Source organism: Alligator mississippiensis, chromosome 10 (assembly GCF_030867095.1).
Source record: "Alligator mississippiensis isolate rAllMis1 chromosome 10, rAllMis1, whole genome shotgun sequence".
NCBI lineage: Eukaryota > Metazoa > Chordata > Crocodylia > Alligatoridae > Alligator > Alligator mississippiensis.
In genome coordinates this window covers 45,395,770-45,467,858 of record NC_081833.1, presented here as the reverse complement: position 1 = coordinate 45,467,858, position 72,089 = coordinate 45,395,770, and the positions used below count along the sequence as shown (strand labels likewise).

General features: G+C 46.5%; 1 protein-coding gene across 5 annotated transcripts; it reads right to left on the bottom strand.

Moving 5' to 3' along the window:
* Positions 1 to 12,753: 12,753 nt before the first annotated feature.
* Positions 12,754 to 64,451, bottom strand: LOC102561946 (dipeptidase 2). Of its 5 annotated transcripts, none has more exons than XM_014603372.3 (11): positions 64,281 to 64,450; positions 40,024 to 40,309; positions 36,732 to 36,858; positions 36,010 to 36,139; positions 35,683 to 35,824; positions 34,252 to 34,321; positions 33,044 to 33,220; positions 32,106 to 32,193; positions 31,305 to 31,380; positions 27,242 to 27,377; positions 12,754 to 14,167 (listed from the first exon to the last, which is right to left on the bottom strand). In XM_014603372.3, exons 2-11 carry the CDS (start codon positions 40,287 to 40,289, stop codon positions 13,955 to 13,957), a joined length of 1,425 nt encoding a protein of 474 aa, XP_014458858.1. In that variant the 5' UTR covers positions 40,290 to 40,309; positions 64,281 to 64,450; the 3' UTR covers positions 12,754 to 13,954. The 5 variants fall into 5 exon arrangements, with proteins under 5 accessions (XP_014458858.1, XP_014458860.1, XP_019353054.1 ...); XM_014603374.3 differs by lacking the exon at positions 64,281 to 64,450 and adding an exon at positions 59,174 to 59,252; XM_019497509.2 differs by lacking the exon at positions 40,024 to 40,309.
* Between the last annotated feature and the right edge of the window lie 7,638 nt (positions 64,452 to 72,089).

Below are 72,089 nucleotides of genomic sequence, written 5' to 3'. Positions count from 1 at the left end.
TTTTCCTCCTGTGCTCTGCAGCAACGCTTCTTTTACCTATGCTAAAGATCCCTGTGAAGCCTAAATTATTGTGGGGTTTGCTCATCAAGAGGCCAAAGATTGGGACGTGCTGAGTTTGAAACACATAAGGGGATCAGCTTGTACAGGCTGATTGACCCAGTTTGACTCAGACGTGCCCTTATGAACTGAATGCTGGCCCATGAGGGTGTCAGCTGGACACCCAGCCGGATTCAGAGGGATTCTGTTTACCTGTGTGCTTGTGTCTGACTGCATTTTATTGTTGCTCTTATGAACTGATTCTTGGCATATGAGGGTGTCAGCCTGTCCATGCTGATCAGCCCGGCCAGATCAGGCATGCCACGTTAATTTGTGTGTGTTTGTGTGTATGACTGATTTGGTGACTGAAGGAACCCAGTCCCATTGAGATTGAGTCCTGCAAGATAGCTCCACTGGGGGTGAGGGCTTGCAGAAGGGAGAAATACAGCTCTGTATAGTAACACAAGCAGCACATTGACAGAATCACCAAGACCCTAGAAACTATCCCTAATAAATGAGCACACCCCAAAGTAATGGGCAAATTTGGTAACAGCCTCCTGATGTCTAGTCTGAATCTACCCTCTGCCAGCTTGTGACCGTTATTTCTAGTCACTCCTGGTAGTGCTCAGGGGAACAGGGACTTCCCCAATACCTGCTGGTCCCTCTGAAACCTCTGGGTTCCTCTGAATTATGCTGAGGGGAAATCAGCATGATTATGCTGAGGGGAAACCAGCACGGGTTCGTAGCAGGCAGATCATGCCCGACTAATCTAGGCTCTTTTTATGACCAGGTTACGAAATGCCTGGACACAGGAGGAGGGGTGGATGTCGTATACTTAGACTTCAGGAAGGCCTTCGATACGGTATCCCACCCCATACTGGTGAACAAGTTAAGAGGCTGTGACTTGGATGACTACACAGTCTGGTGGGTGGCGAATTGGCTAGAGGGTCACTCCCAGAGAGTCGTGGTGGATGGGTCGGTTTTGACCTGGAAGGGTGTGGGCAGTGGGGTCCCGCAGGGCTCGGTCCTTGGACCGATACTCTTTAATGTCTTCATCAGTGACTTGGATGAGGGAGTGAAATGTACTCTGTCCAAGCTTGCAGATGACACAAAGCTATGGGGAGAAGTGGACATGCCAGAGGGCAGGGAACAGCTGCAAGCAGACCTGGACAGGTTAGATAAGTGGGCAGAAAACAACAGAATGCAGTTCAACAAGGAGAAATGCAAAGTGCTGCACCTAGGGAGGAAAAATGTCCAGCACACCTACAGCCCAGGGAATGACCTGCTGGGTGGCACGGAAGTGGAAAGGGATCTTGGAGTCCTAGTGGACTCCAAGATGAACATGAGTCGGCAGTGTGACGAAGCCATCAGAAAAGCCAATGGCACTTTATCGTGCATCAGCAGACGCGTGACGAATAGATCCAAGGAGGTGATACTTCCCTTCTGTCGGGCGCTGGTCAGACCGCAGCTGGAGTACTGCGTGCAATTCTGGGCGCCACACTTCAAGAGGGATGCGGATAACCTGGAGAGGGTCCAGAGAAGGGCCACTCATATGGTTAAAGGCCTGCAGACCAAGCCCTACGAGGAGAGACTAGAGAAACTGGACCTTTTCAGCCTCCGCAAGAGAAGGTTGAGAGGCAAGCTTGTGGCTGCCTATAAGTTCATCATGGGGGCACAGAAGGGAATTGGTGAGGTTTTATTCACCAAGGCGCCCCCGGGGGTTACAAGAAATAATGGCCACAAGCTAGCAGAGAGCAGATTTAGATTGGACATTAGGAAGAACTTCTTCACAGTTCGAGTGGCCAAGGTCTGGAACGGGCTCCCAAGGGAGGTGGTGCTCTCCCCTACCCTGGGGGTCTTCAAGAGGAGGTTAGATAAGCATCTAGTTGGGGTCATCTGAACCCAGCACTCTTTCCTGCCTATGCAGGGGGTCGGACTCGATGATCTATTGAGGTCCCTTCTGACCCTAACATCTATGAACCTATGAACCCTCTCAATGCTGTCCACATCCCTCCTGAAGTGCGGTGCCCAGAACTGGACTCAGTACTCCAACTGCGGCCTGACCAGTGTCGCATAGAGGGGGAGGATCACCTCCTTGGACCTGCTTGAGATGCATCTGTGGATGCATGACAAGATATGGTTGGCCTTCCTGACCGCATCCCCACACTGTTGGCCCATGTTCATTTTGGTATCAATAATGATTCCAAGATCTTTTTCTGCCTCTGCACTAACAAGAAGGGAGTTCCCCAGCCTGTAGGTATGCTGCTGGTTCTTCCTCCCCAGGTGCAGCACCTTGCACTTGTCAGTGTTGAAACCCATCCTGTTCTCATCTGCCCACCCCTGTAACCTGTCTAGGTCCAATTGCAGCCTATTCCTCCTTTCTAGCATTCCCACATCCCCCCACATCTTAGTGTAGTCAGCAAATTTGAACAGGGTGCTTTTTACCCCATCATCTAAGTCACTGATGAAGATGTTGAACAGCACGGGTCCGAGGACCAAGCCCTGGGGGACCCCACTGCCCACATCCCTCCAGGTCAAAAATGACCCATCTACCACCACTCTCTGGGTGCAGCCCTACAGCCAGTTAACGACCCATTTGGCTGTGTAGGTGTCAACGCCACAGTCCCCTAGTTTTTTTAATGAGAATGGGGTGAAAGACAGTGTCAAAGGGAAACTATGAAGGCCTTCCTGAAGTCCAGAAAGACTATGTCCACTGCTACGTCCATGAGACTATGGAACATCAGGCCCCTGCTAAACCAGATGGGACAACTGACAACCGATGACCAGGAAAAAGCCAACTTGCTAAATGGGTACTTTGCGTTGGTTTTTCACCATTCCTAAGGGATGCCCCTGCCTTATGGGACAGGAAGACCCGAGTGAGGGAGATTTTTTCCATGCTTTACCACATAGTACAACACTTACAAGAAGATAGGGAAAAGACAGCAAGGGAGGGATAGAAGGCAGCATGTATCCCTGGCACTTATACTGTCTGCACTCTTGAACCTTTGTTAATTCCAAAGGCACATTTGTTTGTGCTGTTTTATTTGGCACTTAAGTTTTGTTTACATGTTGTTCTAGAATTACATGTTATAAATCCAGATTTGTAGAGTACTAGGCTCAGAATCCAGATTTGTAGTGTACTTGTTGCTTGTGCTCAGAAAGTCTCACAACATTCTTATTAAGGCTGTGTTTGTTCATGTTTGTGGGACAATTATTGCTACCAATCCAACTGTAGTGAAATGGAAAAAACAGAATACAATCTTCCCAAATCCACTGAAATCTCATGCAATCACCTAAAGCAGAAAAAAATCATTTTAAATCAGTGTTTGATTTAACACAACCATCACAATCTATAAAGCTCACATGTCCATTTTAAAGGTTTAAAAAGCATTGCAACAAACAATATCATGCCTTAAACAAGTTGAGACAACATGCTGCAAGGTGTCTTTCAACCTGAAAATACCAGCTGAAAATAAAGGCAATTATTTAATCAGTAAAGCTGATTAAACACACGTAACCCCAAGCTTCTCTAGTCTCTTTTGATGAGTGCTTTATTGGGGGACTTTCCATCTAAACAGACCAGCCACAGATTCTATTAATCCCTAACTTCCAGTCCATGAAACATGTCCTCCTTTAGCTCAACATTATGCAAGAAACTCAAGAAATCACAATCACATACCCAGCATTTTGAATACTGGCATCCAAGTGATTTTTAAGGCAATGCCATCTTTACTTTGGTCATTCAAATATACACAACACTGTCATTCTAAAACTGTTGAGTGACCAAATTGCCCATGTTGCCTCACATCATTTGGGTGTGGCTTCATAAGACATAGCAGAAGAGAATAAATGAGAACCCTCAAGATCACAGTGGATAACTGTCTCTCAGAGATGGCTCTCTCATTGGGAAGGAAAACGGTCCAGCTTGTCAAAGTATATGAAGGTCAGATCTCCTCAGTAGTGTGCTGTCTTGTACTCTATCATACTTCCTAGGCCAATGTACAGATCCTCCTCTTGGTCCACACCTGCCCCTCCCCAGCTCCAGTCCATCACAACTTGCAGAACCTGGGAATCATACCCAAACAGTTAACATATTTGTTGCCTCAGGGCAAATCATGGGCATATGAATGCTGCCAGTACAGTTTGAAAATCTCATTCTCTGAAAACCAGCCATTCTTCAGGTGACTTACTGATGCCAGCAGAAAAATAACTTCCATAATACAAATACAAGCTTCCAGTACCAAAGCCCTGCAGTCAGCTGGTCAGCATAAAAAGATTAGCTGTTGGACTGTAGCAGCCTGGAATAATCAGTGTCCAAACAGTGATAGCAACCTGATTCTGTATTAACATGGTCTCCTCAAGCTGGGTGCTCGTGAGTGCTGAAGTGTTGAGATCAGCTCCTTGCACAGGTCTTTTTTCTTGCACAGAAGTTCAGGAGGCATTATTGGCCACTCTTCATTTGCAAAATGATATTATCCCGTCACCAAGTGAGTTTTTCTGTTCCAGAAATGCCACTGTCCCTGGGATCAGGGTAGCCATTGTGGCCTACATCAACCTGGCCAATTGCATTAAGGTAATTTAGGTGTGCATCTCCACATTCACATGCTAATGCACATTAATACAGGTGTGCAGACTGATTTAGGACTAAAGTTAGTTCCAAGTCAATAAATACACACCGCATTAATGTGCATTAGCAAGTCTACATGTTCGCTAATACGATTTAGCTATCTGTGCATAAATTTGATACCTGATTTATGCTGGTATGTGGATGTGGGTGGTCCAGGCTTGAACCTAAAAGGTCACAGGCCAGGGAACCAGGAACAGTCAAGGTCAGGAAGCAAAGGTCTAGCCTAGAGTCAGGAGTCAAAAAGATCAGGAGGCTGAGATCTGTAAGGGACCAAAACAAGGCCAGCCATCATAACAGAGCTGTGAGCCAGGAGGGTCAGGAACAGGAAGCAGGGATCAAGCCCAGAGTCAATAGCCAGGGAGTTCACAGCAGGCAGCTGAAGCTGTAAAGGACCAGGATGCAGGCTGTTCTCAGCATTGTGTAATACTGCCTGTTTCCTCTGGTTCTTTCCTGCCACGACTCTGATCTTATGAGGGGAGGAAAGAGATTGATATAATGTTAATTGGTACTCGCAGAATAACTTCCCCCGACACAATAAGTCACTCCAGGTATTTTTATTCTCCTTTCTTTTACAGCGGCCTGGGTTACAGGCAACAGCCCACTCAACTTGCTCCCTGAATCACTTGTCAGCTCTGGAGGGGATCCCTGCCTTTGGAAACCTCAAGGTAAGTTCCCACTGGTGCTCCGTCGCGCTAATTACCTCATTAGCGAGCACAGTTTCAGTCTCTTTTCCCTCTTGCCGGTGCCAAGCTCTGGGCAACCCTTTTTCACAGTTACCCTACCAGGACTACCTGGGGCTGGGCAGTATCGCTGGTGCTCAGTCTTCCCACTCCATGCCCCACCCCCCTGCCCGCATTACCGAAGCTTTCCCTGGTCTTCCTTTTCTTCTTTTCCCGTGCTGCCACACTCCCTGCCGGTAATTGATTGGCTTCGTGGCTGCATTCGTTAAAGCCTGGTTCCCGCTTCCCTCCTTGGGAGCGAGAGCATCTCTGGCTGTTGCTTGCAGCCAAGGCCAGCCTCTTCTAAGCTGGGGGCCCTCCTTATCTTCACCGGATCCCCTCCTCCATTCATGGCGACAGGCTTCAGCCCCTTTGAACTCACCGCCGCAGTTCCGTCTCTGGGTGAGAGTCCGACTCACGTCGTCCTGCCAACCTTCACATGCCCGAAAGCATTCTCTCTGGGTCCTCCTTCTACTTTTATCCCCAGAAGCTACATCCAATTGACCAATCTTGAGCAATGTGGGGAATTCTCCCCCATCCGGCTGGATGTCATCATTAACAGCCCCCAGGTGTTTCTCCAAGTAACCGGGCTCCCGACAGAGACCCTGTTACACAGGGAATCACTAATGCCACAAGCCAAAAACCAGCTATCAGAAGACAGTGGTCAGGACAAGGTCCAGAGCAAAAGGGGTCCAGATTAGAGTCTGGAACAAGGAGTCAGCAGCCACGAACTGGAAAAATAGACATCAGTAGGCAGCAACCAGGAAACCAAGGACTCAGAAACGCAAGCTTAGACAACCATCCTGTTGAATAGTAGGCCTGTGCGAATAGGGAACTATTTGATTCAGGTTCAGATTCAGCCAATTTGGATGCCAGTGATTCAATTCAGAGCTCTGAATCGGTGTCCCACTTTGATTTGGCTGAATCGGCTCCAAAGCTTCGGAGCCTATTCGGAGATTTGGCCATAGGGTATAATGGGGAATCAATGAAATATCTATAACTTTGTTGTTTGTTTTCTGATGTAGATGAAACTTGTGGAGGTGGTAGCCTCTGGTGAGAGCATGATACCTACCAAGTTTCAAGCAGATAGGTACAAGGATTTGGGGGAAATTGCACCTCAAATTCTTGAAAGCAAAACTCATGTCACGTGTATGTGTTAAGCCACAGTGGGGTCAAAACTGCAGGGGTGGTGGGCCCTGGTGAGGCCACAAAGCCTGCCAAGTTTCTAGGTGCAGGGGTTTGAGTGGAACTGCACCTCAAGCTGCTGACAGGCAAAACTCATGACATAGATGAACTTGTGTGTGTTAAGACGCAGCAGGGTGAAAACTACAGGGATGGTAGCCCCTGCAGAGGCCACAAAGCCTTCCAAGTTTAAAGGAGACAGGTGCAGAGGTTTGGGAAAAACTGTGCCTCAAACTTCGGACAAGCGAAACTCGTGACATGGGTGACACTGTGTGTGTTAAGGTGCAGCAGGGTGAAAGCTGCAGGCCTGCTAGCCCCTGCTGTGGCCATGAAGTCTACCAGCTGTAAAGGAGATAGGTGCAGGAGTTCTGGGTTCGGGGGCCCTGCACCTCTAGCTGCAGACAGGCAAAACTCATGACATGGGTGGTTGTGCAACTGTGTCTGTCTTGGGGCACAGGGGGGGGGAAAACTACTGCAGGCCTGGCTGCTAAGCCCTGCTGTGGCCACAAAGCCTGCCAGCTGTTAAGGAGATAAGTGCAGGGGGGTTCTGGGGCCCTGCACCCCTAGCTGCTGACAGACAAAACTCGTGACATGGATGCTTGTACAACTAACTCTCTGTCTTGGGGCAGTTAATTGTCTGTATTGATTATTTCCTCTCCTTAGTCTGTGGTTTTGTAGGTGCTAATCCTTGCTCTTTAACTCATTACATTAGCTAGCTACTGTGTATTGAGCTGGTCCCTGAGTGAATTATGATTGATTGGTAACACAGTAGCTTAGCAGCCAGGCCTGCACTCCCCACCCACCCGTGCCCCAAGACAGACACAGTTGCACAAGCATCCATGTCATGAATTTTACTTGTCAGCAGCTAAGGGAGCAGGGCCCCAGAACCCCCTTGCACCTATCTCCTTGACAGCTGGAAGGCTTCGTGGCCTCAGCAGAGGCTAGCAGGCCTGCAGCTTTCACCTTGCTGCGCCTTAACACACACAGTGTCACCCATGTCACAAGTTTTGTTTGTCCGCATCTTGAGGTGCAGTTTCCTCCAAACCACTGCACACGTCTCCTTGAAACTTGGCAGGCTTTGTGGCCTCTACAGGAGCTACCATCCCTGCAGTTTTGACCCTGCTGTGTCGTAACATACACGACCCAAGTTTTGCTTTCAGAAATTTGAGGTGCAGTTTCCCAGAAACCCTTGCACCTATCACCTTAAACTTGGTACACATCATGCTCTCAGCAGAGGCTACCATCACTGCAGGTTTCATCTGAATCAGCCAAAATACAACAAAGTTATAGCTATTTCATTGATTCCCCATTATATCCTATGGCCAAATCTCCAAATCTTTTCCGAATCAATTCAAAAGCTCCAAATTGATTCAGAAAGCCTAAAGCTTCCTGTGATTCAATTTGTATTCATAGATTCAGCCTCTGAATCATCTCCAAATCCGAATCACGATCCAAAGCTTTGTACAGCCCTATTGAATAGCTCGCTGGGCATCCAAAGCGCTGCTGCTTATAAACAGGCAGCCACACCCACATAGGCAATTGAGGCTATAGATGGGGAAAGTTAGGCCCTTGGCAGCCAGGCCCACTCAGATAACCAGAGCTAGCTGGTGCCATTAGCTTACTTGCTGCCTTGACTCCTGAAACGTATCACCTCACCACAACAGGAAAACCTCCAGCTGGAATATATAAGCTGCGCGCACGACAGTAGGTCAAGGAAATGGGAAAGCTATGCACGATGAAGAGCTCAGCTTTTAACAGCTATGTATTTGTTGCTAGGTACTTTGTTAGTGGTAGCATAGCAGTGTTTATGTATGCCTGTCCTAAATGTTGAACTTTTAAACTTGTGAGTAATGAGTTTGATCCCACAGCTCCAAGGATCCATATACATCATGGATCTTTACACCATGGAAGCAGCTGTGCTCAGATTGATAATTCCTCCAAGACCACAGTTGGGCAATAATGAATTATATTTTGTTTTCTTTTCCTTTTCCATCTTGATAGTCAAGCTTTCCTCCAAAAGGAGGCAACTTGAAAAGGACAGACACCACTGTTTGAAATATGAGTTATAAGGTAAATGTCCTCAACAGAAAGGTGAAAAAATTACCTCCATCTTAAGGTATATATCATCTTTTATATGGCAGTAGAAGGGGAATAAACCTTGAGTAAGCTTGGAGTACGTGCCAGGTTCCATGTAAGCCATTTGCCAAAACATTTTTCTGGCTCCTGACTCAACTACAACCAGAAGTTCCAGAAACCTTGTAAGAAAATCTGTATTCTCATGCATCCCAGTTTATTTTCTAGAATGAAACCACTACAATAAGCATTAGAATTTGTAATGATTTTTTCAGACTAAAACATACTGGATACATCTATATGAGTGGCCAGCTGCGCAGTTGTTACTGCACAGTCCCAACACCACATGGTTATTTCAAATTTAAATAAGGTGCAAAAAATGTACAAAGGATCACAAAGTAAGGTAAAATGGCTAGCCCCAAATGGTATGGTATAATCCTGGGCAACTGTAAAATATACAGCTAGTCAGTAAATGGTTTCCTGTCCCCCTAAAATTTGTAATTCCAAAAATCTCACCTTGTTCCACATCAGAATGAAAGGAAGACCTATCAATGGAGAGAGTGAGAGACAGACAGACCTTTATGTACAAAAAGGTTAGAAGAACCTATACAGTCGCTTGGGATGCAGGAAAGCAAGATTCAAGTCCTTCCTCTGTCTGTTCTTGAACACAAATTTGAACATGGGTCTCCTATATGTCAGCTAAGTACCTAATTAACAGGCTACCTTTTTTCTGGGGCATTTTCTCTCTTTCTGACCAGAAATTGTATCATAGACCCAAAGAAGCTTAATCCACAAACATTTTTATCGAAACCAATACATTCTCACAAAAAGTTTTAGCTTAGATGAAGGGTCTTTTCCAACAAAAAAATATTTAATAAAAAATCTTCTCATTAAATCTCATAGGTCAGCTTGAGAGTTTGCTGAGGTATTTTCCATGTTTTCCAAAAATGGCTATGCAGAACTCCCAGAATTCCATTTTATGTGCAAAGGTCCAAGTACTCATCAGCTCTAGCAGTTCTACATAAAAGTAAAGTGTATAGGTCTATAGGTGAGGATGCCAGATCTTGAAAATACTTACTTTATCTCAAACCTACCAAAATCTCAAGCTCCCTGTGACAGGGGGCCATCTCAGGACCAAGTCTCATCTTTGGCCTGCCCACCTATCTGGGCCAGTCTGCCCTGTCTCATCTGCCACAACTAGTTGTATACATTTTTGGTATAAAAATGCAGGCCCATTAAATGCCCCAATGCCTAGGATGTTACACACGGCTTCAACCTTCCCTATACCATGCCCCATGCTTCGCAGATGGCATCCAAAGTTCTTAACCTCTAATCCAAACTTGGCCTCACAACATCTGAGGACTTAGTAGAGTCTCCTTCTGACCCAAAACTCAACCTCACAACGTCTGAAGACTTACTGGGGACCAATTCTGGCCTCAGGCATATGTAGACTTATCTTGGCCATTCTGCCTGCTCCCTAGGGCTTCAACTTTTGCCCTCATTCTAGGGTCTCCCACTTATGTGCTCTCACTGGGCCTCCTACTTATCACTCTTATGGGGCTGGCCTGTGTGCAGCCCTTCAGGTAACCCTGCAACCCTACTCTGCATGCCCCTGGTGCAGCCTTTCAGGCCTGCCTCAGCAGACGTTACTCTGCACCCCTCATGCACAGCCCTTCATGCCACCACCATGAACCCTACTCTGTGCAGGCCTCTACACATACTTCTGCCCCCCACTGGGGCCACTCTTCTGCCCCCTCTCACTGGGGCCACCAGGGTTTTATACCCCATGAGGCTCATGCGCCTCTCCCTAGATGTGCCTGGCCTCCATGCCTGTCCCTACATCTGGGCTACCCACCAGATTGTGGGGAGCTGGGGCTATAAAGTACCCCTTACTTGCCTTTCACTAGGGAGGCAACTGGTGTGGCTTTTCCTGAGGATCACCCTGCCACAGGCAGACCCACCACACCATCTTACCCTAGCAGGGTGTAGTTTTTGGTCATTCCCCAGGACCAGGAGCCTCCTGCCATCCCCATAGCTCCTGCCCTTACCTCCCAAATGTTGTGAGCAGCAGCTCCAGCCAAGCAATTTTCACCCTATGGCTGCAGCCAGCAAACTGCTGGCTTCCCTGCTCAGGCCTCCTCTTATTGACAGCAGCTGAGCCCTCTTTCCCAATCAGGCAGGCCCCTGCCAGCCATGTGGCTCCTGACTGGGGAATGCAGCCACCTGCAGGCTGTTCTGCTGCTTGATCTTAGCCCTTAAAGTGGCAAGCACCCAAGGTGCTCTGCCACACCTCCAGAAAGGTTTAGCCAGTGACAAAAAAAGTATTGGAAATAACTCAGTTTGTGTAGCACAGTTTGTATAACTACTCTAGGTCTGTGACAAATTCAACAAATGCAGTTGGGACATTAAAATCATTATTGTTTGACAGATCCTCTCCAGTGTAACCATATCTAATGGGCTATCTAATAGCTTTTCAAAGACTATTCAGAGATAACTTGAACATGTCCTAACCTCGAAGTATATATAAGGAAGGAGAGGTCTGTTATAAAATGAAAGCGTACTGAGAAGATTCAATGATCATAATGATAAGATTCAATGCTTATTGAAAAGTTTACGCTAGACAAGGTTCAGTTGTAAATATAGTGCAAATGCCTTTCAAAAGGATGTACTTCAGTTTAGCTAAGAGTTATGGGTCCTGATACAGGAAGTACAGGGTAAAATTCTACAGTCCATATTTTTCAGAAGATAAGATAAAACTTAACAGTCAATTTTTCCTGACCTTTAGATTTCTGAATGTGATGCTGCATTATTTATTATCTCTCTGCCATGTGAGGATGCAACTGCCAGAAACCACTGACACTTACCTGAATATTCATGAACCCCATTAAGCTTTTGAAAGGGTCCACACTTTCAATGAAATCAATGAAAGTCAAATACATGAGCTGAAATACTGTGACTTCATGTGTCAGATCAGCTCTTTAAAATATCTAGGAGCAGATTTGAGGGTTGGTGTGTGACATCATCAATTCCTCAGAGGTGGTGGCTGATAATGGTGGTTATTTATGTCTGTGGGCCCTGCAGTCAGCAGCTCTGAAAACCAATTATACTGGCAGAAGGTAAGTGATGTCCTTCAGAGTCAAATCAATATTTTTGCATTAAAGTTTTGCTTATAGCTTTTTAGTGCGTCTATGATGCATGTGAATTCATGGGCTGAATGACTGGAACAGACTTTGAATAGGTTATGGAAGCTCTTTTATTCACAAAACTTAACTGCTTTACAATAAATCAACTTAGATTTTTCACTTCACTAGGAATAATTATTCCCAAAATTCACATCAGCGTAACTCAGTCTTTGCTATGGAGTTTTCGTATGTTTTAATTTGGTAGATGACAAGACATTAAAGGATATTACTTTAATGTTAGCTGATTGTCTTCTATTGCTTGTCTAGCACTACTTCCCTAACATTATGGATTGCAACAGAATCTGCCAGTTCCCAATACTGTAAAACAATGTCCCCTTGTCACAAATTACTGTCACAAATGGCTTTTACTACTTGGTGAAGGATATCCATTTTCTGTATGCAAAATTCCAGGAGCAATTATGGTTGCTTGGAAAGTTAAACCACAAAACAGCTTTGATGAAAAGTAGTCATTGGTCAATATTTTCTGAGGTCTCAGATTCATTGGCCAAATGATTTACCAACATCCATGCACACACTCCAGCACTCAACACCTTCCTCCCCAGGGCATCAAAATTCCTGTTTACACCTCTGCTAGGAGGTGGTGTTGCTGACATGGATTCAGTACAGTGACTTCTGGGCAGGCCTGCTCCCTGCACAGACCTGGTTTAGTCATGTTGGTAACAATCCTTTCCAAGTGTGGATCACTGCAACAAGTAGGAGCAGCAGCTGTGGCCTTGTGCAAGGGATACATCCTAATAGCCACCAACACCTCTCTCTATACCACTGCACCCCAATCCCTGATCTTGCTGTGCTGCATTGCACAGTGGGTACAATCCCTTGTGGAGTAGAGTTGTGGCTAATTCACTACTTTCATAGCCTTTCATAGCCCTGAACTTTGCATTTTTTCAGCTAGACAGAACCAAGAACCAGTGAATCTTAATGTAATCACATTTTATTTAATTTTTCATCTATATATTTTGCTTCTGTATACAAATTTGCAGCAGGATTATTTACTGCACATAGCAGGCATCACCAAAGGCTATACACTGTGGCAAAAGCAAGCAAATAAACTACAGATATCTGAAAAGACAGTATCAAATTTATGCCAGAAGTGCTACTGGGCCAATTTTTGAATAGGAATGGGAATGCATTCTGAATACAGTACTGCAGTGTGCACAGTCCTTAATAAGTGAATAAAAATCACATATGAAAGGAAGAAGAGAGGGTGAAATCCTATGAAGCATTTTATAATTTCAAAGTTATATAGAAAATGAAACAACTATTTTGAGTATCTTAAAGAGAAGACAAATAGAGTGACTTTAACATAACCACAAATTCAGTAGCAGAGCTGGAAATGCAATATATGCCTTCAGGGATATAGGTTGTAGGATATATGGCTTTAGCTGCATACTTGTGCAGACTTTTATGTCTAAGCAGAAATGCTAAAACAGATATGCACTCCAGAGAGGTTTGTATTAAAGCTGTACTAAAGAACTTTGTCTAGGTCCAGCATCCCATTTGTACATGTCCTGCAGAGGAGCTTTACTCTGAACTAGGAAATATTTTATTTGCTGTTTGCATTTCAGTAATTATCAGCTTCCTCTTTATAATTATTAAATGTGTTTGTTATAAAGACAGTTCTCCAGTTGCAGACCTTTGCTTGATACTATAATTCAACCAAACTGTGGAATATCTAGCAACCAGACTGGAGCAGCTATATAAACAAGCCATAATAAAAAGCAGATATGACGGATAACAGATATTTATAGGACTGCGCACGTCAACAAAGCAATCTTACAATGTTGCCAATTCATAATTTTTTCTCTGAGACGCACAATATTTCTTTTTTTTTTTTTTTTAGAGTCCAGTTTTGTGAGTTGTCATTATCTGCAAATGTCTTTGATTGGGGGAGTATAAACTATTAAATAAAAGCTACATCAAACAGCTACTAAACCATTTCATTGGTTCTTGTGCAGCTGCTTGCTGCAGCCAGCTCTGTATGTCCCCAGTTCTTTTGCAAACCCTCATCTTTGCTTGGGGTAGGAAGAGTGCTAGCGAGGAACCTAATTCTGCAAAGTATATCTGTATTCTGTGGAATATTCAAAAACTCTTTGAACTGTGATATTTTATAACTCTTAATATATTATCATACATATTAGACTAAGGAACATTAGACAAGAAGATGACCACAACACAGAAGGAATTCCAGACGAAGCGCTAACTGGCTGGGCTTCCAATGGAGTAGGTTTATGCGGTCTATATGTTAAGTCCAGACGACAGGAATTTTGTACTTCTTTTGGTTGTATTTCATCTTCATTCACACTCATTGATCTACTGTCTCTCTGCACCTGGAGAAATTCAAACAATATTGTCCTGAAAATCTGTAATACACTAGAAGAGTTTCAGTCTGCTGGGTAAATGAACATTTGATATTGCTTCAAGTGAACCATTTCTAAAGTGGTATTGCAACATCCATTTCAGAAACAGAAAAACAACTTAGTTGTCTGAATCCACCAGAACCTTGGTTGCACTACTTATGACTTTTACTGAATACAAAAAGACTTTCATTGAATTTCCCTGAGCCCTTTGTGGCATACAACAAAGTGAAGAGTCTCAGATTCAGCTGTTTAACAGGTCAAACTGTTTGCCCATAAGACCTGTGGATGCCTCCATTGCAAAATTAAAAAAAACCAAAATCACTGAATTTCACAATAGTCTTCATAGTGTGCATCTACATAAGATGTTTACTGCGGAGCTGCCTAATTAGTTCTGCAGTAAAATTTCAGCATCTACATGTGTGCCCCTATTTGGTCACAGTAGACTAATAAGTATGCCATACAAGTTCTATCTTGTGGTCATGTGATTTACTGTGCAGCAGCACATGTGTCGATGCTGATGGAGCTGGTTGGAGCGTAAAAGTGCTTCAGTGTAGGAGCTGCTTACCGGCTAGCCCCACACTGAAGCATCCTTGTGCCCCAGCCAGCCTCTCTGCAGCATGTTGAGCCGGGTCAGAGCAGCCCTGTGCCGGCAGGCTGACTCCTGGGCTCCCTGCCAGTCAGGCCTGTTTCAACCTAGTTCAACATGCAGTAGTCTCCAGTGCATGTGTAAACATAATGCCCAGGAGCAATAAGCTACAGTGCAATATGCACCAGTTTATTGCTTCATATTAATTGCACCTGTAAATGCACCTTCATAGTCTGTTCTCAGTCATGATATAAAAGCCCTGAATTTCTTTTCATTAGCAAATGTTCACCTTCCAAATTATTTTAGGCCACTGAAAGATGTGTTAAGTCCGATCCTGATTGAGGTACCCAGCAATACATTCAACATCAGGCATGTACCTTGTTTATCAGATGACTTGAAACTGAACAAAATTCTTGTCACCTCACTTGTCATGTAAAGACTCTTGAAAAATGTTGCCTTAGCAAAATATTTGTTGTTTATCACAAAGGCGATATTTATTGCCCATACATAAATAGAAAATGGTTTGAAATGACAGACTTGCAAGTCCATCCTTGGTCTCTGGATATTTTTAAAGGCTGTCATTAAGAGACTTTAATATTGTTCTTACTCATCCTCTTTCTCTTCCCATTTGAAATTCCACCTTATCCATCTATAGCTCGCTGAGTGACCAATGAGCTGGCAATGTTTGGTGTCCTTCTTTTTACTTGTCCACCTAAGGTGGAGTCTCAAGTAAGTCTTAACTGTCAGTGCTTATTATGGTCTCACTGGACATGTCTACATGTGCAATTAATGCACCTGAATTAGATGGTTCCTGATGTGATGAGCAGCAGCTCCAGTCAGGTGATGCTCTCTCTCCAACTGCTTGCAACAGACTGCTGGCTCTACTGCTCAAGGCCTGTTCTTATAATAAACAGCTGGACCCTGTTCCCAATCAGGCAATTGTGCCTGGGGAGAGGTTGCTTTCAAACCAGGGTTTTTGCAGGCCCGGGCTCTTTTCTGGGGAGACACGCTTCCTTCAAACCTGAGCTACTGTGGGGCAAGGCTCTTTTCTTGGGAGATGTTTGTTTAAAAACAGGGTTCTTGCAGGTCAGGTCTGTTTTCTGGTGAGATGCATCTTTCAGAGGACAATAACCCAAGAATGAGTAGGCACACCTGAGAACTATTTACCATTTTCCAGGTGTGCCTATTCATTGATCTGGTAAAAGACAGTATCATGAACCCAGGGCACATGCATGGGTTCCAGGGGTCATCCTAAACACCACATTTGAGTTTGAAGTGTTCAGGAAGTACATAACCTTCCCCACATCCACCCACCACAGTAAAGGGAAAAGGCTCTGCTGCACCAACACCCAGGACACAGACACTTGACCAGGATAATTACTGACATGCAGGTAGGAGGTCACTTGCAATGCTAAATGATTGTACGCGGCTCCCATTTCCATTCAGAGCCCCACTCCCATGTACCCCGCTGCTTGGTGGTGGTGCTGTGTGCTGAGAAGCATCCCTGCTGCATACGTGCAAATGACCTGGCTTTGTGGAATCCAGACAGGATGAGTGAGGAGGACCAAATGGAGATTCCAGATGAAATGCATGAGGACAGGGACATGGAAAATAGTGACAAAATGAGTGAGGAGGCTGAAATGGAGAATCTGGATGACATGGGGGAGGAGAAGGAGGAGGAGCAGGAGCAGGAGCACGAGGAGGAGGTGGAACTGTTGTTAAAAATCCTGCTGTTGGCCTCGGGGTTACTGCATAAAATAGAGGCAGAGCTAATGATAGCAGCATACGCTATGTTCCTGCTTCTAAACACTTATAATGAAATGCCTGCATGTAGATGTGCCTCACGAAAAAAGACACTTAGATGTGCAGTGGAGTGGGATAGCCGAGAGGCAGGTGCAGAAGTGGATGCTGACAGGGCTCTCTGAATCACCCTCAAGAGCAGCAACCACAGGGTCTGGGCCCATGTGAGCAGCTCAGACCTGTGGGAATGAAACGTACAGACTACTTGGGACAATCAACAGTGGCTTGAGATGTTCTGAATGACCAGGGAGACTTTTAATCACATCCTCTCAATGCTGGGGCCAAAAATTGTGAAGGAGAACACTGTCATGTGTACTAGAAAACAGTGCATTAGACTAATATAATGCACACTAAATGCCATGCACACAGGGCATTTGTACACATGCTTGTGCCGCAGCAGTGGCTGCTTTTAGAAGTGCCCAGTGCTGTGGCGCATGCATTTGTATAAGTGGTGAAATACATGTCAGCACTGAGAAAAGTGCATGCTTTTGAACTAAAACACCTCAAAAGTGTTTTAGTTTAAAAGTGCACTGCCTCCATTTTGTGCGTGCTGATGCACATTTTGCCTCTTATACAGCTGCACGCACCACAGTGCAGTACACATCAGCTTCTGTGTGTAGCAGACTCGATTAATCAAGTCTGCTTTGACCCACTGGATCTCCGGCTTGTCACAGGATGAAAAGGTATGTGTATAAATGCCACATAGACAATGATGATTTACAATGGTGATTAGTCTAGTGGGGCACCTGTACATGTCACAGGGTTTAATCCTTATTAAATTTAATAGGTTTATAAAATTAAAAGTTGTGTATTTTAGATGGACAGATGGCAGGGACTGGCTTGGGCCCCTCCCCCCCAACTCTATGGAGGAGGCAGCGGTGATGGCATGAGTGTGGGGGGGAAGGGGTCAGGGTTTCAGTGGCATGGGGGGCAGGGGGAATGGCCCCGAACCTGAACCACTGGGAGGGATGGGGTTGGGCCCAAAGCGATGGGGGAGCAGGCGGGAGAACAGGGTTAGGCCTGAATTGGGAAGGCAGGGCTGGATGAGAGGAGCAGGGGTGCAGGGTCAGATGCTGGGCTCTGTCCCCGCCAGCCCCCCAGGTGGCGGTGGGGGGAGCGGCCCCACCCCCAAAGCTGTGGGGGCGAGGGTGGGGGGAGCGAGTCGGGCCATGGGCCACTGTCCCCACCCACCCCCACAGCAGGCAACAGTGACAGAGTGGATGGAGGCAGCTGGGCCAGCAACACTGGCTCCATCCCCCCTGCTCCTTGTAGGCTGCAAAAATGGAGAGGACAGAGAGGGAAGACAAGGCCAGCACTGTTGGCTATGCCTCCCCAGCCCTGCAGGCAGCAGTGATGGAGCAGATGTGGGGGCAGAGCCAGCAGACAGGGCAGGGGGCAACCTGGCCCTGACCCTGGCCCTGGCCCCAAAATGGCAGGGAGGAGAGGGGGACCAGGCCTGGCCCCAAAGGTCGGGGGGGGGGTCAGGGCCAGATACAGGCCACTGTCCCTGGCCACCCCCCCACCCATCATTCTTGATGGACAATTGGCTAGTGTCTATGTCACAGGGAGAGACAAACAGGGGGGACCCTAAAGTCTAAGGGGGGAACCCCGGGACCAGAAAATGGGGGAAGAACAGAAAAAGCAAAAGTGAAAAAAGAACACTTACTTGCAGCAAGACCTGCAGCAAAGCAGGAACACCGAAAAGAACCTGCGCAAGCCATTAGCTGCTCTTTCGTACAGTTGCGGCCAGCCGGTGATGTCAGCGGCAATTACCGGCTGGCAGGGATAAAAAGGACTGCCCACAAAGAGGTGGGGGGTCAGACGCCGGGAGGAACCCCAGCCAGAGGGGTCAGCTGGAAGCTTGGAGAGGAGCGAGAAATGGCGATTCCGAACAGAGGCAGATCCAACGCTTCACTTGGCGAAGGCGGAGCCGCTGATGACAGTGAAGGTAAACCCACACCCGGGGCAGGAATGCTGGTGTGGAGAAAGGCAGGGGAGGAGGACAGAGGCTGGAGAAACCCCGAGCCTGGCAGCCTCCGCAGAGAAGGGGGAGGCACTGACCCTCCCTCCAGCGTCCAAACAGGTGGGATTGTGGAGGGACCCGTGGGACCCAAGGGTACGCCCCGGGGAGAGCCACAATATTGAGAAGGCCCAGAGAGAGGGCGGCACCACTGAAAGGGCCCAGAGAGAGGGCAGCACCATTGTGAAGGCCCAGAGAGAGGGCAACAATAGTGAGAAGGCCCAGAGAGAGGGCAATGGTACACAGAGCCAAAGGGGCCAAGCCAAGAGAGACCAGGGCTGACCCTGAAGGTCTAGCAACCACAGGGTGGAACTTCAGATAGCCTCTAAGTGGAAAGGGGGGCTGGGTGAACAGGAAGGGGCCCTAGTGGCTAGATAGGAGCACTGGGGTGTACGTCAGGTGCGGTCGGAATGCACAGTGTTAGTGGAGGGATTTAGGTTGTAGCCGTGTTGGTCTAAGGACATAGGCAGACAAGGTTCCTTGGGTGAATTTGATATCTTTTATTAGACCAACCCAAATAGTTGGAGAATAGTTATTAAGCAAGCTTTCGGGTTCAAAAACCCTTCGTCAGGCTAAGGAAGCTTCAGCAGTTGGTGTGTGCTCTTCCTGGATGGAATGAAAAGTAAAGAAGCCAGGGGCTGGGCTGGGGAGTCAGTTGTCAGGCAGATTATAATGTATCAAAAATCCAATGTCTATGTTTAGTCCATGATCTCTAGTATCCAGCAGGTTGATGAAATGGAGCTCATAGGCTCGTCTCTGGGAAGTGTTGTGTAAGTTTCCCTTGAGGATCAGGACTGAGAGATTGGAGAGCGAGTGGCCCTCCCATGAGAAATGTGCCCCCACCGGTAATTGGGTATTTCTGTTTTTGATAGATTTCCGGTGTGCGTTCATTCTGGTGCGCAGTTGTTGTTTGATCTCTCCTACATATTTTCCATCAGGGCATTTGGTGCATTGGATGAGGTATATTACATTTCTGGAGGTGCAGCTGTAAGATCCAGGGATGCTGATGGCTCTGTTGTGGGGTGTAGTGATTGTAGGGGTGGTGGAGATGTGTTGGCAGGTTTTGCATTTCTTGTCCTGGCACGGTCTGGATCCTTTTGGTGTGTTCTGGGCTTGAGGAAGTTTGCTTCTGGTGATGAGGTTGGCGAGGTTCGGTGCTTGTTTGAAGTCTAGGATGGGTGGCTCTGGGAAGAGCTTTTTAAGAATAGGGTCTCTGTCTAGTATGGGTTACAATTTTTTGAGGATTTTCCGTACAGGTTCAAGGGAGGGGTGATACGTCATAACCAGCGGTGTGTGATTTGTGGGGGGTGGTTTTCTGTACTGCAGCAGTTCTTCACGTGGTATCTGGGTGGTTCTTTCAAATGTGTGATCTATCTCTCTGGAGGAGTGTCCTTGCTGGGTGAAAGCCTTTTTAAGATTGGTGAGGTGGCGATCCTGGGTGTTCTCTTCAGTACAGATGCGGTGGTATCTGAGGGCTTGGCTGTATATCACAGCTTTTTTGGTGTGTTTAGGGTGATTGCTGGTTCTGTGCAGATATGTATGTTGGTCTGTGGGTTTCTTGTATAACGTGGTCTGTATTTTACCCTTCTGGATACTGATCATTGCGTCTAAAAAGGAGATGTTGGTGCTGGAGTATTCTAAAGAAAGTCGGATGGAGGGATGGTGATTGTTGAATTTCTGAAGGAACTCAATCAGAGATTGCAGGTTCTCAGTCCAAATGATAAAGAAGTCATCGATGTATCTTAAGTATAGCAAGGGTTTGATGGTGCAGTTCTTGAGGAAGTCTTCTTCCAGGTGGCTCATAAAAAGGTTGGCATACTGTGCGGCCATTTTAGAGCCCATAGCTGTTCCCATCTTCTGGAGGAAGTGTTGATTATTAAAAGGGAAATTGTTGTGTGTGAGGATGAAGTGTATAAGGTCAGTAATATCTTTGGGCCTGTATTCTGAGTTGTAATTTTGTTTCTATAGATATGTAAGGCAGGCTTGGATGCCATCCTGGTGTGGGATGTTGGTATATAGGCTGGTAACGTCCATGGTAGCTAGGAGTGTGTTGCTGGGAAGGTGGTCTATGTGTTTAAGTTTCCGTAGAAAGTCTGTGATGTCTTGTACAAAACTTGCTCTGTGGGTGACAAGTGGTTTTACGATTGATTCAACAAAACCTGATATTTCCTCAGTTAGGGTCCCATGGCTGGAAATGATAGGTCTGCCAGGGTTCCCTTGTTTGTGGATTTTAGGGAGCATGTAAAAAGTCCCCGGGTTAGGTAGCGAGGGGATCAAGGTCTGTAGTTTTTCTTGTAGTCTTGATAAAAATGATTTGATGGTATTGTTGAGTTTTTTGGTGAAAAGGGGAGTAGGATCTTCTTGTAGTTCTTTGTAGTAGGTGGTGTCAGAGAGCTGTCTGTTGGCTTCCTTTATGTAATCCTCACAGTTTAGGATGACTATGGCTCCTCCTTTAGCTGCTGGTTTTATTACTATTTGGTGGTTAGATCTTAGAGATTCTATGGCCTTTTTCTCTGGTAGAGAGAGGTTGTTGTGGTGGCGCATGTTGCTGATTATTTCATTGTTCATTCTTTCCCTGAAGCAGTCAATGTAGCGGTCAAGGTTAGGGTTTCATCCACTGTGAGGTGTCCAATCTGATGTTTTTTTGGGCTTGTTGGCATTGATCCTTTCCTGAATGTTGTCAGAGGATGAGTTGTTGTTGGGAGTGGGTTCAGTTTGGTCGTGGAAATATTCTTTGAGGCTCAGGCGTCAGAAGAATTCTTCTAGTTCTCCACGTTGAAGTATTTTGTTAGGGTATTTTTCTGGACAGAAATTTAGGCCTTTAGAAAGGACAGATTTTTCAGTTTTGGTAAGTGTGTGTGTGGAGAGATTGATAACATTTGTGGATTGGTTGCTGCTTTCAGTTTTATCGAGTCTGAGGTTGGAATGTTGTAAGGTGTTGGTGTTGTTCCTCTGATGGTTGTTTTGTGGTTGGGGAGCTTGTTCTTGGAGTAATTTGTTCCATTTCTTCTTTTTATGTAGGATGAATGCTGTAGAAAGTTTTTCGTAGTCTCTTTGTATCCACAGTGTTAGTGGAGGTTTTCTTGCATTTTTTTTCTTTTCCTGTAGAGTATTTTGTGTTTCCCCGAGCCTGGAGGGGTTGAGGTAGAGGGGAGCGAAGAGAACAGGGAGAGGAGAGGTGCACTTATAGATTGAAAGACACCCGTGGTGCACGAGATTGGCCGCAGGACCAGCAGTGACCTGCCAGGCTGGGTATAGGGCAAGGTAGAGGGGAGGTGGAGCCTCGCAGAAGACCGCCGGAGGAACAAGTGGCCAGCGAGGGAGACCGCACGGTACTGAGCCCCCCCACTGAAGAAGATTCAAAGTCATGACAGGCGAGAAAGGGGTGGACTGTGTCACAAGTAAACACCTCCTCGAAGGACCACCTGCAATGGCAGGGTGGATTCCGGTGGCACCCAAACCAAAGCTGCACGGAACAAAATGTTCAAGGCCAGGCGGGCACAGTCTATATAAGAGCCCTGCCAAGTTTGCCAGTGACCTGTCGTGACTCAGTTGTTGTCAGAATACCTTGGTCTTGACAACTTCTTGGACACAAACAGCTTCCCCAATGTCTCAGAAAACCAAGTCCAGCAGTATGCAGGCAACAGAACAGAAGGCTAACACATCCATCAACCAGGGCCCCAACTGGACCCAGGAAGAACTGAAGGACTTGACTGACATTGGGTCAGACGAAAAGATCACAGAGCAGCTGGAAAGTAGGAGGAATAAGCCGTGTATACCGCAATAGCAAAAGAAATGCAGGTGCAAGGGCACAACCAGGACTGGACACAGTGCCAGAGCAAGATCAAGGCCCTGAGATGTGCATTTCATCAGGCCAAGGATGAGCACACTCATTCTGGGGCAGGGTGCACAATTGTTCCTTTCTATGACAAGCTGTCCATCATTCTCTCCAAGGATGTGGGCAAGGCTTCCTGTCTCTGGTTGTTTGGAACTGGAATTGTCCTGGAGGGCACACCTATGGAAGAAGCCTCAGTGTCCTGAGTGGGAAACTGTGACCATGTCAGAACAGTGGAGCGCCTGCTCCATGGTGCTGGATGAGAGGGATGCCCAAGAGGAGGTGACCCTGATCATGACCCCAATCTCCCCTCCAATTCTAAGGAGTAGCACAGATGAGGAGGAGGAGGAGGAGGAAACTACTTTGGATGCAGTTCCTGCATCAGAGGTTCCTCCAGAGACCCAAAGAATGGTTTCTGTTCCCGTGATGCAAAAGGATGCACGACCGGGGACTTGTAAGTATTGGAGAATGGGCATTATATCCATTTGGGCCACTTTAGCAGGCACTTTCGGTACCTGTGGGTTGCATGTGTCGAGGGATTAGTGCATGTAGCGCTGGAAGTGGGTCACCGTCCTCTCGTGAGGGTGGGTAAACACTTTGTTTTCCTTTAACTTACCAGCTACCATAGCCAATGCCAGCCAGGGACGTGCCTCTGAACCGGGGACTTGTAAGTTTCAAGGAATGGGAATTTTTTCCACTTGTGCCACTGGCAGGCACCGTTTCAGTTTGCGGGGGGGGCGCAAAGGATGTGAGGCTGACTGTGAGCTGAGACTGTGCAATTATGACTGGCGACCCTCCCTGGCATGCCTACCAGTTCATGCCCATTTCTTGCACACAGTTTTGGCGCTGTTTTGCAAAGCAATTGCCAGGATGTTACCAGTATGTCTGCACTGACAGGTTTTTTTGCACTGAAATGAGGATGGGGGGAGGGTGAACTTTTTCTGACCCTCTGAACAGCAGACCTATAAATTGAGGGAGCAGTGGTCAGGGTACAGGTACACCATATTGATCCAAGATGTCTGAGGCTGAGGAGACAAGTCAGCAGGCCAGAGACAGAAGAAGACCATGAGCCAGGGTGTGTAAGACTAAGGCAATGTGGTCCCATGAGGATGTCTCCAAGGAGAGTTGCCCAGCAGGGGCACAACAAGACAGCGCTCAAGTGCAAGCTGAAGTCCAATATGAGAGCTGCTTTCCAACATGGAGTTGCAAGAAGGCATCATGACAGGGGAGCTATGGGGACATCATCCTCCACAACCAGTATGTCTAGCCATTGGGAACTGACATCCCAACATATGAAATGATACCTGAGATTGGGCTGGACTCTGCTGGGGGGTGGAAGAGTGGCGGGATGGGCAATTGCAGACAAGTGACATGATAGTGGGGGGGGGGGCATAGTTTACTTCAACTGACAACTAAATAGACAGGTGGAGGGATTTGATTGTCATGCAGGAAGGTGAAGGGCAATGCAAAGCATGGGGGCTGTGCTTGCTTGTGAATACTGTTCAGGTGTTCAGAGCTCATCTAATACCATCCCCACACACGCACATTCCTTCCTGTTTTCAGCTCTGATTTATACATTGTCACTGCTGCCACTGCCACCACCACTACAGGAGAAAAGCAGACCATGTACAAAGCCTGAAAACAACACCCAGACATGCCATCACTCCCTGTGTGGTGTGGCTGAGGCATGTCAGTGTTAACTTGCAATGCTCCTACACATACTGTCCATAAAAACTATGCATGGTGGACACATGGTAATGGCCAATAAATCTCTTAGGTCCTGATCGCTGTTACTGTTACTTGGTTGGTTGCATGGTGGGGGTTAGTGGGGTTGGCGGTTCTAGGTCTGTCTACCTTTCTGCTACCTCTGCTCTCTGCCCTACTGGCCATGGAGTGCCATCCCTGCTTGCAAGTAAAGGCAGTAAATATAGTACGGTAAAATGATAAATAAGTAAAAAGGATAAATAAAGTGGTTGGCTTCTGCTTTTCCCCCACATGCTGGAGGTCACCTCAGAATCCAACCTATATTTCAGTTTTTGTCTTCTAGCACTGTTGGTACCTACTGGTTAAAGAACATGAGGCATTTTTAAAATCCAGTCCTGGGACAATGTAAAATGGAAGTGCCCATCCTCCATGAAGATCTGGAGATGTATGGGCTTTAAATAACCATTTAAAAATATCCAACAAGTACTATAAATATTTTTTAAAAATGTGTAATTACATGATAAAGTTAAAACTGTTAGCAGGTCAATATTATTCTGCCAGTGGGCCATGATGCTTATGCTCTTATCATTGTTTTAAAAAGGTCCCCAGAAAATCTTTCCTACAGGGTAAAATTCCAAAGAGCACCAGAGGTTATTAAAAAAAAAAATCACCTTCTTCTCCTCGAGGCAAATCGTTTCTAAACAGGTACAAAAAGTGCCTCAAGCCCTGCCTTGCAAACTGCTTCATCCAAGAGCAATCGTACTTATTCCTTCTTATGGAAAAATACCAAAAGCTCATTAATAATACATATCCGAATTAATTATCAGTCACTGGATGAAGCCACTGTAGTAATTCTGCCATCGTTTCCTGAAGGTTCTTGAATTTTTCTTGTGTATCTTTCATTTAAAACTCACAGCGTCTTTGTTGCCATTCACTAACATTTGCTACTTCACAAGAGTTGTAGACTGAATTTTCCCAAGTAGCTGCCTTTCATATTGAACAAAATAGTCTTTTATAATCTGGAATTGCAAGCTTAGGGCAGTGGTTCTAGATCTGTCTGCCTGCCTGCTGCCTCTATTTATTGGCTGTTACCTGCAAGCATGGAGGGCACCCCATGGCCAGTGGGGCAGAGAGCTCCTGATCGCTTTTCCCCACACGTCATGGTGTCAGTTGGGTGCATGGTGGGGGGGAGTTGTGAGTGTAAGTCTGTCTGCCAGCTCCCTTTGCTCTCTGCCCCAATGGCTCTGGGGTCCCCTCTCTGTTTGCTTTTCTCCAAATGTAACTATATCACTTGGTTCCACAGGTTTACTAAGCTGAACAGTGCTTACTGCTTCTTGTAAATTGTTTACCTTGAAATTTCTGTAATGGTTGGATTGTTATTTATGTAAATTAGGGTGAATAAATCACTAAAGGTTAATTATGTAAAAGAGAATTATCTGTTTCCTTTTATTTAAATGCGTCTGCTATCCTCACTTGCAAACAAACATTTGTTTGAAACATCAGGGAAGTTCATTTAACCAATACTGGAAAATCCAGTGAATCCCCAAATGGCAACAGCATGGCATGGGCGGGGGGGAGGACACGGACAGATTAAGATTCCTTGGGGCCCTGTGCACCCTCCTATGTCCTGCCCCGCAGCTCTTGGCCCTGTCTCGGGCCGGCACCACAGCAGCAGCAGTCAGAGTGGGACACGCTGCCCCTCAGGCCTGGGACCAGCTGGCCCATGCATTAATCCACCTATAGAAGGGGTGATTGGGGCACTGACTACAGGTTGGGAGTGATGGGCACTGCCAGGGCCAGGGCTGCTGTCAGAAGTTATGGCCAGCAGGATGGGGTGAGACTGTGCAATCATGACTGATGTGGCAGCGCAAGGGAACCTGGGAGCTATGGGAAGGCTGTACTTAGCAGCTGGTGCCTGCCCACTCCTAGCAGTATCTCGCATGCTGCCATGAGTCTAAATGGGGGACTGGATAACCTTGTGCACTCACGAAAGGTGTGGCACCCAGCACAAAAGAAAAGGGGGCAGCTATGGGCTGCATGCATGCACAAGGTGTGTACCATTTAGCTGTGTCTGACTGAAAGGGAAATGAAAGCAGTCCATGCCCTCCCACCCCCCATCCTGTAGGCATGCAAGTGGTTCATTCCTGGACTGAACCTGGGACAGGCTATGTCGTAACTGTGCCATTCTCAGTTAAGAGCTGCCAGCTGCCATAGGTCTTTCTGACTATGGGGTGACCTTGTGCAATTGCGAATGGTGTGGCCGGGAGCCAGCACACAGCACAAAGGAAAAAAAAAAAAAGCAGCAGCTACAGGCTGTGTTCAGTCAGGGGCAGGGGCAGGTAATGGGGTAATGGTGCCATTGTCACCCTATCCAGGGCATGGCCTGGGCGTGAGTGGTGGGGTGTCCCTCCATGGGTGTCGGTGTAGGAGAATGAACAATGATGCACGTGGGGCTGGGTGGACTGCTGCATCTGCCATGCTACACCTGGTGTTCAGGGAAACACATTACACCGATTTATCAAAATGGGGCAGCTGCAGTTCAAAGAGACATCTGGTAGAAAAAGAGGCTCATTACATGTCTTTGAGTGTCTTTGTGCGTAACAAATCAATGGATGCGATACTTTAATTCGCAGTGAGCCAAACTAAACTACGTCCAAGGAGTTTTACTTTAATGCACCATAAAGACTTTTAAAGCATCCGTAAAACCCACTCGTGCAAACAGTCACGCTATTGAAGCACATGAAAGGGCAAAAAACTGGATGTGTATAAACGCCTGTGTGCAGTAAAGCAGCTCATGTAGACTTGCCTAGTGAGCATAATTGAAGTGGTAGCTCTCATACTGATATATTTATAGGCAGAAAATAGAGAAGTAATTTGGCAAAGAATCAAAGAATACTCTCTTTCCATCCCATTTATTTTGTCCCCATTCTTGTCTTTTTGTACTGTTTGGTATCACATTACTAAATCCCTAGTCTTTTTTCATATTTTTCCTCCACAGCAAAAAGCGTGATTCCAAAAGCTATGTTTTCATCTCTGCTTTCATATGAACCAAATATTCAATGGTGAGACCAAAATAGTTGTTATCTATTTCAATCTTACTTTTTCCACCTCCTTGAAAACACGGAGAAAGTTTTCCCTTAAAATCCCTTTCAGTTCTGCCTCGTTCCATCCTCTTCTGAGAAGCTCTTCAATCAAAGCAGGGTATTTTGAAACATCTTCCAGACCCTTAGGGAAACTATTAGCAAGAATAACAGAATGACAAGCAGCACACACCTGTTAAATAATGTAGCTAGTGATTTTAAAAGGGAGATGATAGGGTAAGGGTCAGAGTCAGCACTTTGTAGCACAGCTCACTGGGGACATCATTCTTTCTCAGAGAAGTCAAAATTGTGAGTCCAATTAGGTTCACCTGGAGCCGGATTGAACCCCACAGCTGTACCAAGCAATATCCTTTCTCCAGGGACTATCCAATTAGAACATCTAAACATTGCTTTCCAGTGAAAAAGCAACATTATGTGCCAACATTAAAGCAGCTTGAGCAGTAATACAAACCAACAAAAACACCACTTGATAATCATTTATCAATTATTTCTCCCTTCATTTTACACAGCACATGCCTGATGTTCAGGAAAACAACTATGTAACAGAAGATTTTAGTGTACTTTATCTATCTAACTGAAGACTTTTAAAAATACAACCAAAAGCATATGACTTAATGAAAAAGTGGACATTTTTTTTTTGCACTCCCTTAGTCACCAAATCATTTATCAAAAAAACTAGAGGGTCAAAGTTTTGAACTCAACTGGAATTTTTTACATATAGCAAAGAAAGATACACAGACCACTCCATTTGAAGAGAAAACAATAAGCATGATAGATGTTGTGTCATTATTCTTGTCCAGCTAAAGAGAGCTAGAAGCAAAAAGAAACAAACCTCTTTGATGAACCTTTGGCATTATTTTGAAACTATTAGTACTACTTGGCAATTTCTTCTTCAGCAGTAGTCATTGTTTTCAGAATATCCTGAGCAATCTATCTGTGTTTTACTTTCTGATGGGGTTAAGTCAACACATTAAGATTCTTCCCAACACTATCAAATTGAACACCCTCATGAAATGTGTAAAACAAGATGTATTGTTGTTAACTGCAGCCTTTTTGGACACGGGACTGTAAAAGTTATGGTTTGTCCAATCCCTTTAAGACTAGATGGGTATTTTCTGATCAAATCTAAGTGTCTGCCTACTTTCCAGGTGTAGTATTGCTCCAAGCTAACTGGGCTGACTTCTGTGCCTCTGAAGAATGAAGCAAGCTGAATCAGCACAAGAAGAATGAAATAGGAGAGCTGATAACCAACACTCAGGACAAAACCGAACCCGTGAATGAATACTTCACATCGATATTCCACCAGTCCAAGGGTGTTAGCCTGCTTGACAGACTACAGGATGATCATGGTGAGGGTGACCACCCTCCTTTAGTCGGTGTAAATCTTGTGGGGGAACACCTACAAAGGCTAAATATCTACAAGTCAGAAGAACCAGATGAACTACACCCAAAAGTGCTAAAAGAACTGGCTGACATCATTGTGCAACCTATGGCAAAGTTATTTGAAGACCTGCAGCACTCAGGAGAGGTCCCAGAAGACTGGAAGAAGGCTAATGTGATGCCTATCTTTAAGAAAGGGAGAAAGGAGGACCGGGGACATTACAGGCCAAACAGTTTGACCTCAATACCTGGTAAAATCCTGGAGAAAATTATCAGAGAATCCATCACAGACAGGCTAACTAAAGGCAATATTCTGAAGGACAGCCAACATGACTTCATTATGGGCAGGTCATGCCAGACCAACCTCATATCCTTCTACAGTCAGATAACTTGCCACCTGGATAGGGGAAATGAGGTTGATATTATATACTTGGACTTCAAAAAGGCCTTTGACCTGACCTTCCATGATGTCCTCATGGTTAAATTGGGAAAATGCAGCCTAGACTATTTTACTGTCTGGTGGCTAGGTAACTGGCTCCATGGTAGGACCCAAAGGATCTTGATTGATGGAACTGAGTCATCATGGTGGAAGGTGATGAGTGGCATCCGTCAGGGTTCAGTACTTGGACCAGTTCTCTTCAACATGTTCAATGATTTGGATTTGGGTCTTAAAAGCAAAGTAGCAAAGTTCCCTGACAACACCAAACTATGGGGGAGCATGGTCATGCTCAAAGACAGGCTAGCAATACAGGCTGACCCAGACAGGCTTGTGAAGTGGGCAGACCTCAACCTGATGTTTAATATGAAGAAATGTAAAGTACTCCATCTGAAGAGAAATAATCTACAACACACTTACAGGCTTGGCAGTGCTATGCTTGCCAGCATCGCAACTGAATGAGACCTGGGTGTCATGACTGACAACAAAATGAACAGGAGCTACCAATGCAATGCCATAGCTGGCAGAGCTAATGAAACACTGGCATGCATCTACCGAGACATCTCAAACAAGGCTAAGAATGTCATCCTCCGGCTCTAATCAGAGTTGGTGAGACCGCAGCTAGAGTACTGTGTTCAGTTCTGGGCACTGCACTTCAGGAAGGATGTGAAGAAGCTCAAGAGAGTCCAGAGGAGGGCCACATACATGATTAAAGGCCTAGAGACCAAGTCATATGAGAAGAGACTGAAAGACTTGGGACTGTTCAGCCTGAAGAAAAGACTCGGAGGGGACTTGATGGCGGTCTATAAGTATTAAGTAAATTAGGGGCGTACATCAGGGCTTGGGGGAGTGTCTATTCAACAAGGCCTCCTGGGGAGGACAAGAAATAATGGGCACAAACTGACTAAAGATTGCTTTGGGCTAAACATAAGGAAAAACATATTTACAAGTGGAGTGCGGAGGGTTTGGAACAGGCTCCCCCGCAGAGATAGTATAGTCTTTCACCCTGGTGATCTTCAAAAAACATCTTGATGCCCATCTTGCTGGGGTCATCTGATCCCAGCAGTCTTTCCTGCCCAAGTGCAGGGGGGGGCTGGACCCAATGATCTGTAAGTTCCCTTCTAGTCCCTAGCAACTATGAAACTATGAACCTATGAAAGCAGGAAAGTTTTAAAGTTAAGCCAATAATTCACAAGCAGGCTAGATTTGTTACACATCTGATTACACACTGGATCTTTCAGTGTCATCAAGAAGAACAAACAGGAAATCAAGAAATAGAAATCCAATTGCATGCTCCTAACCTCAAAGCATGCAGAGAGGGTTGACCTCCAGACTCATAGATCCTATGTAATAGAGATCACCAATTAGTCCCAGTGGCAATTTTTATACATTTATTAATCAAGTCTGCTGAAGTAGTCTATTCAGAAGGCTCCAGCATCCTGCAGCATTTTATGCATTCAGTACTCCCATGTTTTAAAATAGCAGTAGGGATGCTTAAACTGAATCTTGTCCAACAAGCTTTAGTTAAAGCACCCCTGCTGCCATTTTGAAATGTGAAACACTAAATACACAAGACTTCCCATTTGAGGCTGTGTTAGCTTTTCTGCCAGCATTCTCCTTCCCCTACCTTTGTACACAGAAATCCCTGACTATAGGGAAGGTGTCATGAGGTGCAGAGGTCAGCAAAGTCCTGGCTAGCTGATTTTCACTCCCTACCCAATAGATAAGCACCCCGATGAGAAGGAAATGATCACATTCCTGTCTGATAAAATGTAGCAATTTTTTTGTAGCTTCTATAAAATACAGTTGTTCTTGGCTGCCTCTTGCAAAAAATTAAAAGGAAAAACCTAACAGTTTAAGGAGAAAACTATGGGCGCCTATACATGAGCAGTGAGGCTGCTCCAACATGCTGTAATTACAGCACATCGGCACAGACTAAATTAATTAAGCCTGCTGGAGTTTGGTAATTACTGTGCTCCAGCACACTCCAGTGTCATGTGAATCAGCATTCCTGCAGTGAAAAATGGCAGCAATGGCGCTTTAACTAAAGCTCATTCAACAAGCTTTAGTTAAAGCGCCCCTGCCACCATTTTTCAGCACTGGGACACTGATACACTTGATGCTCTGGGCGCTTTAATTAAACTGGCTCTTGTAGCCACTATAATTAAAGCACCCTAGCCCCCCACACTCCCGTAGCATGTGTATAAATGTCCTTTATGCTGAATTAATATATAGTTTTACTAACCTCTGCGCTCCATCGTAGTCGCCACCAATTCCTATTGATTTTGAACCTGCAATTTTCTTTATGTGGTCAAAATGATCTAGAATAAAATATCAAAGAAGAGAAAGTCTAAACACATGGCAAGGAGAAACAACCTATTTCAGACATACCAATGTTTGGTTGAGATGCCCCATAATGTTATATTAATACTGCATACATTTCAAATAAACATGAAGTCTAAAGACACATTTATAATACTGGTTTAAATTCCGTGATGCAAGTGACAAACCCTTTATAGCTAATTTGATATTTATATTCAGTGCACTAGCTAGCAATCTCATGAATAATAACAGAACTAATGTAATTTGAGGAATATGGCTAACTAATGTGAAAGACATGAATTCTTGAGAAATACTTTGTGCACAGCAATGGAAATTGCATTATACATTATATTCCAGACATCCATAGGGTTTTCCACTCTCTTATTAACTACTCAGGTTCAGGGCATTTCCTGACAATTAACAACCATTCTGAGGCTTAATGAATGGTTCTTGGCTTCACTTCAGGTTATCATTTCCTCCGGTGATTTATTCATGCCCTGCATTTCTTCTTATTGCTCAATAATTAAAGTTTTAAAGAGGACAAGATTTACAAGTAACAGGTAAATATGTGAGTGGGTATAATTTATATAACATGGATATAAATTCTATCAGCAGATTCACACATGAAGTGTGACCCATATTCTTCAGAAATTTATGGGGAAAATCATCACTAAAAACTACACCTGATCTGAGCCTATAAGAGATCGATATATCAACTTCAAACCTGCTACAGTAGAAACATTCACGTTGTCAGTGCCACAGGCCAGTGCTTGAGTCTGGAAGGTCACCATCACAATTCCATTGTTCTTTTCCTGAAAGAAAAAGAGAGGGGGATATACTGTGAATGGCTATTCAGAAATTCTGCAATCCTCACAGTCCCCATGTCCTGGTCACACTCCAACCAGCAGTGGATGAATACACCTCCACCCATAATTTCACACAAGAGGTGGCCTCTTTATACCTGACCTCAAATCTAAGTCACCCGATGTAAGTGACCAAAACTCCATGGTTACAAGTCAGACCAATTCGGCCTCCTCTCATTAACAATGTTTCTTCTCAATATACCCCAAATCATTTCAATCATTGAGGTGCTACGTGAAACTTAATTCAAAGCAATAGTCAGAGGGGTAAATGCATAACTTGTTGGTTAGGGATTTGTTTACAAGTACAGGTCAGTCGCATCATACGCGCATTTAACTTGCATGAATTCAACTATATGTGGGGTAGGAAGGGGGGCGGGGCTTGAGCTTGCACGCAGTGCAGCCACTTACCTGGAGGCCCATTATGGCAGTGACGGCCACTGCCTCCAAAACCTCCCACTGTCGCCAAGGAGCCGTGCCCGGAGCTGTGTGGCTGGCCGCCGGGTGGCAGTGGCAGCGTGGTGGTGGCCGGAAGGCACACAGCCATCCCCACCACCACCCCGCGCTGTGCCACTACCACCGGCCGCACAGCTCTCAGCATGGCGCCACGTGCAAACTCAAGCCCCGCCCGCCCTCCCACCCCATGTATAGTCATCGATTTTAGCCTTACGGGATTTTCGCTTTACATGCTGACTTCAGCACCTAACCCCCACATAAGATGCAACTGACCTGTAACACTGAACTAATTTCAGATGTTGATTCAGGCCAACCAGAAATTATACATTTTTTTCAAATTACTCACCAGACTTTGAAGAATATCATCAGGAACGTTTCTTGGGTGATTACAAACAGAGAAGGCAGAAGAATGACTGAAAATGACTGGTGCTTTAGAAATGTTGAGAGCTGCTCTTGCTGTAGAGTCTGAGGTATGGGATAAATCTATCATCATCCCCAGGCGGTTCATCTCCTTCACTACCTCCTAACACAGATTTACAGACAGCAATATTAGTAATACATATATAAAGGTGACACATTATCTATCTAGTGTGTATAATTAAATGCTTAGATTTTCATGAACGACATGGCTTCCAGTGGATAAAAACTAGCATATCATATCTCCCCTATGATGCTAAATACAGTTACCAAGTCTTAAAGGACTTATCTACATATTACCAAGAAATAAGTTACATAGAACCTGGTCTCCCACACTTCTATTTACATGGGTAACCCCATCATATCCATCAGGACTTCCATGCCCTCAACATGCTCCTAGTGCTCACACCTCTGCCTTAATTATAATTTAATCCTATGCCTCAGGACTTTAGTTAGTCCTCAGTAAAGAGTAGAAAGGAATTCTGCCCTCAGTTCTGGTAGGTTTATAGCATCTTTTTCCTTCACCTTCTGATATATTTGCCCCAGTTAAAGTTTTGGCACTTGATATGTGGTATATGGTTAAATGATATGGCCCATAACATCAAAGAGGTCATACTAGATAATCTAATGGTCTCTTCTGGCTTTTATTTCTATAAAACTATGACTACTTGGGTTAGTCGAGACAACCTGTGCAAGTATTGGCAAAGGGGAACCACACCTTACCCTACATAATAAATAGAGCTCAACAACACTGTATACTTCACCGTATGCTACTGTTAATACAAGATATCACAATTTCCTGCTTGTTGTGCATCTTATTCTAAAACAGACCTGTACTCATTTGCCAAATTATTTTTCATTCATTTTGACAGAATCTGAGACTATTTGCTCCTTAATTTTTTTTTTTTCAATGTTACAAGCACAATTTCCAAAATTTCAGCATGCCTTCTCACATATCCTCTGACATTTCCTCTGACCTCAACTCCTTCTGGAAAAATGGTACAGACTGTAAGAAGGCCAAGATCTAGTTATTACATCTTTTAAGACAAGCTGTTTTTCAAAAAACAGAATCAGAATTTGTAAAGCTGTTAGTGATGTAAAAGTTTGTTTAGATTGTCATTCAAGAGAGATTCTTACTTTGCCAAATTTGCTCAGACCATCAATATGGGGATAAAAGCTATAAAGCTGCTTTGATGAAGTTTCTGACCTTCAGAAAAAAAGAAAAAGGTAGATAAAATCTTGTTGTTCTTGCAAGTTAGATTCAGAAAAGATCTCACACTAATATGGGAAAACACACCACCCTGAAGTCCCATAGTCAAGTTAAAGATGCCAATCTGATCAAGGCTGGTGAACAGTGCTGAGGCAGTTGCAGAACAACATGGACAGGGGTTATTTTTTTTTAATTGCATAGTAAAGAATACTTTGATTGACTTATTTCTTATGTCCTGGTAAAAGTGGGTCTGTAAAATTCATTTGAATGAGAGAGGTTGCCTTCAGGACTAGTCCAGGAAGTGCTGCTCATGCATAATATAACAAGATACAGGGCATGTCTACACGTGATGCTACATTGCTGTAGCAATGTGCTATGGTAATGTAGCATCCGCAGGCAAGAACCAAGAGGCAACAGCTATGTTGCCATAGCAACACAATTCCTCATTATAGTGCATTACTATGGCAACGTAGCAGTTAAAAATAACCATGACCATGCACTGTGCACACAGCGCAGTACAGGCTGTTACTGCGCTATCCTACCAAAAGGTAGTACTAAATGACAGCGCAGTAACAAAGACACCATAGGGACACATGTAGATGCAACCACAAAGACTATATCAAAGTAGGAAGATACAGGGATGGCTGCCTAAGGAGGCCCTACAGAAAGCTGAGTCTGGCATCATCAGCCAAACAGATGATCAGAAGCCAATGTGATAAAATTAAGATGGATAAATAGAAAGAGTCAGATTTACCAGAGTTTCTCTCTCTATTTAACTCTCACCTGTACATGAGACTGGTTTGGGAATTAAAAATATGATTTTCAGCCTTTAGTTTTTTAAATCTTCAGTTTTCATCCAGCACCTGATGTTATTGTTCAAAGGCTTTTCAGTGGCCTCTGATAAAGACATTGGCTTAGTTTTTCAGTGTAATCTGTCTACGTCACAAGTACATATATCAATAGAGGAGTAGTCCTCAATCTGTTGCACAAGCCATTTGACCATTTCGCTCAAAAGTTCCCTTCTGGTGGGAGCCCAAGTGCTATAACTGAATTTCTGTGGGACACATGATACCACTCATGAGACTCAGAACAGAATCAGTGTGGACTCTTCACACTTCTAGAAATAGTTTCCCTAAAATATGGCCATGGCAACATTTGGTAGATTGTAACAATATCCTTGACACTGCTCAATTCTGTGGACTGATCCTAAAAGAAGTTGCAGCATGTGGAAGGACAGATAGATTCTTCATCTTCAACCCACCACATAACAAGCTGACCTATCCCCAAGTCACCCTTCTTCAATTCCCCTGTCAGAAATCACAAAACTAGAATTACAGAAATAGATGCACATCAGTTACCATGGAGTATTGCAGGTGTGTGTTAAACTCATGTACCGAACACCAAGGTCATAATACACCCTCAGCATTGCCAGACTGCTGTCAATGGAATGACCACCCTCTATTCCAATCAAGCATGCTATCTTTTTACTGTCCACAATACCTGGAATTTAAAAGGGAGACATTTCCAGAGTAAGTTAGTGACGGAAAAGGAGTTAGTGCTATATCACTGAGCAGCACACTACCATTAAACTACCATGACTATCAATTTGCTATGTGCTTCTACTCACGAACTGCCTCATGCAACCTCTTTAATGAAACATTTTTTAATCACAAAACTAGTATCACCTTGGGAGGTTGTAACAAATTCAAGTTCTTCGTATTCGCTACACATCCTCTTGATAACATCAATCTGTTCTAAAGTAAGCCGCACAGCATCCTTGTTCTGAGCACTACAAAGAACATATGCTGACCAAAACTGAAAGACATGAACAGAGATTAAACCAGATAACCTTTGTTGCCAAACCATAAAACTTCTGTGTTCATGAACTACAGTTGAGTAAAAAGATCAGAAACATGAAAATCATGTTTCCCTTGTGCACTATCTAGTGGAGATTGCATCTCAAGATTTCTAAAAAACACTTCCTATTCTGAATCAAGAACACAATCTTCAAGAATGATTACAAGCTGTCATCACTCTCAGCCATTCCCACAGAGCTTCCAGGAAAGAAGAATTAAACAAGTTTTAATTCAGCTGACATTAAAAAATGAATTTTTGCTTTGGTCAAGAATAGCTGATTCTGAAACAAAGAAATGTAAAAGTCTGATAAACACAAATATTGTAGGAAAAACATTTGTAGCCATAGGGGTTTTGTTTTTCTTTACAATGGGCTGAACCCAAATTCCAGATTTCCTTAACAACTGGCACATTCAGCATCTGACCTAGTGAAAATCTGCGTGCGGATATGAATTTTGCTCAAATCCAACCACAGAACAAGTATACAAATACAAATATAGGGCAAACATATTCAAAGAGGTTCCTATCAGCTATGTGCATTGATAGCACATACCTGAGCTCCTACATATCCAGATTGAAGCTTCTGAATGTTTGTGTGTGTGGTGGGAAGGTTCATTAAGTTGATTCTACTGATTTTGTTTTGGTACTGTATCCTCAGCTGCAGTGCAAGGTCGTTGTGCCTAAAAAGTAGAATAAATAGTATTGAAGATACAAATAAGACGGTCCTTTCCTATCTCAAATGTTTATTTATTTCTTCATCTATTTTTAATCTTTCCTGCCCTGGGGGGCGGGGGGCTGGGGACGGGGCTGGACCCAATGATCTCACAAGGTCCCTTCCAGCCCTAAACTTCTGTGTATCTGTGAATCTTATGTTAACTGCCAACATCCTTTCAATGGTGTTTGCTTGGAAAGAGCCTCACTTTCTGAAACAGACATCTTTCCTGGGAATCTTTTTTCTGCTGCCCTGAAGGTTCCTGCCCTTTCTATTCTTGGTGCTTAAGTTTCTCTCCTGTCCCTCTCGCCACTTCTTTCTCTTGGCTCCGTTTCTACTGTTTCTGATGGGATGTGGGATCTAAGATTAGCAGCCATGCCTATTGAAGGCAAATTCTATTTTAGAGGCTCACTTGACTGATTTTCTTTATATTTTTGAGTCAGGTCAGACTGAACACAAACATTGTTCTTTATAGCTATATGGGCATCCTTTCAGGTCAGGTTGCCTGCTTTATAATCATTGGGAAATATTAGCTAAAAACATAGCTGAAAAAGATGGTGGGATTGTAGGATGGAAAGGTAAATAAATAAATGTGAGAATACTTGAATTAATGTAGCTTGATCAAGTTAATCTAAATTAGTGTGTACATATTATACCCTTTAAATATGAAGTAATACCCCTTGAGATTGATATAAAAATGCAGCAGGTGCTGCTTATACCTCTGGCCTTTAAAAATACATTATGCTGTCACCTGGGCACTCATCAATGACAGCTGCCAACACGAAACAATTTACAGAACTCTGTTTTGAAGGCCCAGTCCTGAAATCAGAAGCCATTTTGCTGCTCAGGTCCTAGCAGATGTGGCTCTTCATTTATTATTACAGCACATAAAAGGTGTAATAATATCTTTACAAAGAAGTGAAAAATGAAACTGCAACTTAGCATTTAAGCATTACACTTGCTATACCTGGTATTGGACCCTATTATGTTAGACTCTTTTATTTAAACAGTTGATTATTATCTCTCAGCTCTTTTTGAACCCAGTATTAATCTCCCTAAGTATGGAGCTTGTGCTTGATCCCCCTATCTACTTAACTGCATAGAGGATACCATATTTACTCAAATACAAGATGAGGTTTTTTTCCCCACAATTGGCATGGGGAAAAAAGCCCATTGTCTTATAATTGCATACAAGAGAATCTCATTAAATACACTGTCTATCATGAAACTGTTGCCAAAAGCAGCATGTGCTCAGTAATGGAAACCAACTTCCTAGCTGATTAAATGCAGCCAACACTGAGCATGATTATAAAACACATGGCCCATAATGGGCAAATATGCTGATGTGAACCTTTTAGTGTGTCTGCGCATTAGGGGTGTGTGAAATGGGCCCTATTTGATTCAGATTCAGATTCGGCCTGAATCAGGGACAGTGATTCGATTTGTTGATTTGGATCACTGTCCCTGATTCGATTTGGCTGAATCCAAATCTGAAAATGTGATGCTGATTCAGAGAATGAGCGATTTGGCCATAGACACAGCTTTAAATGTTTTTTCCACATACTTCAAGGTACCACCATGGCTCGCGAACACTGCAATGCTGGGGTGAATGGAGTGTTCCACAGAAGCATGGGGGTCCCCCCAAGTGCTTGGCAGCAAACCCAAAAGTGGACCAGAAGTACTTCTGGTCCACTTCCAGGTCCGCCAGGGAGCATGCTGGTGGCTCCCCTGCCCCAGCTCGGCAATCAGTTATGGGAGGACCCCAGGTGCCCCCCCTGACCCAGGAGGCACCAGTCACTGAGCCGGGGGGGGGGTGCTGGGGGTCCCTCCAGCCTGCTCTCTGGTAGACCCAGAAGTGGACCAGAAGTGCTGCCAAATGCACTGGGACACTCCCCACACTCCCATGGGACAATCCATGCACCTCAGCATCGCAGCATTCATGAGCCGCCTGCTACCTAGAGGTATGTAGAAAAAATATTTAAAGGTGTGTCTATGTCTGAATCGCTGAATCTTTCCAAATCTCTCCAAATCAATTTGGAGGGTTCCAATTCAATTCAGAAAGATTAAAAGGTCCTCCTTTGATTCATTTTGGACTTGGAGATTCGGCCACTGAGTCAGGCTGAATCTCTGCTGAATCGAATCAGGGACCAAAGCTTCACACAGCCCTAGTGTACATGTGTGTGGTCCGTAAAAAAATGTGTAGATGTTCCTTCTTCAGGGAACTGGCACCAGGCCTGGAGGTATTGAAATACCAAGCCAGCACTAGGAAAGCCGGAGTCAGCTCTAACATCCTCCACTTGGTGCCAAAAATGTTAAAGTCCAAGATGGCAAAGCTCAAGGCATAAGGAGATACAGAAGACCCAAGCAAAGGGCTGCAAAGTAGAGGGTGGGGGTAGGGGTGTCAACACAACTAAGTTACATATGGAACATGCAGCCAGCTAAGCCTGGGTGTCAGAGGGTCAGAAGGGGGAAAAGCAGTGGCAGGGGGGAGAGGGGGGAAACACGTTGCTTATACAGAAAAGAATATACAATAAACCCCATACAACAGTGCCACATTCAAGTGGGGAGTTGGCTTCTAGGCGCACACACAATTACAAATAGTGACATGCAGGACACAATTGCGCTACATTTGATCTTAGCCAAAAAAATGAGATGTTAATGGGAACCCATCACAAAGATAGATTAACATAACTCATTTGAATAAAATAAATGATAGTGTCCATTAACCACACTTCCCCTCACTGCTAACCCTTTTTGAAGTCATGGTGAGCCACTAAATTGCATACATTTTTGTTTCCTCTTCACTTTCATAGCTGAACTGTGCCTTTCTTTCCCATTTTCAATTATTCCTGTTTCTTCACCAGCCTTAAATGTCTGGCAAACATCACCAAATGGGGCCCCAAACTGTTCACCCAAAACCCCCTCTAATTAATTAAATTCTATACCTGAAAAAAATATAACAAATGTATAAGTTTTCTGCATATAGAATGTATTTATTGGATGATTCATCTTATATTTGTGTAAATATGGTATATTCAATATTTAAGGATACCTTGTGTTTAGATCACTGATTTAGGATTACTAACAATTTTAAATTGCTTGGACCTATTTGAAAATAAGACACATTATATACCCATCGATTAAACGGGCTTGCTTCATTAGCTCTACAGCCCTTCCTTCTGCCATTTTATCAGTGGCAGAAGCCAAAACATCAGGGAGAAGCACCAAAAGCCACAAGAACAGATTTTCAGGCTTGATCTTGAAGATGATACTGATATTGATCTTGAAGACGTCCATTGGAGAAAAGAGCTGCTCCGACGTACAGTGGCTATGAGGAACCTCTCTAGTCTGTAGAGGTTCTAGACTTAATAGTTTTGGCACAGTGGAGGCCTGTCTCATGGGGAAGGCACAAATGAATTCTGAAGGAAAACAAAAAGAATGAACAGAATAAGAAGAGACCAGAGGTGCATAATGTGAGTAAAGGATTAAATAATACAAGGGCATGTCAATATTGCTTTTTTCCTCACCCCACTACCAAGAAAGTAGCCCCTCCATTTGCTTCTACCTCAGGCTTTTTTTTACATTTTCTTAGTGTGGATTATGAAGCATTTGCAAGACATCCAGAACTCTTTGGAAGCACATATTACATCTTCAAAGAGATGAAGAGATTGGCTCAGTGAGAAAATTATTTTTTCCCATAATTTCAGTCAGTGGCTATGCTACAAATAAAACCCAGAAGAGCAAATCCTGGGCACCTGTCCCAGCAATGCCATATCTTAGGAAATTATATAATGGCAGGTATGTCCATAAAAAAAAATTAACTAATGTTCCAATGACATAGTTATGAAATGTTACCATACTACTCTCAGTAACTGCCAGATATAAGCACTCAAACATCACAATCCTTAAAGGCCATGAATTACAAAATTAAATGTTGATGTTGGCTATTTATTTCCCTTCTGGTCTGCATACCCACAAATATGAAGAAAAAAAAAAAAACCTCTCTTTTTTTTTTTTCTTTTTTTTTTTAGCTTTTATGTTTGTGGATACGCAGACTGGAAGGGACAAACATAACTAACATTTAATTTTATATTTCATGGTCTTTCAAGATTGTGATTTTGAGTCCTTGTGTCTGAACCATTAGCCGTTATGGTCTGGACCATATGTTCTTATATGTCCATATGTTCTGGACCATATGTCCTTATGTCTGGACCATTAATTTTTAATTTTTTTTATGGAAATATCTGCCAGTATATAATTTAAGAAAGATGTTTCCGTGTAATCTCATGACTCCAGAAACTGGGTTTTAAAAAGGAATCACAAAAATAAGACACGATTGTGACAAACCTTATGCTGACCTAACCCCAAGCCTTGTCCCCAACTATTCTTTTGGGTGTTCTTGGGGCTCCAACCAGATCTTTTTCCTGGGGGCACTACTGTCCCCTAGCCAGTCTCAGTGAAACCAGCATTATGCTTGGACGTTGCAGCATAGCAGAATTCTTCAAATCACACATGGGTGCATCCAAATGAGTACGAACGTGCCTCTTGCCCTGCCTCAAACCCCTTTGAGGCAGGGCAAGAGGCACATGCGGGAACAAAAAAATGTTCCCCGTGCTGCAAGATTGCAGCACAGGGAGAAAATTAGACCCCTGGATATCCAGGGATCTAAAAAAAATGAAGTAAAAAAAGTGGGTCAGGGCACAGTCCCGGACCATGCCCTGAGGCAACCGGAGGCTGGGTCCTCCAGGGAGATGCTCTGGCTGCAAGAGCGTCTCCATGGTTGGCCCCTCACCCTGGTGCTGAAAAGTGTGGCCGGCCAGGCCGTGTGTTCAGCACCAGGGCTCCAGTGCTGGTGAGTCAGGGGTTGGGAGGGCTGAAGGAGGGGGGAGGGGACCATAGGGGGGACCCCCGCAAGCCCCGCCAACTCCCCAGACCCCCTGATCCCTGCCCTGCCTGGCCCCTCCCCCCGCCAGCTCCCCAGACTCCCCCTGATTACTACCCAGCTGGGTCCTGCCATCCTCGGGGCTCCTCTGCCACCCGGCCAGGCCAGGCCCATAGCAGCAGGACCCTATGTGGTGCGTGGAGACTGTGCACCATGCCCAGATGGGTCCTACTGGCCCTGGGGCTGCTCTTGCCACCTGACCAGCCTGGCCAGGTGGCAGGAGCAGCCCCAGGGCTGGCAGGACCCAGCAGGTGTGGCACGCAGTCCCCGCATGCCGCACCAGGTCCTGCAACCATGGTTCAGAGCGCCCCACTCCCACTGCTGCTGCTAAAGGTAAGTTATGGGCAGGTGGGCTGTGGCCCTCGAGGGTGCCTGCAACCCTGGGCAGTGAGGTTGGGGCCCTGTGGGGGATTGGGGCTGTAGCCCTCCAGGAGGGAGCTGGGGCCCTGTGCGGGGGGGGCATTCCATGTGCTGTGGGGGGGTGTGTACCCTGTGGGGGCCAGGGGACCCACCCCTCCTGAGCAGCCCCCCCCACAAGGTCCCCTGTTTCCACAGTCCCCTCAGCAATCTTCCCACACCTACCCACCCACCAACCCATGTCCCTCCACACACACACACCCATCTAACCCCACACTCCTTCCCACCCCTTTCCTGCAAACACCACATCCCCCCATCACAGACCCATCATGTGTGAAGAAAATCAAAAGTACACATCAAGACATATAGGTATTTAGAATTTATTTTATCATGATGATAGAGACACTGGTAGGCTTCCACATTGCTTTAACATTGTAAATATACCAATAAAGCATTGCCTAACTGATTGCTGTCTCTCTCTCTCTCTTTCTCTAGATGTGTGTGTGTGTGTGTGTGTGTGTGTAGAGTGGTCTTTTGCTTTAATTGTGGAAGAACATGGATTTTGGGGTATTTTTAAAAATGGATTTGGGATGCTGCTGCAGCAGTCCAGCTGGCACAAGGGGTAGTATCCCCAGATAGCCAGGCCCCAGAAGCTCCTGAAAGCAAGTAGCCCTGACCTGCTTGCCAGGGCAGCTTTTTGTACGGATAGGGCTAGGACAGGGCAGCTTTTTATACTGCTGGGGGCAGCACAGGTGCCGGCCCCAGGCTTTAGATCCCCCTGGCTGCAGATCCGGGAGGAGCCAGGCAGAGCTATTTTGCCCCAAGTGGCACAATCTGTTCCAAAACAAAGTGCATGTCTGAGCACGTGCACTGAGGCAAAAAGCCCCAGCTCAAATTTTCACTGCTTCTATTTGAGCTACTGCATGTGTGGACACACCCCATGTGTGCAAACAGGACCAGGTCTGGCCCCATCATCAATGCCTGTTGTTGTCAGCTGCCCAGTAATCACTCTTATCACAAGACAAACAGTGAAATATAAAACAAAAAGAAGACTTACCACATAAGACCAAAAGGGGATCTGTTAAGTTTGTGGACAAATGTATGAAACAAATAAGAAATACCTCACTGTTGCTTTCTAACTTGGAGCAGTTTCCTAGTGAATTCTGCATTGCCATCAGCTAGCACCTCCACTATTTTTCCAAGAGCTCTCTAGCTTCCCTACCCCAAGTATTTTCCTTTGACTAGACTAGGGGTGGCCAACCCACAGCTGTGGAGCCACATGTGGCTCTTCAGAAGTTAATATGCATCTCCTTGAATCTTTGCACAAACACAGTTTCCTTTCCGTCCTTTTGGAAGCTAGTCACCATGTGTTTGTGCAAAGATTCAAGGAGACGCATATTAACTTCTGAAGAGCCGCATGTGGCTCCAGGGCTGCAGGCTGGCCACCCCTACCCTAGACCAAAGGTTCTCAACCATTTAAATTTAAGGCACCCCTCATTAGACCCAAGACACCCCTTGAGAAATGTCAGCTTTTAGCTTTCACCCATACTTTGACTGCAGAAAAATAAACTGCAATAAAATAAGATGAAAAAAATCTGTGACCAATAAAATTACTAAGTGAAAAGAGCCTGGTTGTTAGAATTCTGAGATATTTTCAAATCAAATGCTTGGTTATGTAGGAGACATGAGTATAATCCCAAAGAGAAGCTGAGGGGACTTGCATTGTATGATACCAGTGGAATGCAAGTAAGATGACTAAGAAAGTGCTTTTCAAAAAGCAAGTTTGTTTCTAACAATAGGGTGCTAATAGCTCAGATGAGAATTAAAAAAAAAATCTACTAGAATTCCCTGCCTTTTCTCTTTAAAAATAAAAGACAAATTAAGATAGAAGAATAAAAATGCATGTGTAATCACATTGTACTGTCATTGTAATCTTCGTCACCCATTTTTTTCTGTTAATTTTCCACTGAAAAACTTAGAATGTTGCCAGTCAGCCCCCAAATTTGCCTTGTAAAGTAAATTTCCAGAAATATTTTTTTTGCAAAGAACATAATATTTAAAACATTACTTTTGGGTTCACAGACCTGCGCTGCCCCTTGGGCTTAGATGCAAACTGCTTTTTTGAAGAGATCCTTTCTCTTTGGAAATGTGCTTTTTTGGAGGGACTAAGTCAGTCCTTTTCTATGTCCTACAGAATCCAGAAGCATGATGAACCATGTTGTAAACAACTTGCATGCACATGGGAAGCAGCATATAGAAGTGTTAAAGTAATTTCAAATGAATACTGTAATTTCAAATGAAAAATGTGCTCCCTGTGGATAAAAAAAATGTTTTACAGAAACCAAATTGGTTTTCACAAGATCAAGCTTTCCATGACTATCTTGGGCTGAACAACAGTTAGATAAACTGTATGATAACACTAACACAAGCTCTATAAAAAGACCTGCAGTGCTGGTTAGAGGAATGAATACAGTCCTGCCAGTTCCAATGTAAACTGAAACGGTTTTGAGAGGGGTTTTCATATTCTTAATTTGGAGAGTCCATAAAGTAGTAAAATGTACCAAAATTAAAGCCAACTTAAATGCATCCACACAGTTCCATTTTTCAAGCTGAGTAAGGTGCAGAAAGCAAAGAGCATAAATGGTGACAAAAGTAAATAGTTTTCATTCTTTACCAATTTTATCTAAGATGGGATTGGAAATATCATATAAACATTAGATGTTCTCTTTAACTAGTATGTTTCATAGATTTCATAGATTTCATAGACATTAGGGCTGGAAGGGACCTCGGAAGATCATCAAGTCCAGCCCCCTGCCCAAAGGGCAGGAAGTCAGCTGGGGTCATAGGATCCCAGCAAGATAAGCATCCAGTTTGCTCTTGAAGGTGTTCAATGTAGGCGCTTGAACCACCTCCGGTGGCAGGCTTTTCCAGACCTTGGGGGCTCGGACAGTAAAGAAATTCTTCCTTATGTCCAGCCTGAAATGGTCTTGTAGTAGTTTATGACCATTCGACCTAGTCGTCATCCCTTGGGGCGCTCTGGTGAACAAACGTTCCCCCAGATACTGGTGGTCACCCCTGATAAACTTATAGGTGGCCATCAGATCACCCCTGAGCCTGCGCTTTTCCAGGCTAAAGAGCCCCAGGGCTCTCAGCCTGTCATCGTAGGGTCTGCTTCCCTGACCTCTGATCATGCGTGTGGCTCTTCTCTGGACTCTCTCAAGCTTCTCCACATCCTTTTTGAATTGCGGAGCCCAAAACTGGACGCAGTACTCCAGCTGTAGCCTCACCAAGGCCGAGTACAAGGGGAGAATGACGTCCCGGGATTTGCTTGAGAAGCATCTATGGATGCAAGCCAGCATTTTGGTCGCTTTACTAGCCGCAGCATCGCATTGCAGGATCATGTTCATCTTGTGGTCAATGATGACCCCCAAGTCTCTTTCTTCTGTGTTATGTCCCTTTAAGTACTCTTAGACTCCTGAGCCTCTACAACTTTTGACAGGTATTTTGCTTTTGACCATTGCTCTTTTACTTGCTGTTTGATGTAATATGCACAGCTATTGAGCCCAGTTTAGCTTAATTAAATTTGTCACCCAGACTAAGTGCAGACATTTGGGTGGGTTAGGGGGAGGTTAGGTTGAGTTCAAAATGGCCACCTGATCTAAGGTAAGTCAGGATGGTGGGGGGCTAGTGGAAGAAGGGTTGGGAAGGCGGGGGACAAGCATTCTGGGGGGATGTAGGGGCAGGCAGTATCTATGGGGGGCTACTAGGGTCCAGAAGGGTTTGGTGGGATCAGGGAGGCCCACAGAAGAGTTTGGGGAGATCATGGACTATTTTTAACTCCCCAGCCCCCGCCCCGGTGAATCTATACCCCCATCTGTCCTACCCCTCCCCCCACCAATATTTACTTGCTCAGCTCCAGCAGTAGAAAATACTGATAAACCCAGTGGCACATGGAGCAACATGAGGGATGGAGGATTGGGGGAGGCTGGCTGATCCATGGGACAGGGGGTGCAAGGGGCTGGAGGGGTAAAAATAGCCCACTGCTGGGTGTGAGGGTTGGGGGTGAAAAAGCACAGCCCCAGGGCTGTGACAAGCGGCTGTGCTTTCCCAGCCCCAGGACTGCGCAGGTAACTGTCCAGAAATTCCATGCCATGGTCTAACCTAAATCAAGTAAGTCTGATACTACATCAATCCGGGTCTATCTTAGACCAGGTTCCCCAATATTTAGACAAGTCTATGTCTGCAGAGCTTCTGTACAGTTATGGGTTTCGATTGATTTCTGAGTGTCAGGTCCACACCTGGGACAAAATAAATAAGGTGGCCATTTTTAATCCAATCTAACATTCACTTAACCCTCTCAAATGTCTGCACTTAGCTCCACTGTCTTTCTATGCCATGTATTACTGGCCACTTCTTGGGAAAGGTACAGTCTGTGCTTATTGCTGCTGGCTTCTGTATAGCACAGGGTAAAAATCAGAGGTGATGAAAGGCAATCTAATTTACAGTATCTTATCCCAACCGCCTAGACATACTACATCCCTGTATCAGTGTGAGGGATATGCTTAAGAAATTTATATTGGTATAAGGAACTATGAAGGGACTATCTCTAACTTATTGCATGCAACACTGTCCTTTTTCTCTGACTATGCTCCTCTCTTCTGGTTCTTCAGCACATGAAGCTTAGATTCCTTGGCACAGTTAGCCCTCATGGGCCAACTTCAGAGATGGTATTATAACCATCCCTATTGTGTTGCAAAGCAGTGACTGACACCATAACTTGCAGAAGTAAGAGACTCTATAAATCAACCTAAAGCCAAGCTCTGCAGTACTGAAACATACTCACATCCTCTGTAGACAAAGCAGAAAGGCATGTATGTAATATCTCCTCAATATGTCACTTAACCCAAAAGTCTGTGTAGCAAGGAGTATTGTATCTCTCTTTCTGCAGCTGTTGACCTTTTGATGATTCAGACTCCTGCCTTTGTCAGTGGATCAGAAGGAGGAGAGCTCACTATTGAGTGCAAATTCAAAGTGGTAAAGGACTTTGGGACCACATATACTGTTAAATGGTATAAAAATATGACTCTTTATATGGCCTTCTTTGACCTCATAACCTCTCTATATGGCCTTATTTGACTTCACAAAAGCCTTCAACTTCAACCATCAAGGAGATGATCATCCAGGTGTCCAACTCCAGGCTCCTGAAGCAAGTTTTATTCTTCCAGCTCAATCAAGGCATATGCTCAAGAGAAGGGCAGAGAAAGTGCTTAAAGATTGTCCTCAAGGCCAACTTAAATCAATGCAACATTAACATCAAATCAGGAGAGACAATTACCCAGGACTGCCCCAAATGGAGGAACAGCCTGCTGCAAGGTTCTCAGTACTTTGAAGCCTGGCCACACCCAGAGAGTGGTGGTGGATGGGTCATTTTCGACCTGGAGGGATGTGGGCAGTGGGGTCCCCCAGGGCTCGGTCCTCAGGCCTGCACTGTTCAACATCTTCATCAGCGACTTGGACGAGGGGGTGAAAAGCACCTTGTTCAAATTTGCAGATGACACTAAGATGTGGGGAGAAGTGGGCATGCTAGAAGGGAGGGACAGGCTGCAATTGGATCTGGACAGGTTACAGGGGTGGGCGGATGAGAATACGATGGGATTCAATACTGACAAGTGCAGGGTACTACACCTAGGAAGAAAGAACCAGCAGCATACCTAAAGGCTGGGGAACTCCCTTCTTGTCAGCACAGAGGCAGAAAAGGATCTTGGAGTCATTATAGACTTCAAGATGAACATGGGCCGCCAATATGGGGACACAGTCAGGAAGGCTAATCGTACCTTGTCGTGCATCCACAGATGCATCACAAGCAGCTCCAGGGAGGTGATCCTCCCCCTCTATGCAACACTGGTCAGGCCGCAGTTGGAGAACTGAGTCCAGTTCTAGGCATCGCACTTCAGGAGGGATGTGGACAGCATTGAGAGGGTTCAGAGGAGGGCCACCCGCATGATTGGGGGCAGCAGGGCAGGCCCTACGAGGAGAGGCTAAGGGACCTGAACCTGTTCAGCCTCCACAAAAGAAGGCTGAGAGGGGATCTGGTGACCGTCTATAAACTGTCCAAGGGAGACCAGCAGGCAATGGGAGAGTCCCTGTTCCCCCGAGCACTCCCGGGAGTTACAAGGAATAACGGCCATAAGTTGACAGAGAGTAGATTCAGACTAGACATCAGGAGGCACTACTTCACTGTCAGGGTGGCTAGGATCTGGAACCAACTTCCAAGGGAAGTGGTGCTCACTCCTACCCTGGGGGTCTTCAAAAGAAGGCTAGATAGACACCTTGCCAGGGTTGTTTGACCCCAGCATTCTTTCCTGCCATGGCAGGGGGTCGGACTTGATGATCTGCTCAGGTCCCTTCTGACCCTACCAACTATGAAATGACAACAGGAGATGGAAAAGCAGGAGCAGCAGAAACAGCGTGTCATGGACCAAATCAAGAATCTGGACCCAGTCACCCCACATGGAAATGTGCCTGAGTTGCAATAGAACCTGTGAAACCCAGATTAGCTTTGTCCTCCATCTTCAGACCCATGGAGACAATTATGGAAGACAATCGTCCTTGGCTGTGAGGGATTGCTGATAATTATGACTTTTAAATGGTATAAAAATGGGACTGATGGACATGAAAAGCAGAGAGGGAGCAAAAAAAGGTGCAGCCACAACAGCTCTGAGTTACTCACGCTATACCCACTTAGACTTCTTGCAGTCATGGCTTTGAGCTTGGCCCTGAATCTCAAGAGAAGCCTCTAATAACACCTGCCTGTGTGTTGTAGTTTTACTAGAAACATTTCAGAAACATTAAAAACAGGAGCTGACAGTCAGAAGGCAACTCCTTCAAGGAAGCAATGGGTTTCATAGATAATTAAGTCAGAGGGAACCAAACTATGAAAACTGAAGCTGCTGCTCAGGACAATATGTAACAGATAGAGAGCTGTGGCTGCTTTCAGTGTTATTGCTGATGCTCATGAGCCCTCTGAAGGGGTAATTATCTACATTGAGTTAAGTGAAACACCATAAAGCATTTTACTACCATTGTATTAAGACTTCACACCCCTATAATAGGGCTGTATGAGATCCATTTTATGGATGGGAGAATAAAACAGAAGTTAAGAGCTCATATCAGAACTGAAATCATCCAGTCTTTCTTACACCTCCTTCTGATCTCTAGATACATTCCATCCCCTTACATCAGCTGGCTACAACTACTGCAAAAACAAGTGAATTACAACATCTTGGCGAAGAACATTAGATGTGCTCAGAGGCAATCTCCAGTTGTTTCTGAGAATATCAGATACAAAGGCAGAAAGAGCCAAAATTTTCCCTGGGGGAAACATGCTATGGCATCCTACCCAGGTAACTGTCCTGTAAGTTGTGAGCTGACCTAACCTGGCAAAAGGAAGGAAGTTCAGAGAAAGAGTGGCTATATGCCTTTCACACCATTTGTCATATGTAACCAATGCAGACGTCTCATAATAAATGCAGGCAAAAGCTCCCAGAGACATGTTGCTTCAGAGCAGTGAATTTCACCAGTAAAGGTTTCGCTTCTGTTCTGGTCTCTGCAACTTCTTAGCCTGTCTCTCCTTGCATCTGAATTGCTGCATATAGTTTTAAAAGTTGGCTTTCTGTTGCTCCAACACCTCCCTTTGTTCTTCCCCCACACTCTCATGCCAGCATGCTCCACATTACCATCTTGGATTCTGCCTTCCTGCTTCCTGACCTTCCTTGTTTCCTGGCTCTGTGACTGGTTCCACCCCTCAGCTCCTCCCACTGGCTCTGACTACCCACTTCCTGGGGCAGGGTATTACCCTGTTACCCATAACTGGTGGTAAACCAAGTGTGATAGCCTCCAATTACTTTATAGTAACAGCATAAATACAAAGGGGGACTTTTTGCAGACTCCTGCTGCTGAATGGGGCTCAGCTGGTTACTCTGCTCAATCTTCACAATAAATCACGTCTCAAATGTTTCCACAAAGGGCAAAGAAGTTATTCTCATGGAAACATGCAAGCTAAGAGACTCTACTTTCCCGTACTAGTGTGCCCAGGGACAAGGGAACTGTCACGTAGAATGAAAGCCAGATTTGCCATATAAGGTCAAACCACAGTTTCTCACGCAGACACACACACACAGTTTTCCATGGATATGCTTCACAGTGCAAAAGAAGTGCCTTTGTCATTTTCTATATACAAATTATATACATGCTGTCTGACTTTTATTTTCCTTTCCTTCACAAAGAGCAAGCCTCACAGTGTAGGATTCGGTCATCAATTCTTGATTTAGTTAAGGGTAGGAATTCCCTTGCTCCATCTGGTACTCCCCATTTCCACTCCCCATTTCCATCTCATCTGCTGCAGATATTAATATCTGTATGTTACTATACTGTATTAGTATGCAAGTCTATAGCAGAGAGCCTGAGGCTCCCCGTTCCTTTAAGAGAAGAAGCAGCCCAGTGAAGGAGGACTGCAGGCTAGGTAGGGTGTAGTAGCTGCAGGTTGCAGGGCCAACAGGTCAATTAGGCCAATTGGCACTTGTAGGCAACCCAGGAAAACTGCTGATGGGAGGGGGGCAGAGCCCTGGGAAGATTTAAGCCCAGAGTTTGAGCTGGCAAGCTAGTATTTCCCTAGCAGCTGCAAGAGAAAGAGCTTCTGCCCAGAAGAGCTACCAGGGAACATTAGGCCAACTGCTATGCTGTCCATGGGAACAGTGAGGCTCGGGGAGCTCACAAGGAGCCCAGGGCTAGAAGATACGGCAGCATATATATGGGAGATAAAGATAGCTTTCCTTCTTAAAGGGGCAGAAGGCTGTTTCTGCTTTGTGTTTCTCTAATAGCCCAGGGACTTAGGTTTATGTTATAGGTATACCAGTGGTTTGGGTTGGGATTGTAGGGGAGATATATGGAGGTCCCATTAGTGCCTAGGGGTGGCTTTCCCTCTAAGCTGCAGGGTGTGCGCAGCCACATAGGCTCACTCATGCCACACTGCCAAGCACGCCAACTTAGAGGGAATGCTGCCCAAGGGGCATGCAATTGTTTTGAGCCCTGCCAGGCCAGGCTCAAGTAACTAGAGTCCAGAGCTGGTATAGAGTGAGGCCACAGAGCCAGAGAGGAGCCAGGGACCTGGTGCTCAAGAGGGGTGCAGCCAGACAGAGGCCAGGCAGACAGGGGTCAGGGGCACAGTGCCTGGGAGGGCTAGACCAGAACTAGTGCCTCAAAGCCAGGTCTGATACAGCGGGCCTAGGCTAGAAGGCCTAGCTAAGAGTAAAGGGGTGGAGACTGAGGAAGCCAAAGCTCCAACAAGACAACAACATTACAATAATACCTGCAAGACTTGGAGCATGGTGTAGGGGAAGATTAGAGCCACACAATTAGCCCTTAAGGCTTGAGGTTCCCTGCAATGGCACAGCTATAGAGCAGGACCCAGCAAGGGGCCTGAGGAATACTGAGATCCAGTAGGGTGCTGGGGAACCCTAGCAGGGGTTTAGCTGAGCTGTGGCCATGTGAAGGCCCAAGGGCAGCCTCCCTTTTAGACCCATAAGAAACATCAAGGCATGGCAGAAGAGATAAAAGGGAGGGCATCCTACGGGCAGTGTGAAGTCCTCGAGACCCTGACATGGTACAAATTCCCAATAGATGAATAATTTGGCCTTTTAAAGGAAAGCGATGCAACACGAGATATGATTAAAAGTGACTCTCACATCCTTTGTAATTCAGAGGTATGACTGCTGGTTTTGTAGTCATTAGCAAGTTAGGCTTAAACTAGCTACAGCATAGCTATAGCAACACTGCTCCAATGTGACTCCAATTATGACTCCAATGCAGAACACCTTTAATAACACTAAACCTGAAAATATTCTGGGAGGTAACAACAACAGTAGAAAAAAAAATCCTTTTTTCATGTTGGAGAGCTAGACTGATGTTCATGGACTCTGGTATGCTGCTGTATCTGTGAAGAACCCAAAAAGTATTCAGTGTTCTTTGTGCAGGTGCTATGTGGATTAAGATGCTGATTTATTTGCTTGTAAGTTATCATTCCCCCTTCTATCCAGGGTGGCCAGCTCAAGAATATTTTTTTTACTGACAATCTGCAAGCTTTTTACTGACAATTAAGCTTTTTTTACTGATATGTTTTATATAATGTAAGTGTAACCCTTCTGTCAGCCCCTGGCTGGCAGTAACAAGTGCTAGATTCAACTGTAGGGGTGTAGGTTGTAGCCATGTTGGTCTAAGGACATAGGCAGACAAGGTTCAGCTGTGTCACATCACGACGAGGGACATGCTCAGCTGGGATGGCCTTCACCTGTCCCCCAAAGGTAAGCGTGTGTTTTCTTCTAGGTTGGCGGATCTCCTCTGGCGGGCTTTAAACTAGGCTCGTTGGGGGGAGGGGAGTACGAGGGCAGGGGAAGCTGTGGACCACCAAACCATGTGGCAGCCACAAGGACAGGCCAGCCTGAAGAAAGAGAGCATTGGAAACCTGAAAGCCATGGGGAGACCAGCACTACAGAACAGGTAAGAAACAAGAAGGTAAGAAACAATGGGCCCCTTGGGACTCGGAGCGGGGGGGGCAGCAAAGGCACCAGTCGCAGGCCTCAAGTGCCTATATACTAATGCTAGGAGCATGGGGAACAAGCAGGATGAACTAGCGTTCCTGCTTGCACTAAACACCTATGACTTAGTGGGGCTAACAGAGACCTTGTGGGATTCATCCCACGACTGGGCGGTACATATTGAGGGCTATAGATTGTACAGAAAGGACAGGTCGGGGAAGAAAGGGGGGGGGGTTGCACTTTATGTCAGTGAGCAATATACATCAACCCTCATCAAGACAGAATCCAAGGTTGAGGAAGTAGAAGGATTGTGGGTTAGGCTACACGGGGGGCAAGGAGAAAGGGATTTGGTGGTAGGGGTCTGCTACAGACCCCCACACCAAGGGGAAGAAATAGATGCGGGGCTCCTGAGACAACTCTTGGAGACCATAAAAGCTAAAGAGGCGGTAGTCATGGGGGACCTAAACTACCCAGACATCTGCTGGGAGACACAGACAGCAAGGTCCCATCGCTTATGCAGGTTTCTAACCTGTGTACAGGACCTCCACCTGACACAGGAGGTGCATGGTCCCACTAGGGGGAATGCCATACTGGATCTGGTATTGGCAACAGGGGATGACATGATAGGGGACCTCCAGATCGGTAGCCATCTGGGGGACAGTGATCACCTAATAATAGAATTCAACATAAGACGTCGAGTGGGTAAGGTAACTAGTAGGGTGAAAGTGCTAGACTTTAGGAAAGCTGATCTCAGTGCACTCAGGCAATTAGTCAAGGACGCACTGCAGAGTAGGAGTTTTGAAGGGATGGGAGCCCAAGAAGGGTGGCTGTGCCTTAAGGAAACGATCCTTCGGGCACAAAGCAAGACGATCCCCGAGCGAGGCAAAAGAGGGAAAGGGGCCAGGAGGCTTCCCTGGCTGACCAGAGAAATCCAGGGCAGCCTAAGGGCCAAAAGGGGAGCACATAAAAAGTGGAAACAGGGAGAGATCACTAAAGATGAATATACCTCCTCTGCTCGTGCTTGTAGGGAGGCAGTTAGACAGGCCAAAGCTACCATGGAGCTGAGGATGGCAACCCAAGTAAAAGACAACAAGAAATTGTTTTTTAGATATATTGGGAGTAAAAGGAAGGCCCAGGGAGGAATAGGACCCCTGCTAAATGGGCAGAAACAATTGGTGACAGACAGGGGGGACAAGGCTGAACTCCTCAACGAGTTCTTTGCCTCAGTGTTCCTAAGCGAGGGACACGACAAGTCTCTCACTGGGGTTGTAGAGAGGCAGCAGCAAGGTGCCAGACTTCCATACGTAGATCCTGAGATGGTGCAGAGTCACTTGGAAGAACTGGATGCCTTTAAGTCGGCAGGCCCGGATGAGCTCCATCCGAGGGTGCTGAAGGCACTGGCCGACATCATTGCAGAGCCACTGGAGGGAATATTCGAACACTCGTGGCGCACGGGCCAAGTCCCGGAGGACTGGAAAAGGGCTAACGTGGTCCCCATTTTCAAAAAGGGGAGGAAGGAGGACCCGGGCAACTATAGGCCAGTCAGTCTCACCTCCATCCTTGGTAAAGTCTTTGAAAAAATTATCAAGGCTCACATTTGTGAGAGCCTAGCAGGGCAAATTATGCTGAGGGGAAACCAGCATGGGTTTGTGGAGGGCAGATCGTGCCTGACCAATCTAGTCTCTTTCTATGACCAGGTTACGAAACGCCTGGACACAGGAGGAGGGGTGGATGTCGTATACTTAGACTTCAGGAAGGCCTTCGATACGGTATCCCACCCCATACTGGTGAACAAGTTAAGAGGCTGTGATGTGGATGACTACACCGGTAGTTTTGGTAGTCCGGTGGGTGGCGAATTGGCTAGAGGGTCGCACCCAGAGAGTCGTGGTGGATGGGTCGGTCTCGACCTGGAACGGTGTGGGCAGTGGGGTCCCGCAGGGCTCGGTCCTTGGACCGATACTCTTTAATGTCTTCATCAGTGACTTGGACAAGGGAGTCAAATGTACTCTGTCCAAGTTTGCAGATGACACAAAGCTATGGGAAGTGGACACACCGGAGGGCAGGGAACAGCTGCAGGCAGACCTGGATAGTTTGGACAAGTGGGCAGAAAACAACAGGATGCAGTTCAACAAGGAGAAATGCAAAGTGCTGCACCTAGGGAGGAAAAATGTCCAGCACACCTACAGCCTAGGGAATGACCTGCTGGGTGGCACAGAGGTGGAAAGGGATCTTGGAGTCCTAGTGGACTCCAAGATGAACATGAGCCGGCAAAAGCCAATGGCACTTTATCGTGCATCAGCAGATGCATGACGAATAGGTCCAAGGAGGTGATACTTCCCCTCTATCGGGCGCTGGTCAGACCGCAGTTGGAGTACTGTGTGCAATTCTGGGTGCCACACTTCAAGAAGGATGCGGATAACCTGGAGAGGGTCCAGAGAAGGGCAACTCGTATGGTCAAGGGCCTGCAGACCAAGCCCTACGAGGAGAGACTAGAGAAACTGGACCTTTTCAGCCTCCGCAAGAGAAGGTTGAGAGGCGACCTTGTGGCTGCCTTTAAGTTCATCACGGGGGCACAGAAGGGAATTGGTGAGGTTTTATTCACCAAGGTGCCCCCGGGGGTTACAAGAAACAATGGCCACAAACTAGCAGAGAGCAGATTTAGATTGGACATTAGGAAGAACTTCTTCACAGTTCGAGTGGCCAAGGTCTGGAACGGGCTCCCAAGGGAGGTGGTGCTCTCCCCTACCCTGGGGGTCTTCAAGAGGAGGTTAGATGAGTATCTAGCTGGGGTCATCTAGACCCAGCACTCTTTCCTGCTTATGCAGGGGGTCGGACTCGATGATCTATTGAGGTCCCTTCCGACCCTAACATCTATGAATCTATGAATCTATGAATTCTATGTCAGCTGTATTTAGTATTGTGCTTGCTTTCCTTGTCTTCACACATCCAGTCTTTGAATTCACTATCTGTAGTCCAAGTGAATGTATGTAGTTTTTTTACTTTTGCTTTCTTAGCAATAGACTGATCTGCACTTTTAAGATTATCACTTATTATTTTCTCAGATGCATTTTTAAAAACATGACACTAATGCAAGTGATGGTGAGTTGACAAAAAAGCTTACTTGATCGCAGCAATGGCTTTACACAATGCTGCTTGCAACCCAGGAATCCCCTACTTATCTCCCCACACTTGGACTTGCAACTGCACCCCACCCCAGCCCAACCCCACCATCTTATCTCAACAGGCCCTGTTTTCCCCATCCTCCCATGGACTACCACCGATCACCTCTTCCCCCCCACCTCCTGGCTGCACAGCTCTGTCTTATCCATGCTGTCCCCTTCCCTGTCCTGCTTGTTACCTCAGGCTGCCTAGGGCAGCAGAGCACTTTGATGCAAGTAGCCATTACAGGCAAGTAATGGCTGACAGGATGCAGCAGCAGCATGTGGTTGAAGGAGTAGGCAAGGGGGATACAGAGAATCCCATGGGCCACAAAGCCCTGGCAGAGAGCTCCCTTCAGGGTGCTCAGTTGCACTCCCACTCACACACAAGATAGTAACTACAGGGACAAGACTACATACACTTCTGCCCTGCAGCCAGAGAAACTGAATCCAGCCTCATTCTGATAATGGATCTTTAATCAAGCTCATGGTTTCTTAGGTTTTTACGAACATTTTTTTCAGACTTTATGGATGTTTTGAGCCTTTTTCTTGACTCAATAAACTTAAATGTTTAGTTTATGGACAGATGGCAACCCTACTTCTTCCAGGACTAAGCTAAGTCAATTGAACCCAATGAACTAACCAGGTCCAGCTGATCCATACCCTGCAGGGACAAGACTACATACACTTCTGCCCTGCAGCCAGAGAAACTGAATCTAATACACCAACCAGTGCCAGACCTACCCACTTCACTGAAATTTGTTCCAGGTCTGCTTTAAGGACACTCCCTAGCACTTAAGCCTGCCTGCACAACCTTCTGATCTCTAGTCCTTACACAGCTCCTGTTCCAGTAACTCCCCTGACTCTCAGACTTGACTTTGACTGATCCCTGGTTAGACCTCCAGTTCAAATTCAGACACTGGGTTTTGGCCTCCACCCCTCAATTTGGAATTTGGGTTGCCTTTGGTTGCTCCCAACACATGGTTCATCCCTGAAACATCACTGATCCTCACTTCAAGCTCCACCCACTAGGCATGGCACCTTTATGAATTGTGAGAGCTTCCACCTCAGTCTGGATTCCAGTGTTCAAGTAAACAGACATACTTAAGGGTGTGGAGTGAGGGAAGACTGGGCAAGAGGGAGGATCAGGTTTTATAGTGATGTTGTTTTCTGGAAAATGAAATATAATGCTTCATCTTGAACAACATCTGTCTTGCAGCCTAATAGCCAGAGCAGGGAGCTTTGGGAGAAAATAATTTGATCTGTTACTATTATAGTATTTAGAACATTGATATTTTTGAGCTCTGAGAAAAATGTGCGAGAGCTATGTTTTGTCAAACAGCATGATGGGTAAAAGAAGTTTACAACTTTTTATGTTCCCTTTGCCAATACTGTACCCCCTGGATATATGTGCATTTTTCAGCTGTAATCATCCACATCTTTGCCCTTTTAAAGAGATTAAGTTTTTCAACTGTCAAACATATTTTAGCAACTGCTCAGCAATATTCACTTTTTTAACAGCTGCCACTACAAAAAGGAAATAACAATTTGTACATTTCCTATGACAAACTCTGTGAGAAAGAGGGTCCCCTAGATTACCTCTTGAGGTTGTTTTCAGTGACTTCAGTCATTCGGTTTCAGTTTCCCAATGACTAACCATTGGCAAGCCCCTACTGCTATTTCTGTGGGGGGTTAGCAGCTAAAGGGAGAGAAAAATCTCTGATGTCCTTAAAGAAAGGAGCCTTCACATGGCCCAAATGCTCTGAATGGGTAAAATGTATGAACAGAGCCCTTTTCTATGACATGCCTACAGCCCCAAAGTGCCTCTGTCACATGAATACTTTGACACTATGGGACCTCCAAAGCATAGGTGCAAATATTATTTCCCTCTCTGCCCCCCATCCCCACTTGCTCACTGCAAGGAATGCTAGACTGGGTACCAAGTCTTCCTGCCTGATGCCAGTCACAGCGCTTCACACCATTGGAACCACTTCCTAACCAGAGGCACTTTTCAACTGTCACGTGTGTCCCACCCTGTCCCTCAACAATCCAAACACAGGTTTCCCTTGCTTTATGAGTGTTGTTTATATGTGACTTTGCTCTTATGAGATGACCCTTTTTATACCCAAAATTCATTTTATGCAAAGTAAATTCACTCTTATGTGATCAGCAGCATGTAAGTCTTTGGAGGGAGGGGAAAGGGCCATGGCAAGGCCCCAGCCCCAGTCCCTCCTTCACTACCAGCAAAGGGGTAGATCAAGGCCCCACTCACCCAAGCCCCTGGAACTGGGCTCTTCCCAGCAGGGGTTCGGTGCACTGCACTTGGAGCTGGCAGAGGCAGTGCTGGGAGGGGGATCAGGGGGGCTACAGTGAATTTTGGGGTGGCTTCAGCTCCTCTGTAGCCTCTGCTCAGTGCCACAACTGCCCACCCCAGCTGTTGGGCACGGGACAGGGCTACAACTCCTGCTGCTATGGACTGCCACTGTGGGCTGGGGCCAGGGGCCATGCCAGACTCTTCCCAGTAGAGGCTGGTCTGGGCTGCACTCAGGGCTCTGGGAGGGAGGCTATGGGGGGGGGGGAGGGGCTGCAGCCTCTCCAAAATTTGCCATAGCCCTCCTGACCCTCTCTCCCAGTGCTGCTGCTGCCCACCCCAAGTGCAGCATGGCCCAACCCCCCTACCAGGAGGAGCCCAGTGCAACCCATGGCCCCAGCCCACAGTGACCACCCATAGTAGTAGGAGCCACACCCCTCATCCCGCGCCCTGCCCCAGCTGTGCAGCACCTACCTCTGTCCCAGCCCCAGCCCTACTCTCTCCCTCACCATCAGCAGGGGGGCAGATCAAGGTCCCACTCACCCCAAACCCTAGAGCTGGCCTCTTCCTGGTGGGGGAGGGGGGGCTGGACCAGGCTCCACTTTGGGCGGGCAGCAGCGGCACTGGGTGGGGGGCAAAGGGGGGTCTCTGGCAAATTGTGGGGTGTCTGCAGCCTTCGCCCCACCCTAGCACAGCCATCACCCACCCTGAGCACAGCCCAGCCCAGTCCACTCCAGGAAGCCTCCCTGGCCCCAGCAAAATTACCTGCTTCCAATGCAGTCAAGGTCTTTGAACCTATCCCTAGTTGCTACCTTGTAAAGTGAGTTCCCTCTATGCAAATCTGAGTTATGCATAGTTTTTCAAGAATGAGTCTACCGCATAAAGTAGGGGCGGGCAATTATTTTGGGCAGAGGACTGCTTACCAGTTTTGGTGAGATGTCAGGTACCTGTACAGTAGTCCAAGAAAAGACACCACCAAAAAAAGCTGGCTACAATACTCTTGTCTTGCTACAGAGAGAGAAGATTGTCCGTCAAGTGCAGATCTTAAATGTAAGCCTCTCCAAGAGATGCTAACTTTACTTAAAAGAGCTTTAACTACATCCATCCATATGCTGCAGAGAAATGTAATAATCCTTGAGGACTTGAGCTCCTAGAGAATCTTTCCTTGAGCTGTGGATTCTTGCTATTCCTTGTTGTCCCAAATCTAATCTTACAGCTCTTCGCCCACTGACATTGGCTTACTTGTCTGGCAACATGTCCTCCCACTCACTTGTAGAAATGTCAGAATGTTATGAAGTCACAAATGCCTTAATAAACTCTACTCAAAGATTCTCTATGTCTGAGAAATGTGAGTGCCAACAGCTGCTCCCAGACAAGAGCAGAAATATTAACTCTCACTTCCCTCTTCAAGTTCAGAAATGTCAGCTTCTTAACATTCCCTTACTTTTAGAATTTGTGTATTATATCACAACAGCTTTATGACTACCCACAAAATATTGAGTCAATCCACACAGCATGGGGCAAATTGCCCCCAGTTTACCACAATTGAAACTGGTGAGGCTGTCTGCTGGGGGAATTTGGCCCCACCCGTAAAAATTGGGGAAATATAGCTCCTTTGATCAGACCCGAATTTCCTCTTTCTAGTACTTAATTACAGCTGCTTTACTGAAACACAAACCAATATGCTTTGAGAATAAATAATGTTCAACCAAAAGAGGCTGAGTATACTCCCAGCAGCCAAGTACAACAGAACAACAAATGTGCACCGTAGGGCTCTTTAAATTCTCCTATTCCTTTCACAGGCTGCCTCTCCCCTTCCCCCACTAGTTCAGGAAAGCTGTGCATCACTTTTCCCTGCTCTCTCCTCATATAATTATGTCCAGAGATCCTGTTTTCCTCTGTTTAAAAAGTCACAAATTCTCTAATTAAAAAACCCAAAATCTGTGATTAAAATGAAATGCCACTATAAAGATAAGCATCAATTGAACATAATGTTTTATTGATATATTTACCATTTAAAAGCAGTTTGGAAGCCTACTAGTACCTCAATCACCATAATAAAATATATTCTAAATATCTATAAATTTTGGCATTTGATTTTGGGCTTTATATCATGGAAAATCAGAGCTCTCCCTCCTCCCTTTGTTCACCAGGACGCAGGTCCAGGCCCCTCACTTTCGAGTCATAGCCCCCCAGCCTTGCCAGTGACCCTCACTTCCCATCCACAGTCCCCCAACTCCCTCCAGCCCTGCCAGAGGGGGACCCCAGCTGCCAGGGCTACAGGGCTAGGAATCCATATCTGCAGCCCCCCACCCTCCACAGCAGCACCCAAACCTGGCTGCTGCCCGTGGGAGGTGGCAGCTTCTGTGGTAGAGTGGAGCACAGAGCCCAGCTCCCCCTCCCCCATGGGCTGCATGGTCTAAGCAAAGCCCTTCGGAGGGGGTGGGGGCAGGCTGTCCACTGCGGGTTTGGGCTCCCCGCCCTGCTGCCTTTCCCCCAGGGTCTCCACAGCCCAGTGAGTAAGACCTGGCATGACAGGGCAGAACAGGGCTGGGTGGGAAGCTTGTTGTCACCACTGGGAGCTCTGTGCCACCATGGTGAAGTGCCTCCTATCCACCCAGCAGCATCCAGGGGCACAACTTCTCAATGCCACCCCCATTGCTGCTGGTTGGGTGGGGAGGACCTCTCCAGGGCAGTGTGGGGCTTGCAGTGGCAAGGAGCTTCCCTGCCTGGCTCCGCTCTGCCCTGCCACACCAGGTCCCACCCACAGGGCTGTGGAGGTCACATGGAGAGGGCAACAGGGTAGGAAACCTAAACACACAGTGGTCAGTCCACCCCCACCTCATGTACAAATCTGGTAGACACATGTCGCCCATACTCCCTCCCCCCAGGACTGCATGTAGCGGTGGAGAACCAGCCCTATCCCCCACCTCTTGGATGAGCTGCCACAGCTCCATCCCGCTCCCCACCAGGGCCCTACAGCCACGCATTCCAGTCCCAGGCCCCAAGCCCCATGCACTGCCCGGACTGGGTAGCACCCCCAGCCCTAGCCCTGCCCAACTCTCTCCCTCCCTCTCTATGGGGGGCTCAACCCCCCGCCCCAGCTCCCACCAGACTTACCTGCAGGAGCTGCTCTCCAGACTGTCTGGTGGCTATGAGCATGACTGAGCATGCACATGAACTTGGCACTCCCTACCTGACCACCATTCTCCCACTCCCCCCCCCCCCCCCAGTCCCTTGCACACTTGGAACTTTGCCAGCCTGCAGAGAGGCTCTTTGCAAAAGTGGAAAATCTGCATGTTTCTCTGTTAAAATGAAAAATCCACATTTTTCTTGGTTGAAAGGGAAACTCCATGTTTTTCCCCATTTTTCTGTGGGAAACAGGAAACCTGGATCCCTGATTATGTCTCAATCTCACCCTAGCAGTGTTTCTGTACTGTCTTTATTCCTCTTTTCTCCTCCCCTCCCCCATATAACTAGGATCTGCGTGTATTTCTCATTGCCCCCCACCACCTACCCTCCCACTTCTCTGCTTGGGAAAGAAGTCTTTGCCATCATTTTAAATTGTATGGGGTAGGGGGGTGGATAGACTGAAAAATGGTCTGCAGTTAATCAGATGAAACTCAACAAGGAAAAATACAGATTGAGGATGATTAGCTAGGCTACACTCACCAGCTGCCGCTAGGTGGGGGGGCGATCCCCACTGCCCCCTGCTGCCCCACACTGCATGGGGGGTTCTGTCATGAGCCCCCTGACCTCTCCCACTCTCCCAGCTCCTCCCATGGCTGCCCTGCCTGCCCCAGCTACTGGCCCTTTAAAACAAATAAAAAAAAGCCCCAACTCATCGGCTCCTGCCAAACAGGAGGGCAATCCCCGCTGTCCCCCCACTGCCCCACACCATGTGGGGGGTTCTTCCATGAGTCCCCAGAAACCCTGAGGCTGCTGCAGCATCCAGTGAGTGTGGGGCTTTTTTTTTTTTTAAGGGCCGGGAGCTGGGGTGGGCAGGGCATCCATGGGGCAGCTGGGAGAGTGGGTGGGGGTTGGGGGCTCATGGAAGAGCTCCCCACATGGTGTGGCACATTGGGGAGCAGTGGGGATTGCTCTCCCCACCTGGCATCAGCTGGTGAGTGGGGGCTTTTATTTAAAGAACCATAAAATGGGGCTGGGTGAGGCAACCATGTTGGGGAGGGGGGGGCTGGGAGAGTGGGCAGGGGTTGGAGGCACTCAGGGGGGCTGGGGGAGCAGGCAGGGGATGGGGCCTGGCAGGGATCCCCCCATGGCTCCTCCCCACTCTTCCCCCCTCTCCTGCCCCCTACTTACCAGCATGGAGTCCAGGTCCAGCTCTCTGCTGTAGCCAGAGGGGACTGCTTGAATCACCGAAGCTCTCCAAATCTTTTCCAATTGGATTTGGAGAGCTTTGAATCAATTCAGACCTTTTAACTGGTCTCCTGATTCAATTCAGAGATTCAGCCTCCAAATCTCCCCCAAATCAAATCAGCACCCGAAGCTTCACACTGCCCTACTAAGCAGTTCCTGGTGGGTTCCAAGATGGCCTTAGCTAACCCACTTAACTGGCTCCAGCTCCTCATTGAAGGAACTGCCCTAGAACCTGATCTGCACAATATACTGGGATTTCTGTCCATAAGCAGCTCCTAACCTGCACACACTTTCTCCCTTTCTCTCCTGCCCCTATCCTAATTCCTGGTTCCCAGCCCTTGCTTCATGATTCCCAGTTACTACTTCCAGCCAAGCTCCAGTTCCTAACATTGGATTTTCTGCTAGTTTTTGGTCTCTAGCATCTGACTTTTTTGGCTTGATTCTGAACCGTAGACCTTGGGCACATGATCTCAGCCTGGAATATGGGATTGATCTCTTATCCTTGCTTCTGGATTTGGAATTCCTGATTATGGACCTCTGGCATATGTCTTGTCCCTAGTTTCTGACCACAAGATCCCTGACCCTAGCCAGCAAGCTGAGCTACCCTCAGCATTTCCCTTTGTAGCAAAGGCAAGATTTCCATGAAATTTCACACGTGCTGAAATGTTGATACAATAAAACAAATACATTGAGTCTTTAAAATGGCATAGATTACCACTACGGTATGACAAATTAGGCTTATTGTGGAGGGGATACTGTTTTTTCCTGAAAAGTTTTAACCAGCTTTCATCATAAAGCCTACTTTTGGCCTCTCCTTATGACCAGCCTTTGCAGTAACAAATTGTTTGGACTCAAAATTCCATGCATCTGAAAGCAAAAGATTTTTTTTTTAAATATTCAGAGAAAATGCAAACTTTTCTGTTAGGGAAAAACACTGTGATTCAAGGTTAATTTGTCACACATTCAAAAATTGTTTGGCAATAGCCTTTCAAAATTGTTACAATTCAAAATGTAGATGGTAGACAAATTTGTTTAAAAATTAAAAGTCATAACAAAGACTAAGGAAGGAAGGGTCACTGGACTCTTATTGTCATTAACCTATTTAAAAGAGGCAATAAAGTACTTGGAAAACTCAAAAAACTGAATTTCAAAATCCATGTAAAGCTGTTAGATAACAATGCACATCCCTACCAAAATGCAATACTTAACAGTAATTCAAAATTACTGTGTCCAAAGGACATAGAAAAGATAGGCTTCAAATTGTATGAAAACATGCATTATTTTATATCTGAACATGACATGATATGTTGTCAATGTGAGACTTGATGCCCTGGTCAGACAAATCAGATAGTCAAGCATATTGTCATGTAGCAAACTTAGTTTCCAAACACAGTATGGGACTACTGAAAACAGCAAAGTAAAGGTAAGGATGTAATGGAGTAGGCATTATTAATTAAACAATAATCCCTATATTAAATATTAAATCAACTAGCTCTTTGCCCTGATGCTGCACAGTCAATTTCTGCTGCCTGAAGCGAAAAGGAAGCAGAAGCAGAAGCTACATTCCAGTATACTAGATACACAGCAAAAAGACTGGCACTGCTTCAAAATGACAACAACAACAACAAAAAGAAAGAAAGAAAGAAAAAATACCTTAGCTGCTGCTTTGGGTTACACAACAAGTTTCACACACCACTCTTAACTGGCGCTGAGAGATCATCCTGTTGTACCACTGTATCAGGGCAGAAACACTTCGAAATTTCTCAACAGATCTTCAGTTACTGTGTATGCTAGAAAAAAACCCGCGAGTGCTCAGTGTCAGTTCCTGTCAGCCCCTTCCTTTGTGGCCAAATAATTCTGCTCTTCAGAGATCTATTTCAGCAAGAGGGACTGAACAGAAAGCTGCTAACACTGTTTTTAGGACCACTTAAAGTTTATTGTTTTAGAAACAGATGCTCATAAGAGAATAATTAAAAAAAATTTTTTTAAAGCTATTCAAGCTCTCTGGAAGCATAATTGCATTTGTTTTTACAAGCTTGTATCACTTCAGCAGTCACTCTACCAAAGCCTATTTAGTTGAGGTGATACAAAAACTAAGGAGACTGCATCTTAAGCGTAGTTTCCACAAATGTGTACATATTTAATAAAAAAAGTACAAATCCTTTTGTGCATCTTAATCCTGGTTTAAACATAAGCTACTTCCAAATCAATTTAAATTAAAGCAAAGGACATATCCACACAACTTTTTACAATGATTTAACTGTAACTATCATTTTGATTTAATCTTTCAATTTTGTGTATAAACAAGGTCTTAAAAATACTTCCAAATAATGTCTGTCCCTAGTAGATAATTCAGTACTGGTACTGGAGAATGTCCACCTACACGTGCAATAAGCGCTATATGGGTTTACTCCACAGTAATTTACAGTGGAGTAAATTAGCCATGGGCAGGTATCTACATGTGCAGCCATTTGGGAGCAGATTTGCTGCTTAAGGGTATTTATAGATGTGCTCCGGGAGGTGGGGCAGAGGGGGGCATTTTAATTAACCACCTATGCTAATTAAAAGCACCTGAGTGTCTTGTGTGTCAGCATGCCCATGTTGAAAAATGGTGGTGGGGTGCTTTGAACTAATGCTGATTGAAGGAGCTTTAGTTTAAAGTATCCTGCCACCATTTTTCAGTGCAGGGACACTGATGCATGTGACACCAAAGGCTGCTGGAGAGCATTCATTTCTACACTCCTCAAATGGATTTACAGCACTGCGGAGCAGCATCCTTGCACATGTATAGGAGCCCTAAAGGAGTCACCTGCTCCAGGCCTCCTCCTGCCCTGCTCTGACCCACTGCAGTAGCCAGGGGGAGCTGGAGACTCCAGACACAGCTGCCTGTGGCTAAGGCCCTCTTTAAAAGCCAGCCCTGTGTGCTGATCCCTGGCCATCTGCCTTTCTGGCCTGGAGCAGACTGCAGTGTGCTGACACAGCCCTCTGTGACTTTGTTGCCAGAGCCTGTACCCACTGCATGATGGCTACTCCACCCCCAGAAACCAGGAGTGACGACCAGTGCTCTGGACTTCTGCTAGCTGCCCTGCTTGCTGTGCTTTGCTGCCACAGTAACCACTGCCTGGCCCAGGGAAGTCTCAGCCATGGCTGCCATCCTGCATGGCACAGCATGTGGACAGGCTCACCATTGTGTCTCAGACCCCTACCATGCTGCTGCTGCCCAAACCCCATGCTACTGCCTGGATCCCAGCAGGGACACCAACAATGTGCACCTAGACATTGCCACCAGAGCCATCCATGAGCTCCAGGGGCTCCTGCCCCACTGCCTGTGGGCCCACATTGCCTGCCAGGACTGGTGGCTCCACATCGTCCAGCAAACTTGGGACAACAAGCAGTGGCTGGAGTTCTTTTGCATGACCCAGGCCACCTTCCAGGAGCTTCTGGAGCAGTTATGCCTGCATCACCATGCGGTGGCCCCTCCACGTGGACACGTGGCTGGCCATCATCCTGCTCAAGCTGGCCCGCCCACTAGCCTGCTCTATGTCGGCCACCTCTTCAGCCTGGGCAAAACTGGTGCTGGTCCTGGTGGTATCTGGTACCCTCCAGGAAGTACTAGGGTACATTGTGCTGTGGGTGAACAAACCCTTAGAGGTGGCGCAGTTTCATGCCCTGGGCTTCCCCTGATGTATTGGAGCCTTGGACAGGACCCTCATCGCCATCACCTGCCCGCCCCTTGGTGACCACCCCTACTACAGCCACTGGGGCTTCCACTTCATAGTGCTCCAGGCCATCATCAACCACCACAGTGCCTTCACCAATGCGAGTGCCAGCTAGGCAGGCAGCACTCACGATGCCCACATCTTCTGCAACTCCAACCTGCCAGCCTTAGAGAGCGGGCTTTATGTACCAGGGCTGCCAGATCTCCAGCTGGGCATAGTGGCAGTTCCACTTCTCTTCATCTGGCACACCACCTACCAACTCCTCCCCTGGCTCATGTGGCCCTACACTGGCCAGCTGGGAACCCTGTCAGGCACAATTCAACAGGCACCTGGGCTGGACCTGTCCAGTGGTGGAGTGTACCTTTGGCTACCTGAAGGGTCGCTGGTGCAGCCTCACCATCAGCCTCAGGGTCATGGAGGCCAACATCCCCCAGGTCACTGTCTCAGCCTGTGTGCTGCATAACATCTATGAGGCCCAGGGGGAGCTCTTTTGTGAGGCCTGGGCAGAGGAGGTGCAGCAGATGGAGGACACCTGGCATGGAGGCCCAGGGGAGCACCAGCTATGGTAGCAGTGACAGCAATGGGCCCCACCACCAAAGCTCTGGGCAAGCCACACAACTGTCAGCAGGGCCCAGGGCACCATGTGTGAGAGGCACTGGTGGACCACTTCCTCCTGCACTTCCCATTGTAGGCCACCTGGATGGTCTCCCATGAAACCAACTTCACCATACACCCCCAGCACCATGCTCACTGTGGACAGTTTTCAGAAAAGCACTTTATTCCCCTCCATAATCACAGAACCCCATTCTCACCTCCCCCCCAACAAGAGAGCTCTTTCCCCCTTCCACCCCGCCCCAGAAGGTCCCATCCCCCCTGAACCATAGTGCCCCTCCTCAACTCATATAGCCCCTCCAACACCTCCTCCACCCACCACTAATAAAGAACCCTCTTCCCTGTGCAGACTATGTACAGTGATGTGTGCCCTCCCAGGGTAGGGAGAAGTGGGGTAAAGGTGCCATGGGGATGGAGCCTGAGGACAGGCACCCAACACCCTGGCTTCTGGTCACACCACCATGGGTGCATATGCTGCAATAAGGCCAGTGGGTAGAGAGTTCACCCAGAATCAAGGCCAGCTGCTGCTGTGCCAGAGTGGCTGGCTTCCCCTCATGCAGCCAGCAGGCCAGGCCAGCAGGGCCCACACACAGTGCAGGCCCTGCTGCAAGTAGGTCCTGCTCCAGGGCCACATGGAGCCATGGCAAGCAGCTGGGCAGAGTCCAGGCTGGAGGCCTGGCTAGCAGGGGACTGGGGCCCTGGAGGCATCACTGCACCTCAGCCCAAGCCCATTGTGGGCCTTGCTGCTGGGTGGTGGATTGCTGCCAGGGGGCAGATGAGGCTGTGGCCAAGGGCTGGGCAGTTGGCAGCATGAAGGTAACCTCTAGGCCCATGATAGTGTTCAGTGTTGGCACTGGATTTATGACCCAGATACCTTGTTCCAGACAGACCCAAGCCTTCTGACCGACCATGACCTCGCCATTCATTAATAGGCAAATGTTATTGATACACAGTGATAAGAATAATGCAAACAATCCTATATCTACCAGTCCCAGGGTTCAGATAGTCAAGGTATGACTGGCCAGTACACAAGCTTCACTCTAAGGTTCTCTCTTCAATGTCAGATGTAAGTAACTTGGAGCTCAGAGGCAGGGCTTACCAGATGGGGATGGCAGACATCCCCAGATGCCCGTGTCTGATCCCACTGGCAGTGATGATGTGCGGTTTCCACCAGTACCCTGGGGTACAGGGGCACAGCACCTGGCTGCCCAGGCAGTGCCCCCCTCTGGGGAGGAGCTGGAGCTCCTCAGGGCAAGTGATGCCATTCATGGGCTGTCCTCCTGGGCAGTGCTGCACACCCAGAGCTGGTGTGGCAGCCACTGGCCCAGACTCCTAAAGCTGCTGGATAAGGCTGGGGGTGGGGAATGTTTCAGGACATGCTCCTGGAGCCCTGAGGGGCCCTCCCGCACTGAAGTCTCATTGCCACTGCTAGGCCATAGCAGAGGCTCAAGCAGGCTGCCCAAGCTGGAGAACATGGTGCGGCTCTGTTCAAGGTCCTGGGGAGTGAGGATATGGTTGAGCTGGTCTTGCAGATAGCCCCCAACTAGTGGTTGTGGTTGGTGATGCAGACCCAGTGTGCCCACAAGGTCTTGACCTTTATGCAGCACTGGCAAACTAATGGGTTATGCCCACACTCCCACATGCAGCCTGTCAGGGCCTCACAGATGTAAGCATTGGACCGCCTGCCTTGGGTAAACCAGCTCTGGACCACGGCATTGCCCTGAGATCTACGGTCTTGTCCTGGGACCAGATGGGCCCCTGGGATGTGGTGTTTGGCACTGGGGAGGATGCCAGTGTGGCTCCCTCAATGGCCCTTGGGGGCTCTAACTGTGAGTCTGGGTGCTGTTGGACCTCAGCAGGTGCCTGAAGCACAGGGGTATGGTGTATGGCAAGAAGACGGGTGGTGAGGCTGGCCTGGGGGCCAGCACCGGGTCCATGAGGCTTCTGTGGCTGGCATGGGGTCACTGCTGCAGGACCCAATGGCCAGAGACAGGTAGCAGGTGGCACAGACTGTGGGGTCACAGCACAATTTTAAAGGCCAGGCTGGAGCAGGCAAACAGTCACCTGGGGGAGCAGGCAAACAGCCCTGGGGTTGGAGAAGCTGCAAGCCCCATGCCCTTGGGGCAAGCTTGGTGGTGGGACTGACTAGAAGCAAATTACCATGGGTCTGGGCTAAAGGGCTCTGGTCACTGTCTACATGTGTTCTATTGTGCAGTAACTACTGTGCAGTTAATTTACTACCTGCATTTGCAGATTGTAAACTAACCATGCAGTAGATCAATTTACTGTGCAGTAAGCACCTGCACACATCACCAGTGGTGCTTTACTGCACAGTAAACTAGTCTTCTGCACAGCAAAGCATCTGATGTAGACACACCCACTGTGACTTTAACATGTGTCAAAATCTTGAACAGTATAATTTCTGTTTCATTATTTGCCTAGAGAATATATTCAGTGTATTCTAGAAAACAAACTTAAATGGGAATCTATTGAACTTGGATGGAAGTTACACAATTTTAGTGCAGCAATTAACCGTTTATAAACATTTGCCATCGATTCAATTGTTTTTAATTATCCTAAACAACATGCTCATAAAGCCAAAGGACAGGATAAATATTTTCTTTGGCAAATATTCCAGGTCTATTCCAAAGCTTAAACCAAGCCAGATGCATTTTTATTCCCAACATAAAACTTGATCTCAAATTTCACTCCCAGCAGTGAATAGCTGCCCCAGTCTCAATATCCCATATTGGTCTGTACCAGGGTGCCAGGGTGCACCTGCTCCTTTAAGAGTGCAAGCAGTCAGAGAGACAGCTTACAGGTGGGAAGGGGGATAATTGTGGAGTCACCTGACCAGCAGAGGGCAGGGCTGGAGCTATACAAGCCCAAAACCTTAGCTGGTTCTACAGTCTAGCCTTGGGAGCCATGAGAAGAGAAGGGCCTGGCCATAGAGTAGCAGGGGTAAGTGACTGTAAAGGTTTGGGAACAGGAGAAAGCTGCCTGGGGCAGAAAAAAAGGTCTGTTTGTGCAGGCAGGGGTTCCTATTTTATGTTAAGCCCAGTAGAGGTGTGCAAAATGGGCTGTATTCAATTTGGATTCAGATTCGGATTCGGTCTGAATCAGGGACAGTGATCCAAGTTGTCCGGGCCAAGATTCAGTCGTCCAGGCCAAGTCCCGGATGACTGGAAAAGGGGCAATGTGGTCCCCACTTTCAAGAAGGGGAGGAAGGAGGACCCGGGCACCTATAGGCCAGTCAGTCTCACCTCCATCCTTGGCAAAGTCTTTGAAAAAATTATCAAGGCTCACATTTGCGAGAGCCCAGCAGGACAAATTATGCTGAGGGGAAACCAGCACGGGTTCGTGGCAGGCAGATCATGCCTGACCAATCTAGTCTCTTTTTATGACCAGGTTATGAAACACCTGGACACAGGAGGAGGGGTGGATGTCGTATACTTAGACTTCAGGAAGGCCTTCGATACGGTATCCCACCCCATACTGGTGAACAAGTTAAGAGGCTGTGACTTGGATGACTACACAGTCCAGTGGGTGGCGAATTGGCTAGGGGGTCACACCCAGAGAGTCGTGGTGGATGGGTCGGGTTCGACCTGGAAGGGTGTGGGCAGTGGGGTCCCACAGGGCTCGGTCCTTGGACCAATACTCTTTAATGTCTTCATCAGCGACTTGGACAAGGGAGTGAAATGTACTCTGTCCAAGCTTGCAGATGACACAAAGCTATGGGGAGATGTGGACACGCCGGAGGGCAGGGAACAGCTGCAAGCAGACCTGGACAGGTTAGATAAGTGGGCAGAAAACAACAGAATGCAGTTCAACAAGGAGAAATGCAAAGTGCTGCACCTAGGGAGGAAAAATGTCCAGCACACCTACAGCCTAGGGAATGACCTGCTGGGTGGCACAGAGGTGGAAAGGGATCTTGGAGTCCTAGTGGACTCCAAGATGAACATGAGTCGGCAGTGTGACGAAGCCATCAGAAAAGCCAATGGCACTTTATCGTGCATCAGCAGATGCATGACAAATAGGTCCAAGGAGGTGATACTTCCCCTCTATCGGGCGCTGGTCAGACCGCAGTTGGAGTACTGTGTGCAATTCTGGGCGCCGCACTTCAAGAGGGATGTGGATAACCTGGAGAGGGTCCAGAGAAGGGCCACTCGTATGGTTAAGGGCCTGCAGACCAAGCCCTACGAGGATAGACTAGAGAAACTGGACCTTTTCAGCCTCCGTAAGAGAAGGTTGAGAGGCAAGCTTGTGGCTGCCTATAAGTTCATCACGGGGGCACAGAAGGGAATTGGTGAGTATTTATTCACCAAGGCGCCCCCGGGGGTTACAAGAAATAATGGCCACAAGCTAGCAGAGAGCAGATTTAGACTGGACATTAGGAAGAACTTCTTCACAGTTCGAGTGGCCAAAGTCTGGAATGGGCTCCCAAGGGAGGTGGTGCTCTCCCCTACCCTGGGGGTCTTCAAGAGAAGGTTAGATAAGCATCTAGATGGGGTCATCTAGACCCAGCACTCTTTCCTGCATACACAGGGGGTTGAACTCGATGATCTATTGAGGTCCCTTCCGACCCTAACATCTATGAATCTATGAATCTATCCAATTTGTTGATTCGGATCACTGTCCCCGATTTGATTGGATTAAGCTACAGGTGGGACCCACCAAACTTGCAATTGCACAATTTTTGTGGAAACTGAATTTGGGTGGGCTCTGCAAAAAATGGTGGGCTCTGGCTTTTTTTAAATTTTATTTTATTGTGGGGGGGAGGAGCTTGCTGCAAAACTAACAAAAAACAACAAAAAAAACACAACCCCCCCGCCCCAAACCTGATCATCAGTCTTGGAATACAGGGGGGAAAGGGGGCAGGGAGGAAGTGGCGGGGGGGCAGAGGGATCGGCTCACAGCAAGATATACGGAGGCTGCAGGCATTTTGGCTTGTTCTTGTCGCAGCAGCCAGGTGCCCCAGATGCCAGGCCTCTTCTTACTGGGTCCTGAGACAGCTGAACCAGGCATACGTGCACTGGATCTGGCAAGAAGGGTGGGCCTAATCCAGCCTGCAGACCTGGCCCTGCACTATTTGACTAGCCCATAGACCAGACCTGCACCACTTTTCCAGCCA

Excerpts from the sequence above, each read along its gene's own strand:
- LOC102561946 (XM_014603372.3), bottom strand. The coding sequence starts at position 40,289 with ATGAGACAGGCCTCCACTGTGCCAAAACTATTAAGTCTAGAACCTCTA. Across the intron at positions 32,194-33,043 it reads ATGATATTCTTCAAAGTCTG|GAAAAGAACAATGGAATTGT; the intron begins GTGAGTAATTTG and ends TTTTTCTTTCAG. Across the intron at positions 14,168-27,241 it reads TTTTCAAGGAGGTGGAAAAA|GTGCAGAGAGACAGTAGATC; the intron begins GTAAGATTGAAA and ends GAATTTCTCCAG.